Consider the following 64,229-nt stretch of genomic DNA (forward strand, 5'->3'; position numbering starts at 1 on the left):
ATAGATATCCAGAATCGATTTTTATTTCAAAACAAATACCGTGCATATTACAATACATCCCGATAGCAATTATCGAATAGATTTTGCGTTACAGCTACTGAACGAGAAACTTTGAATACTGTTTATTCATCCATTGATTGCTACATATGTAGTTTCAAACGCATGCCACAATATCGCACGATCGTTTATTGCGAATACAAATGTACAATAGTGGCGATTATGCCCATCAAGAAACGCCAATTGAAATCAAGATAAAGTCCACCGTATCGATGCGTTTCGATGGTTAAAAAAATGCCAAAAATATCAGAAACGACGAATCAGTAATCAAAATTTTGACCGAGAATTGTAAATTATTCCTAGGTTTGCTAACGATTGATTTGTAGTTCTCGAACAGTACAGTGTGTACTGGACGTCTAGACGGACAAAAATGTTCGTTTCATCTTTTTGCATTTCATTGAAACATTATATTATAAGATCCACTCGTTGAAATTGGACGAACCGTAGTAACGCGAACAGAATTCGTTTCCTTTCTATAAATTATCCGCAGACAGTTTTTATCATTAAGGAGTTGTTTATCGCCGGCAAAGTTGCGCAGAGTGGGACAATATTCGTCTTGCGTAACTTCCACGAGTCGATACGATACCAAAAACAAGAGTTGAAATATCTTTAGTTTCATCGAATTAAATACACGCTGATATTTACCTCGGTGGTGGGTGAACTTCTTGAAACTGTAAACATCCGAATCAATAGAAAATTCGTACTTCATGGAAACTGGATCAGAAAAGAACAGAAAAATGCTTAAAGTTTCCGAGGAGATCGCTAATAATTCAAAACAGGACATTCTATTTATCGGAAGGATCAACGCTTGTCCCGTTAGCTTTCTACGTTTGAAATTAATTTAATTTTAGAAGACTCGTTGTTATCGACAGTTTCGCGTTCAACGCTTTAGACCGAATTAACCTGTGTGACGTTAAGATTTAGGATAATACGTAGGATAATACGTAGGATCAGAGGAACGGATAGATCATGCGTATGAATCAAAGCGAATCATTAAATACGCAAGATATCTAACAGGTGGCGCCGGTATTCTAAATAAGTATGCAAATTTCCACGTAGATTCCGTTTCTTTGATTCTACTCGTAAAGAGAGAAACAAAAATCCGTAATCCGTCGACGATCGCTCATCTTCTTCGTTTTTCAAAAGAGAAGAAGAAAAAGGGAAATCCAAACAAAAAAAAAAAAAAAAAAAGAAAAATACGAATTCTCCAGTAGACAGAACGAATATCATCCAGCGCTGGTTTTTTAGGGAGGCGGACGATCGAAAAAAAAAAAAAAAAGAAAACAAAAGTACAAAACACAACAAGCGTTTAAGCCTCTCGTGTAAGTAAAAGCGTGACGCGGCAGAGCGTGGCCTTTCGAACGAGATATCGGATTTCGGATTTAAAAGAATAAACGGATTAGTCGGTGGTGAATAGCGCATCTTCGAAGATTAATAGGGGTGAAAGTTAGGAGTAGAGCGGGGCCGTGTTGCACGCGCACCGCCATGATGATCGTATCGCATGCAAAACGGGTAATTGAATTATTTCATCAGCATTATTGCCTGTGACGCGGAAACAAATGGAGTAATAATGCCAACGAAACACGATTCGATCGGCGAGCGTTTGATAAAATAACGTTTGTTAACCGGTAGCGTTCGGATCGACTTTGGTGAAAAATCGGCCGATTCGTTAAGGGGTTGTTTCAATGGCAGGAACACGGATATCGTTGATGAAAAAAAAAATCGCTTCTCGAAATTGCCTCTTATCCGTGCTAATACGTAAAGCCGTGGATAATTCGTGCGCTGGAATATTTGGTCCGTTTTATGCTGAATTTTCATGAACGGCCATTAGGAATTACGTTATATCGTGGCGAATAAAACAGGGATTTAAAAAAGGAGGTTAAGTGGTATTGAGAGACTCTGAGTAAGCTACTTTTCCTTTTTACCTCCGCCCCCCTCTCTCGCAAGGTGTCCCCTCGCTGCGATTTTTAAAGAGACGACCGATTTCTTGCGAGAAGTCGAACAGCGAAAGGGAGTAGGATTTATATTTTTAACAGGAGTACGATGTTACTCTGTATTTCGATATCCTTTTTGCTTTCTTCTTACATAGTGCTTCGCAATGATACGAATTAAAGACGATGGATGGTAAAATGAAAAGTAATAGCGAGGAAGAACGAAAATGACGGTGAGCTTTTGAATGAAATGAAATGAAATACGATGTTGTGGTCATATCGTTATTATTATCATAAATATTCTTTCGTATCGTGACAAGCTGAGGAACATAACGAGCATCGATACCAAAAAATTGGCAAAAATTCCGCTAACATCGTCTCTATTACACAAAGAATCGTGAAACTATGCTGCGTGCACGCGAGATTCTCTCTCTCTCTCTCTCTCTCACTCTCTTTCTCTCTCTCTCTCTCTCTCTCTCTCTCCCTGACACTTTACACTTATTTTATTCTTTCTTCTTTCTATTAGACGCATAATATCTCGTTCGAAAATATCAATTACACCGCTCTCGTGCGTTTTTCTTTCTCTCCTTCTCGTTTCTTCGTCCTCGTCTATTCGTTTTTATTTGTTCTCTTTGGCTAATTCTCCGAATGAAACACGTTCCCTATCGAACGCTCGCTCGCGTTAGCTACGTAGAAACGATGACGGTTTCAAAAATACTTATTACAATTAGAAAATCATGTAGAGTATTATTCAGTCGTTGCGATCCTTAATCGATAATTCGTAACTAATACTAGCACACATCGCTCGTTAATACATAATATACATATACATATACATATACATATATATACGATATTCCTCGTATCGCTTCTTTCTTTCCTTTTCCTTTTCTCGTCCTTTCTCTCTAATTCTTTCATGCTCGATCGTCATGCCTCGTCCGTTATTGCGAAACGACAAATAAAAAAATAAATAAATAATTGTTGGAGCGACGCGAGTCGCAAGACGTGGAATTTGTGCGCGTACCGATTCGAGGCGAACGATGCACCGGCGTGAGCAACAGGAAACAACGTTCGAAACCGGAAGCAGACGGGGGAGAACAGTAAGCTCGATATTCATTGTAAACAGAACGTGACTGTGTAAATCGCTTTTGTTGTTCGTTACGTACGAAGGCGTGTCACACGCGGTTGACAAATGTATCGGAGGGAAACGCATTAAATCGAACGGTAAATGGCTATTAATTTAATAAACCGAATACGTAATAACCTTCTGCCGATGGAATTACACGGTGTGCACGCGGATAGAACAGAAAAGCGTAGGGATAACAAACGACCAAATTTTTTCTCTTTTCCAACCGTAAACGGATAAACTTTTCTTTCGCCAATGTCCTTTTCTTCCTCGTTTGTTTGGCTTGTTTTTTTTTTCTATTTTTTTCTCCTCTTTCGTCCTGCCCTTTTGTTTTCTCCGTTGCCGCCTATTTTCCCCGCACGAGAGAGCTTTTCACGACGGCGAACAATTCGCGCGGGAAGAGCACCATCTTTTCTCTTCGGTTTCGTTCATCGTCCTCTCGATTACAAGAATATCAGACACGATAACAGTAGCAACGCAAAGTGACTCGTCGAATATCCGATTCATCAGGTACATCTACTCGCTCGCTGTTTCTTACGCATTTCCATATTTTGTTTCGTTCTTCTTGCTCGTTTAGGTGAATCGCGTGACGTGATGGAACCGCTTTGTTTCTTTCAAAATTGAAATCGACGCACGGGTGGAAAGACAGAGTTAAAAGAAGAAGAGAATTAGAGGCAATGAATAATGGCAGTGAGAGACGGATATACAGACAGATTATACACACACACATATATATATTATATAGAATATACATGTATATATATATATATATATATATATATATATATATATATATATATATATATATATACATCCACGCTACGAGTTTAGTCCATTGTAGGGCTTTATAAAAGTATGAAAAAGAAAAGTGTCATTTTTATCTTGGAAACGATGCCACCGTAAATGGTGTACTACACATTGCGAACACACGATTTCTGCCAAAGAGAAAGGAAATGCATAGTGTCTAATAATGAAATATTCCTCGGACGTTGGCCGTTTCTTCTCCGATTTTTGGCCGATCACGGATGTACCTGTTTTCGCGAGAAGTCGGTTCGTCGATCGCCATCATCGTAGAGAAAATTAAGATGCCGCGATACAGCTGTATCCAGTTCTCCGCGATTCACCGGCGAATTTCCCCTGTCCATTGCCTCCTGCTTCTGCTTTGCCTTTCTCGCTGCTCCTTCGTTTTTTCAGCTCGATCCAACCGACTTATCCAGCATCGAATAGCTTCCTAATAACTCGTTTCGTCTCGTTTTCCTTCGATCTTCGGCCGCGTTCCTCTCCTCTTCCTTTCTCTCTCACCGTGGTCCAGAAAAGGGCGTGACGCGGCACGTGCGTCGCCGGAGGACGACCATCGCGCGACACAAAGCGGCCTGGACTTTCTTACAAGCACGTCGATTTATATAAACAGCTCCAAAGCGCGCGTAGTTGAATGCGGTACGGTTAACGAATGGCGATCAAAAGGAACGCGAACAGTCCCAGGACCAGCCGCGCCGACGGCAGCCGCATCTCCGACCTGGACGAGCCGAGAACTGAAAACAGAGAATACACAGGCTGCTGCACTCAAAGTTCTGCGTTCGTTGCTGCGATCGGTCGCGTGCTCGCGGCGATCGTTCGCCCGCAACGCGGTGGACGAATAAATGAATTTGTACCCACCGCTTCCATTTTGCCTTTTAGACGTACGAAACGGGTTAAGCGGAGTTTCGACCAGGCTGAGATTACGTTTTCGACGATGTTTGAACAGAGAATATTATGAATTTTTGCCCCGGACCAGAGACCAACGCGGTAACAGGCTAAATTGCGTATTCGACCATGCTACGCACGAGTGTTTCCGCCATACGGTAACGTTGTACTTTGAACCGACGAATGCTTCTCCGTAATTAACGATCGAGCAGAACGCTTTTCCGATCGTTTGGAAAATGAACGGAGTAATCGGAGAACGCGACGAAAGCAAATTACTTGGTGGAAGCGGAAGTTACGAATTTCTTAGATCGTCGAACGAATGGAATTTATCGACGCTCACGATCCGCGTTTACGAACATTGTTCAGGTTGGAATCGTCGCTAATGGATCGAATTACCGATCATCGGCGTTCTCCATAGGGCAGCTCTTTTTTTTTTTTCAGAGAGAACAAAGAGCGAGGAGAAGGGGAGCGCGACTACGGGGATCCCCTTGCGTCGAGGCGCGAAACTTTCCGAATTAATACGCGCCATTCTACGTGCTAATACATGGCTGTGTAGTCAGCGATGTAGGTGCTGAGCACCGGGAATTGAAAGTAATAAAACGGCGCTTCCGAGCATAATAACGCCTGCAGAAAGAAAAAAAATCAAATTGAGGGTACGCTTATGCTTTAACAGCCGCCTCCGGATGTAGGTCATAGAATTTCGATCGAGGCTTTCGAACGATGATGGATGACGGATTTCCTACGCGCTACTGCGAATGAACAAAAATTTCTCTCCCTCTCTCTCTCTCTCTCTGTCTCTGTCTGGTCCGTCTCGACGCTTGTACGCGATGGCAAAACGATAAATAACATAGATAGAAGAGAAACGATTTTTGGCCTGTCGACGCTCGATCGCTAGGCTGCACTTTCTCGACCCACTAATTAACCCCTAACCATGGTGACTTGATTTACACTGGCAGTCCCGATCCAGTCACGGGCTTCGATCAAATATTATTCAATGCTCTGCGAGTGAATTAACCAGCCTGGATCGCTGCAGTCACGCTTCAAGGCCTCGAATAACATTTGAACGAACCGCGAGCGAACCGTGACGGTAACGCGACTCTGTCTCTTTTCTCCTGGTCTCGTCTGTCATCCCCTGCTCGCCCCCTTTATCACCAATTCTATCCGCATAAACGACGCTTAATTACGACGCCGGTTAATCGCTGGTATTACCACCTTTTACAATGCTCGTTTGTGCCCGATGGTTAATTTAGTAAATTTAAAGCTGAACGCGTTCCTAACTATACGTAAATCGCGCAAACATCGACCGCAGGCTAAATAAAGTAACGTGGTCGCCGTGGATGCCATATGCTGCCATTAATTATCGTTAATAATCGTCCCGTTCACTATTATATCGTATTATAGTTACACTTTGTTACAAACACTCGGGCGGCTTCGCTCGTGTATATTATAAATTAACGTTTATTTATCGTGGCAATTACGCGCAATGGGCGCGCGGTTAATTCGTCCGCAAATCTGACTATCCAGCGGCTCCATCGAGGGAAAAAGGCGAATGGATATCATCGGTGGAATCGCGATCGATACGCCATCTAACGAGCAAATATTTCGTTTATCAGGTAACTTGCTTTGCCACGATCCGGCGGAGAAACGAATACAGAGAAAGGATGGATGAAACGAAAGAGGGACTCTGCTGCTGCTGCTGCTGCTGCTGCTGATGGAAACTAGAAGAGCCACTTCTATAACGAGGCAAACCGGCTAACTCAAATAACAAAACGAAGTTTTTTTTACAAACCACGATCAATGAATTCGACCGTGCGTTTTTTTTTCCTCCAACGAGATGATTTCGATCGAATTGCGACTGGCACACGGCTTATTATACAACGCTTCTCCGGTGCACCGAGAAAACCTATACCGCGTCCTTTCGCTTATTTATTTCCATTCTTGTTTTTCGCCGTCGTTCGTCGCTATAGCGATCGTCGTCGTTGTTTCGTCGTCGTTGTTTCGTCGTTGTCATTTTCGAGAGCAGCGCGGCGCGCCGCTGAAGTGCGGCTCACTTGACGCCAAATAATCCAAAGCCGCAGCAAATAATCCTGAATACGTCGGGAATTATCTTCGCCGCAGCCTCGGATTAGCTGGCGTGAAACGAATTATTTGATGGCGTGCCGAGCTATTTGACGTTAACCAGGATAATTCGACCGGTCAGATTATCCCGGACCACGATGTGGACAAACAACCGGATGCTCGGCCGTCGTGCACAGTCCGTTCACGGCTCAATGGGAGAAACGAAAGGAAAAAATAGCAGACATGTCAGTCGCTCGATTTAATCGGTCCAAACCGGCTTCGTAACTCGTTAATCCGTAAAACGGACGTCTTTCGTTCGGCAGAGTCGTCGTAAACGAGGCACACGGATTGAAATGCTACTGCAAATTTCGAACTTGCCTGTGATGCTTTGCAGTTTTTGCGCGCGATCGATGACGCGCTCTTCTAATGGATTTTTCTTTATTTTTTAATCTTCGTATAGAAGTGACACGGTTCGAATTCGTTAACGTTATAAGCCTACGGCGGTGATTGCGCGATTTAAGTAAGTGGTTTTGCTAATTAAATATTGGAAGCGTATATACGGAAGCTACGTAAAATGTGGCGATGTTTCTGGCGATGATAATAGGAAAAATGAATATTCGTTGATTTAATTGGATTAGAATGGAAACCACCATCTCGAGCAGCCATATCGAACACGACGATTTTTCTAACGAAGATACTTGGCTGTCGTAGATAAAGCGTGACTTTTATTCCCGAAGAATAAATCGTCTTTGTTTCAAAATTCGCAATCTCCCCTTTTCCTCGTCTTTCAGATATTTATCGGAAAGTTTGGAAATTTCGCTATCCCGGAAACTTATCGTCGCGTTTTAATCCCAACGGTTTCAGATTCTCCGGAATACTAATCTTTAACGTTTATCAAACATCGTTATTTCAGCCCGACAAATTCTCTGGAAATAACCAATGAAGACCGAAAGTTTGAAAGAGAAGACGGCAATCCCACGGTCTGCAACGGTAAACCAAACCCTCGACAGTATCGCTATCAAAAAGTTCAATCAACGACGGGTGGAATGCTTTCCATGAAGCCTCCCTGCTTGTAAACACCCCAAAAGATCTAAGAACTCGCTAAGCCTATTATACGACTTAAGCAACCCTTCTCCTCCCTTCGCAAGAACGCTCTTTCATCCTGTTGCGATCCTGGAATTTTCTGCCTTTCGATCTTACTTTCTTCTTTCCTTTCGAAAGTTGAAGTGTCAAGTTAATGATAAAAATTCACGAAACGTTTCGTTCCAGAAGAGAATTTATCGGATTTTTACTTATCAGAGACTGCGATCGAGGAAGGCTGAATCTCTTTCTACAATTTCCAACGATCGCTCGTACGATCGTTTCATAGGACATCGTACTATAGAAAATTATAAAGCGCGAACTTGCTTCTACATTTACATATTAACGTACAGACGTGGCAGACGCTGATACTTCTCAATCGTAGCAAACATAAACGAAGTAGCGGTAAATTCGTCTTATAAATTCGACTGCTAATTACGAAGTTGCAAGCGAACGTCATAGAAATGCTTCTCGAGGGTTCGATATAACGATAATTCTCAAATGACGAATAATCACAATCGTTTCTCGTGTTTCTCAAACTTAACGAATTCTATGGAAAATGACCGAAAAAGCGTAGGAGAGTTAACATTGGATCGGCAACTACCACCTAGTGACAAAATCTGCAGTCACTCGGCTGCCAATCCAACAGTTCAGCAAATGAAAGTGCAAAGATTTGTTTTACCTTTGACTCCAACGTGTCCATCGGGTTTCTTCTGGCCGGTCTGGAAGTTGGGTGGCGGCTGCAGGTAGTTGATACCGACGATGGTCGCCGCTGGTTCGTAGTGTATCAGCCTCGGTTTGTCCTCCTCGGTGCTGACCTCGGTGCTCTGCCAGTAAATGTCGTATATGGAGGCGCTGCATCGTATTTTCAGCTTGCCCCCCGCGAAATGGTCGTGCGTAACGAGGAACTGAAGGCCGATCTGTGAAATGTGCCACTCGGACTCGTTCGTGTCCAAGGGACTGTACGTGCGGACGTGCGACTTCAGCGGCTGCGTGTGACAATTTGTACGAACAGGTTAAACAGGTGGCCTGCCACGTTCCTGAAAATTCTCTGGCTCCCGTTCGGCTTTCCACTTGCCGATAATTAATCCGAACGTCGTCGTATCGATTTAAGGACAAATTTCAGCCCGATTAATTGGCCGCGATCGAGGAATTTGCTAATCGCTTCGAGCGTTTCCGATAACAAGGTTTCTACGACGTTTAGGGCTACTTGGACCCTTTGTGGTCTTCGACCGACGATAGTTTGCGAACCTGATATGCTGGGACCGTAAAATGTTGGTATTTAATGGCTATTAAAGGTCTCATTACCTATAGTATCGGAAATCAAGGATCCTCCCGAGGGAATTTTCAGAAAAATCGAAAAATTCAAACGATCGATTCGCCGACGAATCTCTTCAACCACAACGTCCGATTTTGTAGTCGAAACTGTCTATATATCGGGTGCTTGGTATTTCGTTAATTATTCGAAAATTCTATCAAGTTTGAAGCGATACTTTGTTCGGCGTACTTCTTAGACGACGACATTCATCGTTAGACTGGGATTGTCTATCGAGTGCACGAGGTGCTCGATATACCGTTAATTATTCTGCAATTTTATCAGGCGTTAAATTAATTTAAATTTATGTTGCGATATCTGCTTTCGACCATCAATTTCCAATGTTTCAACGAAAACTTTACAATGGAATATTAATGAACATTGAATCCGTTTAAGGACAGATCAATTTAGAACCATCGGCGAGTAAAATGTAAAACTGGCGGAAAAGTCTAAACGAACGGTACAGTAACAGACAGGCTTTTATCGTAATATTTTACAACGAGAGAATCGTTCAAACTATTAAAAATGTACCGTTGTAAATCTGCGGAATTTTCACGGAAAATCACGAATTGATTTTTCGAAAATTCGCTACTTCCGCTGCAGATATTTTCTTTGAAGAATAATATGATTTTTAAAAGGGTGTACGGTGTCGCGTAAGAGCAGAAGACAAGCGCAGCGGCTTTCTGTCACTCCAAACTGCTGATAAAGAGGAGGGTGCACGTCAAAAGTATCGGTATTTCGAGCAACAATGCGATTTTATCGCCGGGCACGCACGTAGCACCGAATTGATAGACAACCGATTCGACAGGACCGTGTTTTGATAACGCCGTCATTACACGTCCAAGAAACTTCGATTACTTTTTCTTCTCTCTTCTATTTTTCTCCCTTATTTTTCGTCATAACGTTGCAACGTTGCTTTTTCCGTAATATGTCATTTTATTGAAGGAACAGACAGGAGAAAAACACGCGACGAGGTTTCGTTAGGTAACATTTCATCGCGAAATCAAATTTCCGAGCCTCGTTCCGATCGCAATATGCGTATTCATCTCGGACAAAAATGTCCGAAATGCGGTATTTCGCGAAATATTTCGCATCCTGATGAAACAACAGACGTTTCTCCAGAACAGACTTCCCGAAAATATAATTCGAGTCTTCGATCTTTCAACGTGACGTAATTAAAGAGTAAAACGTATCGATGTTTGAGACGTGGAAGAGCGGACGACGTTTGAAACGCGACAATTTAGAAATTGGATCCAACGACAGATTGCACGCACGAGGCTGTGTATTTAAAAACCGTCTAGAATTTGATCAGCTGAATAAACTTGGCCGTTCTTCGCCGCAAAAAAAAATGATAAAGCTTCGAGGTGACACGGGACAGCGTGGGACACATCCGAACAAAAATTACGGAGCACGGTCGGCGAACCGTCCTGAACTCGATACGACGAATAATAAAAAATAGTTGGCTACAAACGAAATTAGGGCGGGACGCCGTATTATTTAGGGCTTGGAATAAAACGAAGCTCGAGAATAACAAGAAGAATCAACAAATTTCAAATTGAACTGTCGCGAAAACGAACCTCGAAGAGGAAAGATTGCATTTTACATTTTCGATTCGTTATCGTCTATATAGAATAATGCAAAGAAAGTAAGCAATGGCAAAGAAGTAATCGAGTGTATTTGACAAATTTTCGATTCAGGTTGACATTGAATTTTCGAAAATGATGCTCGCAGGTGCAATTTTATAATTCTCCGTGGCAATTCTATCGTAAGTAGTAGCTGCCCGATCTCATTTGTACTAGGAATTTCGATCCAAGCCCGTCTAATTCAATTTCTCCACTCAATTTCGCTTCGCATCAAGATAGAACGAATGAAATTGAGAACGAAACCACGTAGTATTCGACGTCTTGCGCGTATCGAAAGACGCGACGAAACGATCGGAGCGACCGTAACTCCTGTTGTCTTCTCTCCACGGCGTACATCTATTTCGACATTTTAATTCAATTCTGTTCTATTTCGATGGATGATAAAAGCCGGGAAGCTGAGCCACGGATTTAGCGCAATCAATACCTCGCTGTGTACGAGTATCGCGGTGTATAACTGGAAACTCGGTGGAGGAACGCGTCAAGACGATATTATAATCTAGAACTTTCATAGAATCAAATAATCTCGAAACGAGTATCTTCCAAAATCTGCAGAAACGAGTCCGCGGACAAATCGATAACCGCGAGTATCGTTGAAAGCGTCGGGTCACCGTATCGCAAATACCTCGGAAATTTCGTTACATTTCGCAAAAACCGTAGAATCTACGCGGAACAGATCGCATGGGAAAAAATATCTCTGGATTCTCTTTTGTAGCCGCGATATCCAAAGGTACAGAGGCGCGTTATAAATTGATGGAAAAAGAACGCAAGAGCGAAGCGTTGCCGCGATTTGATCGCAGCCCCTTAATGGATTAAATCCATCAAACTGCGCAACCGTAGTTCCTCGACCGCCATAACAATTAACTCTAAAATCTCAGACGCGATCCGCTAACTGTTTCCTAGCCAATGCATCCGCCGCGTAATGCACAGTCTCGAAGCGTTCGCAACGGCGGAAAGGGGTTGTAACGCGAAACGGGGCAGGGGGGTGGGGGCGGTGGCTGCTTGGTTACGTCTTACAGGAGCCAGAGAACGAGAGAACGGAATACGATACGAGGAGGTATGGGAAGACATCGGTGATAGGAGGCTAGGAATTTGTAGCCGCTATTCGCGATTTCATATAGCAAACCGTACTTGTCGATCGTTGATGTACCAGGTGAGATTGGCCGCGGGTTTACTCCGTCCGGATGTGCAGTTCAAACGTAGCATATCGTCGATCCGGTATTTCCTCCTTAACCCGTGTATCGACGGCCCTTGAGAGGGTAATTCTGCGGAACAAGAGACGTCAGGTACACACGGGTCCCGGAAGTATGCGAAGCATGTTCGAAACACCGCTTTGACGTTCGACCGTTTCCTACGTGTGTGTACATACACACGTGCACGTATGTACATACATATATATATATATATATATATATATATATATATATATATATATATATAACAAATATATGCATACAGATAGGACGTCGGGTGGTTTGGTTGCAGGGGCGGTGGCGGGGAGGTGACTTTTCAAGATTCCCGGATGCACCAACCAACCAACCAACCAACCAACCAACCAGTGTACTCACGTGTGCACAGATCGAGCCGATAGATTCGACCGTGTGTTTTCGCCAACGCACCAACAGCCTGCATGCCTGATGAAAAATTCTTCTTTTATGCCTGGCAATTCGGGCTCGCGTTTCGATATCGGAATAATGCATTCGTAAGAGAGACGGCATCGTGCCGATCTCCCCTTACAGAGAATTCACCGTGCCAAATGTTTCCGCGCAAGTGTTTTCGAAGCGAGATGCGTCTCGTACCTTTCGTTTCGTCTCTACACCGACGCACGTGAACGTGCGAACGTGTGTGCACCGTTATACAGGGGCCTGGTAAATTGTAATATAACGAACAGAGGTATACCTCGTTGAAAGAACCGGTATAAAGACGCGAAACAAAATTTTTCAATTATCGTTCTAGTTACCGGAGGAAATGGTTCTAGCAGGCAGTTTATATCGTTAGCTTAGGGGATTTAACGTAGGCAAACTTGGTCGGTGCGTTCTATTAGGGTAACCGAACAAAAAGTAGTACGTAAGAGGAGTAGGTCGTACAGAGAAGATCATTTTATATTGTAATTAATTTTCTAATATAAAAGCTTAGATGTTTGTACGATATCGCGCGCTTGGTTATATTCGTGGGATGTGTCGGACCTTTTATACGAAAGTCGCGTGTGTATAAATTTTCGTTTTCGCATCCAACAACGATCGAGCGTCTTTCTCGTTCTTAACCCTTTAACCTACAGCTACGGGCATAGCCCGTAGTACGATGATCGAGCCAAACGTAAATATTACGGGCATAGCTCGCAGTCGATCGGACCAAACGTAAATATTGCGGGAATAGCTCGTAGTACGATGATCGGGCCAAATATGATATACAGGGTGGTTGGTAACTGGTGGTACAAGCGGAAAGGGGGTGATTCTACGCGAAAAAAGAAGTCGAAAATATAGAATAAAAATTTAAAAATTTACAAAATTAAAAAAATAACGTCAATCGAGACAACGATCTACAGTGAGACCCGTTATAACGAGACGCGATAAAGTGCACGCGTACCGAGCCTAAATTCAAGGTCGATTTTCTCGGAAACAAAGCCTCGAACGAAAAATTTTTATTCTATATTTTCGACTTCTTTTTTCGCGTAGAATCACCCCCTTTGTGATTGTACCACCAGTTACCAACCACCCTGTATAGTAGCTTGTTTAGGTTTTCGGCCCAAAATTCTCGAACGTAAATCGTAGGTTAAGGGGTTAATTACGTAGATTAAAGAGACGATTGTTGCGGCAAACACAGTACGATAATGTAACGATTATGCAGCAAGCCTGATTCATCCGATAATTTCACGTTGAATCGTGAATTTTTATATTTTTCACGATAGTGGCGTAAGAGCGACGGATACGTATCGCACAAAGTTTAACTGTTAAATCCTAGGCTGCCCTGTATATAACTATAGACACGAACATACATATACGTAGCCGGATCTGAGAAGATTCGCGTGTTTCGTTTTTCCATCCGCGGATATAACGGCACCGTTTAAGCATACGGATCCCGTGACTCTCTTCTTTTTCAGCCCCCTTATCCTACCCTTCTTTGTTTCGTATCGTTTTCGTGATTTGCGAGAGCCTCTCGAGCTCTTTTTTTTTCTCTTTCCCTTTCTTTTTCCTCCTGTATGCTTTTTTTTCTTTTTTCTTTTTTGTTATTCTGCCAGGGAGAATTCACTAGCCTCGCGATCGTCGAGGAAGGAAACGTGGGAAGAGCGCGGAGGAACTTCCCCCGACCAGCGAGCAATGCTCGGCTCTGATGTAAAAGTTTTCTCTTACCGTGTGCATACGTAAGGTCTTTTTATTGTCGTTCTTCCTTCGAAATTTGGGACTTATTAAAAGTTGAAAAAAAAAAAAGACTGGCGAGAGAGTACGGTCGTAGGATTTCATCGTTGTCGCGACTTGGAATATTCTAAGCATTTTGTTCTCCCTGCATTCGTTCGTAATCCTCGTTAAACCGTTTCGAACACGCGAATATATTCTATCGGAGCTGGAGCTTTTTCTCTCGTAAGAAAATTTCATAGTTCTCTGTCTCTTTTCCACCGCTGTCTGTTTTCCATGAAAATTCGCCACATGATTTTGCGGCTGTAAAAGTAAATGAAAAGAATAGAAAGAAGAACGGTTTGTTCGCGCAGCGCGCTTTATCTTATCTCGTTTCTCGGAAACTTCCAATTTTTCGATACTTTTCTAATAAAAATAATCCGAATATAAATATCGGTTTCGAGAGTTTCGTACGAAAAATTCCTTTCCGCGAAACTCACCGCGCTATAATACGGGGAAACTTTTCTAACCAACCACGAGATCGCCGGAAATAAAGGATCGCGACAAAAATTTCTCGCCAGAGACAACGAAATCTGATTCACTGGGGAAACAGCGTGCAGGCAGCGACAAAATTCAAAACGATCGGTGTTTTTGCAGTGTTCGTATAATTGTAATTCGGACGAAGCGACGGTGTCGTTTCGTGGAAAACACGGTTAATTCGATTCGAGTCCCGTTTGTGTTAACGCGGCAGGTACGAATGAATAAAACAAATTGGTTGGAGAGCGACGTTGAAATTGAATATTTATGTAGAAATATTCGCGAAAGTGGATATTTATGTAGAAAGGAATTCAATGATTCGTAACAAGATGAAATTTAGACACGCACTGTGTACATTACCGCTCAAAAGTATCTCGATACTTATAGGTTTCCAGCAAAATTTTATAAGTAGAAGTACGATCATTTTATCTTGTGCAATCAGCATTTCTCGATAGAGAATTTTATCCTCCGATCAGCACGTAGATTCCAAGTCTTATGATTTTTAGAAACTAACGTGCAGTGAGAAAACTATCGTCGATGCTCTTCTGTCCGAAAGATGTTTCTTTCTTGTTAAATTGTCAGAACCAACTCAAATATCGCGAATCTGTGTGCATTAAGTAGTCGCGTATTTCGTTGCCCCGTCTTACAGCGAATAATTGAAATTTATAGACTCTTGATTCCATTAAACGATACCAAGTACTATTTGCGGTCGTTAATTCGTTATTAATTTACGTACTTTGTTTACATTTAAATGCTGCTACTGAAAATCGAGGAAAATGTTCGGATACTTATGAACCGTAACGCGTATCGTCGATCGTGTATTTCCAACCACCGTCATCGTATCTCTCGTTAATGAATCAAAAACAGATTGGTTTATGAAAATTCGATAATTTGCGCCCGCGCACGCCAAACTTCTCGCAAAGTACGCACCGTTCTCTTCTCTCTTAAGCTTCAGTCAGAGGAGAGAACGTTGCAGCTCATTAGCTTTATTTCGCATCAACCTACACACCGCCCTTGGACCGCGTTTACAACGGATCTGTTCTACGTTACTTTTACCCTCTATCGGTGTCTTAATCATATTTTCCGATACGGCAACTCTCTTTCTCTTTCTCTCTTACGTTGCTCGCAATTTAGAGACGTCTATGTTCCCCTGGCCTACAATTTTCCGGTTAACGCAGACGAGAAATTTAACGACCTCGTAAAGTGCTCGTTATACCGTAATTCTATTCGAACAAACGACAATTGCGTATTAATTAATACATCAAAATGATAACTCCGGTTGTCTGACTCTGTTCCACGCGAACAATTAAGAAAGGCCTTCCAAATACTCTGGTAATATGGAACGTCGAGATTAACAACGCTGATTTACTTCTCTATGTTTAATAAAAAGTTTCTTTCGCTTCTGCTGACCCTCAGATTCTCACGCGTATTTCACTTTTCATTTGTTCCACAAGCTATATCGATATGCTAACGTAGTGTTAGGTCAGGCAACGTATACGAAACGTGTAATTCGTCACAGCAAGTTACGAAACATTTTCTTTCTCAATAATTATTTTCACGTTCGTAGAAGTATCGTCGTCCTAATGCGTCGCTTTAAATCTATGGAATCGTCTTTGTAATATACGATTTAAAATAATGAAACTTGATTTTTCAAGATTCCGTGAGAAACGTCACGATCTGGTCGTTGTAACACGAGCAAATTGGCAGGTTCCTGCTCTCGTAACCGAGATTATTATATAATAGAGGAAATTTTGATCATTTTTATCCATACCGATGCAATATTAAAAAGTTACAACCTAGTTTAGAAAAATTTCTTTCGAGACGCGCACACACTTCGAACAAGCTTCGAACTTTTCAATTTTAATTTCCATAACGTAAAATGCGTGGAAGATGATCGGTTCAACGCCTGTTTCAATATGTCGATTCACCATACCGTCGATAGGATAATTAATTTCATCGCTCTTTCGATCGATTTTACCGAAGCGATTTATTTTCTTAGAAAATGTATTTTCACGTTTCTCTGTCCCGTTTGATCAACCTCGCGCTTACGGTTTCGAGAAAAGGTAAATTAAAAAATGATATATCCGACATTTGCATCGCCGTACGAAACTGATAGGAAATTAAATTGTTTGTAACTTGAAAAATAACTGTAAAATCACACGAATGTGTGAAATTCTTTCCTACCACGTACGCTTTAACATCCTACACGATAGATTCATACAGAATTCACTATAATAATATTTGTTTGATATTTGAGTTTTTATATTCATTACGCGAACACGCTGCATACTGATACAATACCGATATTGTAATTTTAGCGTGTCGCTGTTTTACCTCGTTCGCTTTTTTATCGTCGAGTTATGCTTCTTTGTTGCTTTCCACAATAACGAAATACGATAGAAAATATAAAATTTTTAATAAACATGGGGCAAATATTTTTCGTTTGTACGAAACCAAACTCTTTGAAAATCTTGCACTGTCTATCTATGTAAGAATAAAAATTGCTCGAATTTATAGCGCATCACATCTTGCGTTATGGAAATTGAAGTTGTTATTTTATTTATTTTATTTATTCTTAGTCCGTACCTTTCGTCGCCCTTACATCACATATGCTTCTCCTACTCTAGCACCTCTATTATTATATACTGTCTATACCTATCTATTGTACCTTGCTTGCTCCATTTCTAATAATTAACTACTAACTTATATCTAACGCTTATAACTATGTGCTCATTCCGAAATTAAAGTTGAAAAGCTCGAAGCTAGTTCGAAGTCTGTAAGCGTTTCGAAACAAATTTTTCTAAACTAGCCTTTGACTTATATAGCATCATATGTGGGTAAAAAATGATGAACATTCCCTGTATTATATGACAATCTCAGTTACGAGAACAGGAGGGTTAAACTGCAATCGAGTCGTTTAATATTTGTTCGGAAACAAATTAAACATGTTCCCCTTGTTACTCTCCTAATTACATCATTTAACAAGTTTCCGTTTCCAGCAACTCGACGGAGGCACGAGATGATAACCGAAACCGTCCTTTTGCCTCGATACGAAACGTATCGTCAAACGAAAGCGAAGGAACGCTCCTTAAATTTACATTCGCGACACTCACGATACACAGGAGGAGCCTGTTCAACCCTTTCGCGATTGAAACTTCGTTACTCCGCGCTCTCCAATTTGTCGCTCGACGAGCTGCCAAGTGTTGACAAACGTTCTCCGCCCACATACCGAAATTCTCTTGTCAAATCCTTAGCAGAAAATAAAATTACCAAAGAAGGAACAAGAAGAGACGAAAAACGAAGCGAGTGAAATGAACGAAGCGAATGGTTGACAACTTGTTACAGTTTCTAACGATTATTATCCGATTTGAAATCTGTACGAAGACTTTAGGCGTTAGATAGAGTTAGCTAAAGAGAGCGAATCGCTGCAGATTCTATGTGTCTCGAGCAACTTTAAGTAGATCTCGGTATGGCGAAAGGTCGAATCGTCGAACGACCTGTTTCTCTTAATTAGTTGGTAAACGTGGACTGGCGATTTTTCTACGGTATTACGGCAAAAGGATCCGAGAATGCGCACAATACGAAAACAACGCGTAAAATAATCAAAGCGAACCGTACGATAATGTTTCCCATTATACTCCGTGTGCAAAACAATCTTCTACCGGGCTTCTACGTTTTTAATTACACTCTGAAAACCGTACGAATTTGCATAAAAATTCGTTACAAGATACAAACAAGGTGTACGCGATTTTAGCCCCGATGTATGGTTTCGTACAGGTTGCTCGTATTTACGAACGACGGCGTAAACTCGCTCTGCCAGTGGCGAATCGCGCAGCAAGTTTGAAAAGGGGGGCGAAGCGAGGGGCAGAGGGTTGAAAAAGAAGAGTAGGAAAACGTAACCCCGGGGTGGCTTCGTTCCCTGGGCGCCTAAGACACCTAATTCCCGTTCATTCCGCCGCGTGTACCCGCAGTATTATCTTCGGCTCGGTCCACAGCGATTCGCGTAAGCCTTTAAGTCCACCGAGCCGGTGGCTGGCATTAATTCGCAGTTCGAAAGTGCGCTCGCAAGCCAACACAGCTTCGGCTATGTACACGTGTACGTGTACATATGTACACACGACCGAACCTTTCGGTTCTATGTGCCGCTTATGGCGGCTCGTAAAGTAAAGCAGCTCGAGTCTTTGACCGGAGGGTTAATAAACACGTTCTCTTACCGACTATGTTCATGGTGCCTTGGACGCAGGCCGTCTGGAACGAAGGAGCATCCGCGGACACTTCGCAACTGTAGACGCCCGCTGCGTCCAGTTCCAGGTTCGTCAGGGCAACCCGGGTCGAGTTGCTTTCGCTTTTCTGCAACAGACAGGATCGTCGTAGTCAGACGTGTATCGTGACGGTCGTTCCTTTCGCTTAACCCTCGCGAGCAGTTGCCATTCGCTTTTCTATTCCAAGGTCTTTTCAGAGGATTTTCTTCTTTTTCTTGGAGCTCGTCGATGTACGACGCAGGAGGAAGATGCGTTAGGTGTATCGCGAGATCTTTGAGGCTTTCTCGTGGATGGGGGAATTTTTTTCTTTTTTTTTTTTTTTTTTTTGTAGATTAGACATCGTTGCCGTTATCTCGATTTTATTTCTTTTGAAATACGTAGACGTATTCTTGTCCAAGCCAGACTAGAAACTCTTCTGGTTATCGCGACTCTGTTTCTGTTTGCAACGGGGAATAAAGGTGCAAATAGCGCGAAGAACGTGGAGATGTATTCTTCTTCGAGTTGAAAGGGGCTAATTCCGATAGAAGGAAGATCTTTTTTCTCAGTTTCAGGGATTGAAGATTTTCGTATAAAAGCGGTTTCACAAGTTAGAGACAGGGACAAACGTTCGAAGAATACGCAGTTGTATTATATTCGTAAAATTTCCCTAACAAAGTACAAATTGTTCGTTTTGGCCGCTGTGCCAGTTGTAGCGTTAAAACGATCCTCACGCTCATTCGTAAAAACAAAACGTTTCCGTTCCGTAAGTGGTTTAAGGTTTTCGCATAGTACTGCAATTACTGCGTTTGTTTAGCGCAATTTCACTTCCATTAGAAGTTGAAAACAAAAGACACGGACGAATAATTAATCCGTGCGGACGTTGCGCACAACTAGGACTCGAAGATAAACGGAAAATGTACAACGTCACCGGATGCGTTAAACATCGTTTCGAATCAGTTGCACAAAGTTAACGTTAAACGAATGTCCGTCGGACATGTTCGTTCCGAAGGTCGAAATATGTCAGCATTTGATTTCTATTCATTTGGATTTGTCACGTTTGGACAAGTCGGTGCAGGTGCGCAACAGAGCTGGAACAATGACGACAAATGTCTTTTGTTTCCATTGTCGTTTATGAAGCCTATTGTCCACCGCCATTTACCGGAATATTCCAGAACAACTTTGCTTTCTTCGATCTATTTCTCCTTTTAGGAAAACACCGATGCCAATTTTACGTTCAATCGATATCAACGAAGGAATCATCGCCGTTCCATCGCTATCGTTCGATCTTTTGTTTTATCGCTTGATTCGAAACTACGCGACGATTTAAGAGCGATAAACTACGCAACGAACGTAGTACGAGAGAATCCCAGCAATCTGTCACGCACGCACACACGCACACACACCTCTGGATGATACTTATACGTCGGAGATGGAAGGACAGATGGGGACAAAACCCCAATACCCTAGTCCACACTTTTACTATAGCTGCGCTTAAGTAGTAAAAATAAGAAATAGTCTTAATGTTCCAATCTGACTTTACGACGATGGGTTCGCGCTCGAAGTGACATAGCGGGTCGCTAGACGTAGCCACGGTCACGGGAGGGACGTGTACCTGACAGAGGTACGAAATGATTATATGGCTCTCCTTAAAAACAAAGATCGACCCGAGAAGCGGGGACAGGAGTATATATAAGGGAAGTTTCTTTTGGATTAAGGGAGAGTTAGTTTGTTAGTTAGTCGTTGGACGAATTGCCGATCGAGTTATCGAGAAGTTACCCGAATCGAGTAGTACGTCGATACTTGTCCTCCCGTGGACCGTGGATTCGTCGTCGAACCTGAATTCGTTGTCACCATCATCTAGACCATCCGATTGCCATTACTCATAGCCTCTTGTAGCGTCCACATTCGTACTGATAAATATTAGCTACGTTCGCGACGGTAAAGTAAGTAAAGGTTCATCGAACGCTCCAAAATGTCAACCTGACTCCGACATATATTTAAACATTGATATCTATTCCGTGGAAAAAGTTGAAAGCGCGCATGTTTCTTCCGGTCGTAAATTTTCCATCGAAAATCCGCAACATCTTCGCGTCGAAGAAACAATTATTTCCCGCATCGTTCGGCATTCTTCGTCGTTCGATTACGCTGTCAAATGATTGATCCGTACCACGATGCTACGTCACCGCTCCATCCGTCATCCAACAGCGCACGAGGAAAAGTTTCAAGTTCCTACACTGTGACTAGTCCTTTGTCACGACCAGTCCTGCATCTTCGATGCCTATGAATCGGCTTTGACAATCGAGGATTTATGACTCTACCTGTCCATGCACCAGCAACCTGTGCCACGGCATGGAAAAAACTCGACACAACAAAAAAAGAGACAGAGAGAGAGAGAGAGGGAGACAAAGAAGAAAAAAAAACGAACATCGAAGAATGACCGCGCGAGCATCGATCAATCGACCGGAAGACAAAGGGTGATGGTCAGCTCGTCGCATTGTTTCGTCGCAGAATCGAGCCACGAGAGCATTTCTACGACGAGGAAGACGAGTGGAGCTCGGCGGACCGTACAAACGCCTCCTTGCGATATCGATTGCGAGGGCCACTCGATGTCACCCTCGCCGACCGCACGTTGGCTTTTCGCGCAGTTTACGAGCAACATTACGACTCCGTAACGGCGCTCCGACGGCTGGTTACGCGAAATTTCGCGACACCTCGCGATTTATTCGCGCGTAGGCTTGTCCCCGCGGCGGCAATTCGCCCGAGGTAAATGGCGATGGGATCGGCGAACGCGGTTTCCCTCGGATTTACTGGAGCTGATAAAAAATCCGACGCTGACTAGCCGCGTGTTTATGGCGTGGCGACATTTTCGCTGCTGCACCTATTCGTCGTGGCTTTCGAAAGGAGTGCGCAGGGCCGATGACTATACCTTCGTAATAGGCAATTTTTGCCTGCTCGTAAAACACGCTTTAATTAATTACCGTCTTTCTTTAGATTTCGGTCTGGGACAACGGGGGTTGATAATTTGATACTAGAGGTGTTTCTAGAGGATACTTTGTAATAAAATACCACGGAGAGTATGTTTTTAATCTAACGTGTTCTTTGGTAAATAAATTGCCCTCGATGTCGGCGTGGTAAAAGAATCGGTGGAACAAAATGGTAAAAATTGCGCAAATTCTTTCGTTGCAAATAAAAAAAAAAAAAGAATGAAATAACATTGTCTCGCTTTGTTGACAAATAACAAAGTGGCGTGGAGGGCTGTCCTATTTTCGTTAAACGTAACGTTATCGAACTGATACAAAGGATGGTCGAGGATGAATACAACGGAGAAACTCGAATCGATCAATCGCTAGAATCTTAACAACCTTCGTTCGAAGAAATTTTGTAAAAATAAAAAGTTTGCCAGAAGGGCGAAACATCGTCCTAAATAAATAAATAAATAAATAAATAAAATAATAAATAAATAAATAAAGCAACGTATAATATACTATTTGCCTAAAAAATAAGCGAACTGCACTTTTCGTACGTGATTTTCGAAATGACGCGCACATGTAAACGCGATATTGCTTATGGAATCACTTAACGGCCAGCTTGACGCGCGGAGGTGTCGTAATAAAATATAGTAGCGCGGTGTTAAAGTAAATAAAAGATTTTTAAAAAATACAGACACGCGAGTGTGTAGCTTCTACGTTACACGGCACGCTGCAGAGGATTAAAATGTATTTGTTCAGTTAGTGGAACCGTTGTAAGCTGGCGTATAGTTTGTTCGGAAGTTTGAAACGGTACTGAGGGGAAGTAATATTCGTTTTTCCGTTTCGAAATGGCGAGGGCAACCCCCCTTGTTTGTGGAAGACTGACAGGTTGGAAGATTGAATTTCCCCGATGGTTTTATTTCAATTTTAAAAAATTACATCGATTTTTATCTACTCGCGAAAATAGATAGATTTCATAAGGGTTGATTCGATCTTCAAATGGACGAATGCCAACTCGTCGGTGGTTAGTCCATGCAATCTTCCTTTTTTTTCTTTTCTTTTCTTTTTTTTTTTTTCTCTCGCGTATTTAACTTTAAAGAAGTGTAATGTACGCTTGCATGAAAGGTGTTTCATCTTTTTGTTCCAGCTTGTACGAATACACTCGATCGTCAAATATTCATTTCCGCGTTTGGCGGAAAACGATGACTACGAAAATTAACGCTACAAATTAAATTAACTTTGCTGCTCTCTCAGTGGGAATTGCGCTTACCACTTGGTATTCTACTTCTGTCAAGAAACTAGGGAATTCCGACGTTAATTCGCCGTGGCGAGAAAACCACGAAAAATTTTCATTCGGACCAGGCAAATGGAGAATCGCGAAACGTTAGACATCTACGTTACGCGCTATTTGTGCAAACATTTTGTAATTCGTTCGATATTTATTATTAGAGCTGTCAAATCCGACAAATCTGATAGAACGACAGGATCTCGATTCTTATTTTTGGACTTATGAAAATTCATTTTTACTTCTACTTAAATAGAATCGTGATTAAGTTATCGCGATATATTTCGCTATTAAATTCGTGAAATTCTGCAGAATGACAGAATTCAGATTTTTCTATATTTTTCCGTTAACTTTTGACATTAATTTTTATTACGGCGCTAGTATAGTTGTAAAATAGAAAATGTACGCGGCACGAGCGAAGAAGAGGAGACTTTTTACTTCAAGCGAAATTTAAATTTCACGATGCACCTTTTTCATGCAAGGCTTTATTTTCGAAAACAAACACTTGGAAATCTTTTTCGAGCATGCGTACGTTTATCGTGAAGCGACTTTTTCACCATGGACAAATATACTCCTACACGCGTTTGTATTTACAAACGTGCTTCTGTTCCATCTATACAAATGAAAAACAAAGCTTGGCACGGAAAAGTTTTATTCTACAATTCTAGTCTTCCTTTCAAATCTCTGTTTCTGCGCAAGGAATCGCATCTAGTATCACGAGTCTTGCACAGATACTTTATTCTCATCGTACCATTTCGTGATACGTGTTCACAATATTTTATAATATATATTATTAGTGTAGTATCATGGACGAGGGGCCTGGGGAGTGTCGGTGGGTGAATTATAAACAAGCGGTTGCGAAACATGTGCGCGGTGGGGCTAAGACAAGGGACACGAGGCTAAGACAAAAGACAAGGGGTTGCTAAGGCATGAAAACGAATTAACAGCCAGTGTCAGTTAACCCCTTAACCTACGTTAATTTACGTTCGAGAATTTTGGGCCGAAAACCTAAACAAGCTATTATATATTACGTTATATGTCGAAGATGTAGGGACATCGGGCCTTCCTTTTGGAATTTTGGGAAGATCCCCGATACTTTGGTCTAAACTATTTGTTATAGCTGTACTTAAATGATAGAACCAAGAAGTAGTCGTTGCGATACGATCTGACTACGTTTGCCCGAGATTACGACAATGGGCTTGGGCTCGAGGTGACGCAATTGGTCGCCGAACGTAGCCACGGTCACGGGATGAACGTTTGTACCTAACAGAAGAAGTACCAATATCGAGGGACACACGCTGATTAACAAACGAGCCCCGGGCAGGAGCAACGACGGCTCTACGCGGGTCTGCCTGGTAACGGCGCCTGGAATTTTGCTGATATCTCCGGTCAATATGCAATTGACAAACGTGATCGTATCGGTCTTTTATTCTTGCGATCACCTTGGAGAGTTTACGCACATCGTCTTGTCGGTCGGTAGGAAAACCCGTGCGTCACAGCTAACGTCACTTTGTGTTTCAAAATAGGTTCAATTGTACAAAGAGTTTTCCCGTTCACCGTGGATTCGTTATCGAACCTAAAAACGTCGTCTTTAACATCGAGAGTGTCTAATCGCCACGTTTAATTGACAAACTCTGTTAAATCGACATTTCTACGTATAATTGTAAATATAATCTCCATCGAACGACAACGATGGCTTGTCCTAATGAGGATACGTTACACGCCCCTAAGTCTAACGCCAACTCGACATATATATTTATATTATATGCCCGTAATATTTACGTTTGGCCCGATCATAGGTTGTAGTTGTAGGCCGTAGTTGTAGGTTAAAGGGTTAACAAGTCAGATTGTGAATTGAGAAGTGAAGGAGTGCGAATTGCGTTGTCGAGAGAGCGTTGGAGCTGCGGTGACGAGAGTTGCAAATTAACTATCTAGTTGTCTTAATTATAATACGTCACTGCGATTAGTTCGATTAGTTAGCGATTAGACAAGCATCGTTTCCTGTTTGATCAACATCTGTTTGGTCCATTTATTTGAAATAAGCTAATTGCAGTGAAGATAATACGTTAGCGTATGCAAAACGTCGATGACGAACGCCTTAAACGACACTCTTTCATCGACCAATCTCCGCTATAAATTCAGTCGAAAGAGACTTTTTCTTTCGAACTTTAGCTTCTTCTTCGACTCTTCGAAGACTAATTAGAACTCGCTGTATTAAAGTTCATAAAAGATACACTTTTGAAGTATGAAATTGGTGAAAGAGAATTTTTAATCTCCAACGCTTTTCCAAAGTACGGTCCCCCCTCTCTAAAAAAAAAAAAGAAAAAGAAAAGAAAAAGACGGAAATTTGTGCTCCCCGTGATTAGTTTTACGTTCGAAAACGAATTTTCCACCGTTTCATGGAAAAGTGGAGATCTAATCAGTCTTTCGCGGGCGGACGCTGGTTTCGAAGAAAAGGAGAAGAGCAGCGGCGAGATGGAGGGAAAAAAATATATCCTGACGGGATTAAAATTCGAGTCGGACGATTATGAGACCACTGGTTGCCATTAAGCCGCCGTCCCTCTCCTAAAGGGTTCCAGCTCGCCGCTGTTTTACGCGTTACCGCATAAAACACCCCCTTTATCGCCCGAATATTCTAAGCTATCGAACGTCTATGAAACGTTCTTTAATCCTGCCGTCTACCAGCCCCGAGTTTCGTCAGCATCAGCACCGACCAATGAATAGAATTTCCCATTTTCTCGTACCATTTGACCAAAGCAATTCCGCCGTTTTAATATCCTTCTACTTGCCACTGCTAAAAATTAACGAGTATGTTAACAGAATATTTCTCTCGGGGTTAAAAAAAAGTCACATTCGACGTTAATCTATTCAGTTTGTAACCAGCAACGAGAAACTATAAAATTCGTGTTTGCCGAAAAAATCAAAATGAAAGGCAACGTATTATTTTATGCATCGAGTTTAAAGGTGAAGATCTTCTTTCTCGAGCGTGATTCGAATTCTTCGACATTTACGTACAGACGTAACCTTCTTGAGATTCAACGAAACGTACAACCACATGGTACTACGATAAACTATCATCTCTTTTAAATCGTACATCGGACGAACGTTTTATATAGCAAGTTTATTATAAAGCATCTGTTTTTCTAGTTCAATGGTACTTTTACAGAAGTTTAGAAAAATTTACTTGTAACGTCGCCTTCGCGCAACCTTTACGCATTATTTCACTGCTTGGCCTTTAACGAGTCACGCACCCTTGTTATCCACGAGAAAACGAGCCGTGTTTACGGTATCTTTGGCCATGATCGCGATAATACTCGATTCTCCAGGAACCCTTTTGCTCATTCCGAGACACGCTCGTAAAAACGAACATTGGAATAATCCTTCAACGAAATTGACGGCGTTGCCTCCCTCCGCTCATTAAGAAACCAACGCGACTCGAAGTTTCGTCGAAGAGAGGACGATGATATCTTTCTATCGTATTTTACAACGATTGGTTATTCCTCCATCCAACCTTCCTTCATTGCGATAAATTTCTTAATAACCAGTCCCCTTCGACCCTAGCTAGCTGCCTTTTACCTTGCTTTACTTTTTATTATTTTTTCCTTGGTTCGTGGGTGTGAGGGGGTAGGATTAAAGTTAACGTATATTTAGAGCGCAGTACTGGAGCAACAACGTTATCTACGTATTAAAATATTAATCTAACGCGTCGACGTTGATACGATATCTCTATAACATTAGCAACTTTATTAATTTCAAAAAAAAAAAAAGAAAAAAATCACATTGAATTATTTTGCTATATTACGAGTGGAAAATGAAACGTTATTTTTTTATAAGAAACGTTGACTAATTGCAGGTTTCCAATTTTTACAGAGAGGCAGAGACGTGTTGTTTGTTCTGTTCGAAACGATAGTTGATTACTATTTGTGTTCGGTAATCGTTGAAGTATTCTTAAGAGGAATACAGAGTGAGAAGCAATATGACGGAATTAAGCATTGGAGAAATTAAGAAGGATATTATCAACGAAGAGAATATTTATTACTATTATTTACTAGTAAAACAAGCGAAACAACTGTGAACTCGATTTCCGATTCTCGACTCGTATGTCATACTCTCGATTCTCAATCATGCTGCGTTTTTAAATGTCTCACGCGTGCAACATATATACATTCTGGCCACGTGCACCACTTACAAATCTCCACACAAATCTCCACGTGCCACTCTGAATCTCAAATATCCATGTTCATTCACTGAATCCTCTGTAACCGATACTTTACCATAAAAATGAATATATTGGCGATCGAAATCTACCAATTTTTCATTATCCGCCGCGTGAAAAATCGCAGCGTACTACGCCAAGGACCAAATTACCAATCGACGAACTTGATCGCGATATGGTTTCTCGGATATTCCGTATAACGCTGTTTGTTGTTCCGATATCGTCGTTCATACTCTTCGTTAAAGGATCGACTCCCTTTCAATCGTCGTGCCACGAGGTCGAAATGCCACGAGGAAGGTGAAATACAAATGGAACACGTCGAAACTACGCGGTGATTTCATTTCTCAGACATGCCGTGCAATAATCTGATTTATACCTCGTACGCTCTCTGTTCGACGTCGACGGTCCTGTAGACTTCGCGTAGGCTCGCGGGCCACGAGGTCGAGCATACGAGAAAAAGAAGACGAGCAATAGACGAAATACGATACTCGTCGTTACTCTGGAAACCTCGTGATGTTTTCATTTTTGGGGCACCCTGTATAACAATCTGGTGTCATTGCGATACCCGACACTCTCTATCGAGCATCGACGACCCTCCAGACTCTGCATAGGCTCGCAGGCTACGAGGTCGAGTGCGCGAAAGAAAATGCATAGACAGAACACGATGCTCACCTTCACCGTCAGGTTGCCGATGGGGAAAGTCTTGACGACCGGGATCTCGTTCGGGGCATAGCGATAAAACTCTTGACCCCCTTTGTACCACTTGACGGCGTATAAAAGATCCCCCTCGGTGTCATACCAGCAGTTGAGTATCGCCGAGTCACCTTTCTTCACGGCCGTCGGTATCTGGATGCGCACCTCTCGCAAACCGGAGCAAATTCCTGCAACATACGGTTCACACGTATACAGCATAGCTGTCGTTTTGTATTTGATATTGTACGTGCACAGCGTGCAGAGTGTTGGTGCGTTCCGTTTCCTTCTCGCACCAACGACATCGATCCTAGAAGGTGTCGACCCTCTCGAGCGAGAATTAATGAGCTCGAGACCTGGGTTCAAGTTGGAATAGTATTCTCGAACTTTCTTGGTGGAAAGAGGAGGCAAGAAAAAAGAAAGAGAGCAGGGACGAATGTAGTAGAAGGAGAAGAAGGTGGTTGGTTGTAGGAACCGCGGCGATGCGTTTAACGACAGGTAGCTCCTGCTCAGACTATTTCAGAGGTTTTATCGTTGGGTTTTGTTTCAGCATGCAGTCAAGGAGCCTGCGGCTTTCCTTTTTTCGTTGCCTTTTTGGTCGAAGGGAAAGCTAAACCGAATTGTAAGCTCGGTTTCACGCTGCTATATTACGCTGCGTACACGAGCGAATTGTAGCTTTCATTGAGTTACACGACTGAAAATGTTCAAGTTTTTCGTGCATGGGTCGTGTGCTTGTAATTTTGCAGATGCACTTGGCTCCACGGTCTTCGAGACAGCCGCGTTTCACCGGAAATAATTGCGACTTCCGCCGCGATCCCGCTGAATAATAAAAATTCCGACGTGAATATTTTACTTAGAAAAATGCACGTCAACTCGTTCGTCCGGTGTGTTTCTCAACGTGCTTGGATTTTCGAACGCTGCTTGGAAATGGTGAATTTTGTAGTTGACCTTATTGGACACGCTACACTCGCCATTTCGCCTCGATCTTTCCAGATAAATTTTTAAATATAGCGGATATAAATGAAATAATAAATTCTCTGGAGTACAGCAGTCTCGAAGAAAGGAAAGGTAATTACGTAATAGAATATTCCGCCTTTGATCATCGTTTTCAAGCTGATTTCTTAAACGTAGCAACAAATCTGACCGGAGGAATAAATAAATAAATAAATAAATAAAAAAAAGAGGAGAGGGGATTGATTCGTTATATACCGTTCCGTCCTCGACGAAAGATACCTTTTGCGATAATAGAATAGAATTAGTTATGAAATTTTGAAACGATTCTTAAAATTAGTCGTCCGAATAATCAGAAATTTTCCAAAACTTTCCGAAAATATTTGTCGTAAAATTGCTCGAGAAGAGTAGAGACGTTATACCGTAATGTACTGTTTGTCGATTATTGTTTTTCTAAAGATGGTTTCGTAAACGGAGCAATAAAGGCTGACATAACGATAATCGAGGTTTATAGAGGATCATAGAGGAGCAAGAACAGCGTTTCGCGTGCAACACCGAAGGAAGATCGATGTTTGTCATCAGTGGAAATCGTGAAAGGGTTTGAGGCACTTCAATCGACCTGTCCGGAACAGATTCACCACTTTGAATGCAGTTTAAAGCACAACAGACAAATACCGCATAAACCGAGCGAAATGAATTTCGCTGATTACGGTCAACAGAATTTAATATCCTACGGGCTAGTTAGGCGCAATCTTCTGCAGATATTTTAAGCTTGGGAAAACAACGAATTATTGTACGACTACGTAAAGCGTGTGTTTTTTCTCGCTAATTAATTCCACTTGCGCGTTATCGTGTATAATGGTATTCGTAATTATTTAACGTATCGCTGTTTATATCGAAAATCCTATAATCGTATTATAATGTGAAATCAAAATTTTGACCTCCGCTTTATCCCTTATATAACCAAAATTTTGTTTGCTCGCGAGGCGTAAAAGTTGTAATTCGTTACAGTTTGTTTGCTTAATCTGAAATCTCCGTTTAATTATTATCGTAAATACGAGCAACGATTTAGTATTATTGCGATGCTGCATTGGTAAAATACGATGGTAAAATGATATCGAAATCGAATAAAATTAAAAAAGATACTGCGATTCGCGAAAGTATTTGGACACTAACCGTACAGCATTTTTACAAATATACTATGCGCGTTTAACGTTCGCACTCGAGGTAGTTTTCTGGGAGCTAACCGGTTACATACAGGGTGTAACATGTGCGAGTTATGCATAAAATTTCGTTGCGCGTATTTTGCTTATCTTCGCACGCGCAATTCTACCGATTGTTTGCTCGTGCCTAGGTAGTAATTAACCAAGTTCGAGTGTACTTGACAAATTTTCTTAGCTCGATCTTCTCGAAAAGTAGGCGTCGTACGAAGCAATTTTATTCTACTAGCTGTTTTCTTATTTCTTCGTCGGATAGTAGCTTATGGCCGTTCGTACGTGTTATTCGACCGCGCACTCCGTACGCCGAAAATGTTCACATTCCCGAGAATTAGTTTGGCAAGTTGGCCCAGTGTAATTTAACGACGCGAGTGCAAGAAAGCAGTTAACTAAATCCCGTCGCAAGGAAACGTTACAGTAGCGAAGACCATCGATTTCAACTAAATTTTGTCTAGCACGTAGAATCTAGTGCGGGCAAATCTAGAGCAAACCCGTATCCCATGCATTTGGATGAATATGCATTATTTACGAAGACATCTGATATTGAAGTTTCGAGAACCGAAGACTCGTCTTGATTGCTTAAGTATTTAAGTCGGATTGCAACTTCCCACTGCAATTGCACAACGTAAATCGATATTGAATACAATCTTATAACGCGTCCGTTAGATTATTGATAACTATTGTAAATTTCTTACCGTTCTATAACTGACGACTTATACTTGCTTTATTTATATCGCTGTAGAAAGGGTGCACGTATGTATATTTACGGACATTGTCCAAGGATACATAATATATTATAGCAGGGCGACACGCGATATAACGGTTCGCGCAGAATATTCGCCAACAACGTATTGTACGTATGTATAATAGATCGTTTCCAGATGATGTTTGCGAATTTATACGCGTCTTAATGCCCCGTACACAGGATTTTACTTACTCGTATCAAATTCTCTGATAAATTGTGTCTGGCAAAGTAAAAATTCTCTCCTTCTCTCTCTCTCTCTCTCTTTACACACACATAGATATGTGTCGGAGAAGCGTCAGGAATAGGGTTGTGGGCGTTTGATAAATCTGCATTGGACTTAGCCATCGTTATGGTATAACCAAGGTACCGTTTATTAACACGAGTATGGATACTACAGACTTGACGATCAACCGCTTAGTGCGATTAGGCACTCGCGACACTAGCGATAATGGTCTTAGGTTCGATAACGAATCCGCGGTCAACGGGATGATAGATATCCTTGCTCGCAAAATCTAACTCAAACGTGTAATACTCACAGATCGTAAGGCGTTACTCTTATCGTCGATGAGATCGCAAGAAAGAATGACTTTTCGTCCCGATGATGCCACAGAGGAAATCTATGATGGGGTGTGTCTAAGGACACGAGATCGTCGAGTATAGCCCTCGTTCAGAAAGTAAGGGAAATTGACGTTGCTGTCAATTGGTCAATTTGGAACAAAGACTGCCTGTCCGTTTGAACAACCTTAATTAACAAAAACCTAGGTTTTATATCGGATCCTCAGGCTAGCTGAACTTGTGCCGTGTAGGTGCATCGACATCTGGTACTCACTTTGTCCGAAGGAACCGTTGGAATGTTTTACTGTCAAGTACCTCTACGAGTATTTCTTTTAACGAGGGCCATACTACCACTCCACACCTTTGCCAGACGACGCGTCCGTCCTTGAGCCCAAGTTTATTATCACAAATCGCAAATAAGTACAATTGGGTAGAATGACGGCAAATTGTTTAATTATAGCTGTGAACTTTAATTACAATTTTACGGATTTTCCCGAAGTTCCAGAGGGAAGGTCTCCGGTGTCCTTTCATCTCCGACATATATATGTTGAGAACTGTGGATTTTAATTGGCGAAATAAAAGTAAAGGAACACCGAGGTTATGCTTAGAATTCGTATTAAAATAGTTTTGGACTTATTTGATAAACATTTGCACGCGTCTCGGCACTTTCTTTGTCTCGCCATCTTGCATACCACGCTACCAACGTAACAGTTACGTTCATCCGTTTTTCGAGACGCCGTGCACACGTGTGTCGCTGCTACGCGGCCAATCTAGTCCAGCACACAAAATTATATATATCTGAATAATGTAAATATATATAAAAGGAAGTATGATAAAGTAAAATAAAATTATTTAAATATAGACAATCGCGGTAGATCGCAACTCGCAAAGCATCTAATACCATTGGGAATTTTTTGTTGAGGAAGATGCTAGGTTGGTACGATCACTAGTTCCTACGTGCAAAGTTGGTACGACTTCTAACGACGCTCTTTTGTTTTGGCATTCGTCGCGTGTTAATTATCAGAGAGTATCCGCAGCGCTCTCGTGGCTGTGCGAATCAATTTGAAATATCGAACCTGAAAACCTATTTAATAATATTTCTATAACACATAACGCGGCTTGTAAACGTTTCTCCAACGATCGGTCGATCTTCCTAACTACTTTACAACAACAGATGCACGCTGTATCTGGAAATCGCATGCAAGTGGAAACACGAAAAGAAGGTCTTTCCATTAACCGAATCGAAGGCAGCACACAGGTGTCCACAATCGGGCAATTGGAGCTCTCAAAGGAGACGATCTTCGACCTAGCGAATCAAGTACAACAACCACGAACTCCCTACCGAGACTCGTTCGTTCCAATTCAAGTCTCGATTCAAGAAAATCAAAAGGAAAGCAGCTATCCAACGAACGAAAAGATGGATAGAGATAGAAGCAGGGGTAAAAGGAAGAATAGAAGTTAGAATGAAAAACGTTGGGAACCGGAAGGTCGGTGGGATGGCGGAGAGATCGAAGAGCAGTGGAACATCGAACGGAGGTGAACGCGCGGGACTCGGGAAATTAGGTTGTTAAGATTTAATCGGACACAGAGGCATTTTAAGCGTCCCGTTGTCCCATTCTCCGCGCGATGGGGGTTGGCGTCGCGAGGTTGGCCAGATTTAAATTGCACCGGCTCCCCTGAGCCACGCTTTCCCAGTCGCCCTGCCACTCTGTCCCGAGAAGATAGCGCAGGATCGTTAAGATTTCTGCCGGATTCCGTTCGCCGGAATTTCATTTGCGACTTGGCCCCGGTAGCTCACCTTTGCCCGGCCCCTCTAATTTAATCATCGACAAGATTGCTTGGCTAGGATTGTTTAAAGAAGATCCTCGATGAACGTTTGAAACGGAGCTGTTGCTGCCTCGTCAGGGCGCGAGGATGTTTTCGCAGGGTCCATGGAGCGAGGGACGGCACACGAATTCGAAGGCGGAAGTTTCGGCACGGATAGGGCAAGCGCGCGTTGTTGGAAGTAATTAGGGGATCACATGTTTCGGGAAATGAGTAATATCGAGGGATAATGGGAGTATCGTCGGGGTGTTTGATGTAAGATACGGCTCGCGTTAGGATTGTAGTATCGTGGATTTTCGAGTACAATGGACAGACGATTTTACAAGGATGACGCGATACGCGTATGCGACAGGCAGATTTTTAGAAGAATGGCTTGAAATAATTACTAATGTAGTGACTGATGGATTCTTAGAGTAAGGACAAGTAATGATGGTAGGTTCAAAGTTTAATGTATTTTAAGAAGTGATATTCAATAACAAGAGAACCGACTACGATATCGTCGCACGTCGACTCACACTCCGTGTCCGCTCAACTCGCACTCTGCTTCTCAACCGCCTCTCTGGCCGTTGCAGCATTCTTGTGTCTTTTGCTAGGCCCACGGCACACACGTTCCGCAGACGCTCGTAGCCAGGGTCACGTAGGTCTTTTCGGCGAAGCTATTTATTTGAAGGACCCGATAACGCATTGATGGAGCTGACATCGCCTCGGCTCTCGCGACATTGTCTGTAGTTTCTTCCCGATACTACACTAAGCTTACGGGAACGAATTTTTTTAGCGGAGGTGGAGGTTTACGGAAGGACGCGTTGTTGTAATTGGGAAATCGCCTATTAGCGGAAATAAGTTATACCGGGACGATAACAGGGAATATCGAAGAGTTTGACGTAAGATATAGTTCTAGACGTCAAGCGAATTTGAGACAGCGTAGCGAGAACTTTGAAGTAGAACGACGTCGATGACCTTGCTATCGTTTAGTACGTGAAATAAATTTAGGAAAAATCTGGGAACGATTTACAGATCTGCGAAAACGTAGTTTTCGATGAAAATGGAAGTTTAACGGTAGGTAGAAAATGGAAGGACGTATCGGTAGTCGCAGGTTCGAGGACGCGGCTAATATTGCGAGGATAATGGAGGATATCGTTGAAGTGTATGACGTAAGGTATAGTTCGTGTTAGACAACTTTGATGATGTGCTAAAGATCTCGAAGATGGGTGATGTATAATAATATGGTATATCATTATATTATGTAATAAGGTGGATTTCAAAGAATAATATGGAAACGTTCACTGTTTGTAGCTTTGTGAAAACGTATCCTTCGTCGAGAATGAACGTCTGCGTATAAGAGATCGATAAAAGATCGACTCTTAGTTTTTAAGAATTAAAGGCAGGTACCTATAATTAAATTCACTTTTCGCCTTTTATATCCCGAAGTGTATCTTTTATGGAACCTTAAACGGATGAAATTCAATTAGTCTTCCTAAGACTGTTACTTCCAGAGGGGAAAGTAAAAATGTCGTTAAAATGCTACGGTACTTAGAATTATCGCTGATACCTCGGATATATAAAAACAGTGTATATTCTCAAGTTGCGTGATACGCTAGAAGAATTTCAAGAATCGTGTAAAAAATATAGGCGCGTTTGGTATAAACCGGATCGTTTATATTCACGCTTGATCTTTTTTTATCGTTTTCGGCTTACGAAAACTCGTTTAAAACGTTCTAGAATACTTGAAAAGACGAATAGAAGAATTTCGGCTTCGCGTTCTTTTGTTTCTTTAAATTAACGTTCGCCATTGCTTCATCAACGAACCAAATTTTCTGTCAATCGGACGAGAAACGGCCAATTCGCGGGAAACTCGACAAAACTCGGACTCATCTCGTTTAAACCTATAAATTAATTTTCCAATAATGTAACCGAAGTAGACTTTACCGAAGCTTCTGATCCTACTAAACAAAACCTTCGTTATAGAGTATCTCTGAGAATCATGAAAATGTAAGCCGCCCATATAGTCAGCAGATGAAAGAGCATGAAATATACGAGAGTATCAAGATTTCGAGAGCAGTCGGTTCGCCGGAATTTCATTCGCGACACCGACCCACCTTCTGCCAGGCGGTCGTAATTTAATCGGCGATGTAATTGGCGGCGGGTGTGCCGGTCGTTTAAGAAAACCCTGGCGAATTCATTACGAGGCGGCGACGATTAAATCTTGGGCCCGTGAAAGCTCGTTCGTTCAGTGAAAATCATCGGGGATAGAAATGGTTTCGATAACTCATAACGTTATCAAAAGACTCGGCGAACAATCTTCCTGGCGATCGCAAGCTATGAAAATTGGTTCTCATGGCGAATAAACCGATTATATAAGAAGTTTGAAATCTGATGGATTTAACTTTGTAAGTCGAGTCGCGTTTCTTATGGCGAATGGTTTTACGAATTCCTCGATGCTCCGGCCAACTTAATGGCGCGAAAACACTTTACCGATTTGCATCGTTTTCGATCCGATCGTGTTTTTCTGCCGTTAGAGAGTTTCTCAAGTTCCATCAGGATCTTTTTGTTTCAGTTTTGTAACAATGTTTTCCGTGGAATATTAAAAGTCTCTTTTATTCGTTCAAACAGCACGAGGATATAAAAATTCGAGGACCGTAACAGAGTTGGCTGTCATCCCTTGCGTCAATTTGTCACGTTAAGAGGAACGAAAAAAAGCAGTTTGCTCTGCTTCTCGTTTTATCGTTTGTAGAGCTTAGCGAGAACTGCAAAAACGCATATTTTTCTAGAAACAAGATAAATAACGATAACGATGCACTGAGATATAGGTATATATCGTAATTGAAAGAGCAACGATACAAATTGTATAACAGTGACACGCGATGTCGATGTTACGAGTTATCCTTTACGCAGCAGGAATTATTACTATTATTTTACAATTTACAGCGAAATTGTTTTACGATAATTCTCCTATTGGATATATCGTTGAACATCGACGTCTTTATTTCGATACTACACGGATATATCAACTAAATTCTTGTGTTTGAACTCTGTCGGACAATATATAACTTTCGTTAAAAGAAAGTGGTGATTGGTTGGACGAGAGGAGTGAAAAGTTCGGATGGTTGATTGAATAGTGAACGAAATTTGTAGAAGGAAAAGGTTAGGTTGAAAGAGGTCTGCAAACTAAATGAATGCGAGGAAACTCGGAAAAAGAGAGAGAGAAAAAGAGCGCTGATGGAAAGAAGCCAAGGATGTAGCCCGTGATATTGTTAAAAATTTTCAATTTACGCTGTTTCTTAGTTTTATAATAATCAATTATTCGGTTTAGCTATCTAACCTTGTTAGAATTTAATCTCGAAATTAAGATTAATAATCTGTGGAAGACACGATGTTCGTGTCGAAATAATATTATGTGATATTTATTAAGCAAAAATTACAGGAAATATAAGCGAGTTATTCTCAGACTGACTGACTTAGTGACCCATGGCTCTTGAGAAAACATTTCGAACAATTTGCAGTAACGAGTGTGACCCGAGTAGATGTCTGTGTGGCGGCACGTGCCACGAAACCTTCTAGCAGTTTCGCGATACAAAACGCTACGCCGTCAAGGCGCGACATCCATATCCATCCATATCCTTACGCTTCTTCCGCCGAACCCTCGGAAGAGCATGCACGCGCCAGCCGCCGTCATACATCCAACGAACGCACGCTAATGGGGATATCGCTGGGCAACGAAGGGAAGAATCAATCAGCTCGTCTGTACGCGATTAATATCGTTGTATTCCAACAAGCCTGTTGAAACTTGTTTCGTTATACCTTACACCTTGGAAGTTTTGACGCTAACGATAGAAATCCGTAGAGTAGAATGTGTAATCTGAAAAAGAAAATTACCGAATACGAGATACAGGCTGGTCACCGAAATACAGTAACATCCAAAAAAGAAAAAGACTGTAAATCGAAGAATCGAACAACCACATGGATCGTTGCAACGACAATCGTGGTTCTGCGCGGCGTTGTAAATTTTTCAATAAGAGATGGAACTAAAGCTAAAGTATAGTAGTTTCTGGGGAATCATAAAGTCAGTCAGACGTCGTCTCGACGAACAAGCGTAGACGACACAGTTGTAAAAGTTAATAGAAATGACGGAAAATAAGTAGTCGAAGAGATCATAGATCGGACACAGAAAAGAATACTTTTTCGTTATAGCAAGGTTGCGAACGAAAAGATCGAGAAATTGACACAGTGACGCAGGAATTTTATGTGACATTCTACATTTTTTAACAGGACGTATAGTATCCTCCGTGAGACCGTAAAAGACTGAGAAACGTCATGGTTTACGTGTTCCGGTATATCGACGAGTAAATTGACATAAAGCATAGACGATAAAGTTTCGAAACCTCGGTCATGGATCAGCAGATGGTATATATAGGAAGACACAGTACGTACTCTCTCTCTCTAATAAAAAGATTCTAAATTAGAACATGGAATAAAGATGGTTGCACGACCGCACTGCGGATATTTATGCAAATTGTGTTCATACGAGAATACACGTTTTCATAAAATCATCAACGTATCGGCGGTGTACATTTTATTTATCCAAAATACCCTGTTTCACGTACGTAAAGATCGCATACGCTGCACGGTATCGCCCGATTTAAACTAACAAAGAGTACAAATCATAAAGTCCTTTGAATTCGATTCAAACAGTTTAGGAATAGTGGCGTTCAGGATACGATCGTTTAGGAAACGTATCAACGTAACTGTCGCTTACAAATTCGATGACAAAACGACCGGGCCAATTATGCCGCGAAAAGGTCTAACAAATAGAACAAATCATAAAGTCCTTTGAATTCGATTCAAACAGATTAGGAATAGTGGCGTTCAGGATACGATCGTTTAGGGAACGTATCAACGTAACTGTCGCTTACAAATTCGATGACAAAATGACCAGGCCAATTAAGCCGCGAAAAGATCTTTTGATATGTTTCTTCTGACTGCAACTTACTTACCGGTCATCGAAGCGCTACGATATATTTTCGAGGATCGTCTGGCAGGAATGGAAAATCATTCGCTCGGTTATTTAAACGAATCACGTCGCAATACTCGTGAACGAGAGTGTGTGTATCGTATACTCCATCGGCTCGTAAAATCGGTCAAGCGTCATAGTTTACACGTTCGGGTGGCTGGACGAGGAAAGTGAGGGAAACCATAGAAGATAAGGGTTGGAAACTTCAGTCAGGGATCTCGAGAAGCGCGTACTAACTTCCACCTAGTGAGATTCAGAATCGAGGTGCCAAGTAACAGCATACCAATTGATGCAACGACAACCAGAATTCTATGCGCGACTGTTGTAAGCTTTTGGACAGGGGACCGAATCAGAGCTGCATTTCACGAGACGCAAATCGAGGCTTCGTATCTTCCGAAATTTCGACAAATTGGCTCGTGCAAGCGTTCGAATATGTAAACTTCGATCATCTAACCAGCGTTACGACACTTGGCCATATCGTACAACCTATTATCCTTACGATTGTTCGGATTCGGGCGCGACATTAAACGTTCAGGGAGAACACGTTGCCGACTTCCGAGCAGGAACACGCGTTTCCTTCGACGATGAAACGCATCCAAGGCAATTATCTCCCACTCCGGATGATAAACACGGATGCAAATTAGCGAGATCGCGCGGATGGTGTCGCGAGGATTGCGTTTAACGTGCCTTAACGCCGACGATGCCACTACAATCAGCGCAAATTTCGTCTGTTTTGCTGTACACGGTGCTGCAGTTATCGTTGAATTTCTACGCGAAAAACAAGTATTTTGTTAGGAGACACTCGTTTCGAAGAAAATCGGCTTTCGAAATCTTCGTGAACGAACGCACCGTGCTGCGGCAACGTAAAATTCACGACATCCTCGTCCTAAGGTCGCCAAACAATTACGCTTCCAAGTTGGAATGTAGCCTCTTAACGCTAACACCGGCGACTGTTGTACCGAAATATGAAAATGCGTGTTTCAAATGTGAACAACAGTCAAAACGAAAGCCTGTACAAAAAGACATACGTATCGTACACCGAATCTTCCAAATCTCCGTCGCAAGTAACGATATGCAAAAGATGATAAATTGGTTATTTCTATTCTTCTATCTCGTAGTATTTCCCGATCTCTTCTAAACCGCGATTTCCTTTTAACGATTGTCGAACAAACCGAATCTCCGAACATGGAAGAACAGTTTTAACCGTATTAAAAATAATTACTTCGGAATATAATTTTAATTGAACGTTTAACCAGTGCTAAAAACAAGCGAAACAAACGTCGCAAAAATACTTGACCTCGTTGAGCGAAAAATCCGAGTTGTACTACTAACGGAGCCAGCGACCCGAAACATCAAACGCTGCCATTCCTTGATATTTTAATCTACGATCCACGTATCGCTATATTTCGTCCTGTCCAGCCAGTTACTCGTGTCCCAGACCGCTTCCTAGCCATCAATCGAACCCGAGGAATTCTTCCGGTTTCTCGTAGCCGCGGTCTATAGCTCTTTCGAAAGAAATAGTAGGGGGGTTGGGCGCGGCAAGAATCGCTGGTTGCGTAAGAACGGAATAAGGAGCGGCGACCGGATGGGTCTGAATAAATCGGGTCGCTTGCTCGTCGGGAGAATTGCTTGGCCACGGTGGGAAACGACGATCCACGCTGCAAGAGTGGCGAAGCTATTCAACGGAGTCTGGCTGGCAGCGCGACGCCGCGCGATGCTGCGTGAAAGATGACAATCGTCGTGACTCGTTAACCTCTCGTGGCTGCTTGGCAAGGGGATGAAAAGAACAGCTACGACGAGGAAGAAAGAAACGGTAGCTGTAAGGGTGGCACAGAGCACGGACAGCAGACGGAGAGAAACACGTAGGAAGGAAGTACTGCGCGAGAGAGAATGCACCTGCTCCCTCCTAAGGGAGCGAAACGGCATGAGAAAGGAGAAGAACGGGGATAGGAAATAAAGAAGAAAGCGTGAGTGACGAAGATGGGACACGCTGCAACCGATCCGACCGACTTGCGTCTTTCGTACGATCGTGTAAGTGCACGCGTATCGGTGGAGGCTTGGCGAGATATGATTAAAAAGAGAGAGAGAGAGAATGGAAAATAGAATAAAGGAGAGGGCAGAAACGGAGAAAGGATCACGCTGGAAGAAAATACACGAGGGAGGGGGGCGGGGAAGGGCGAAGAGGCAGAAAGAGGCAAGGAAAACAATCTAGCGGCGCCGCGCGAGTAAAGAACAAAAAGCCGGTCGGGAAACGGGAAAAAAGAGGAAGAAAAGAGCGCTCGATGTCGATGGAATCGCTACAATGGAATCGACGTTTCGACGCCGCGCGATCGTATTTCACGTCGGCGATTCGACGAAAGAGGGGTGTTCTCGCGGCTGAGAACCAAAACGAGACGCGCGAGTTTCGCGCGCGGTTCTGGCTCCCGGCGTTTCTATCCGTGAGCTCGTAAAACCGCACGAATATACACGTTCGATTAAACCGCGGTTCTTCGACACGAATTTTTCAGCAGTGAGTTTATCGTCGGTCGTGTTTAAAAAGTTGAAAGGGACGAGAGATCAGCTGGATGAAACAGGCGGTAAAAAAAAAAAAAAAAAGAAAAAAGAAAAAAGAGAAGAACTCGATAGAGCGTCGATGAAATAACTGGACGATGAACGAACGCGAAGGATGGCTCGACGATAGAGGCCAAACTAACGGAGGGGGTTGCGATTTGTTGCGGCGAGTGAATTACGATAGAAAGAGAGGGGTGATCTGGCCTGAAACCGGCAGTGCTCGTTCGTGCAGCGTTAACGCAATTATCCATTGACACAATTAATCGTCAAATTCGCTAAATTTCCATCATCGAAACGACCGTTCGACCGTCCCAGAGCAGTGACCCTTGCAAGCAGCGTCTCGTCGTCGCGAGCCACCCCCCTTTCGCGAGTTCAATGCTCCGATGGATGAGAATCCTCTCGACTTCCTATTCTCCTTCGTATCTCGTACTTCGTCCAGGTCTTTGTTTACGTCTTTGTCTACGTCCGTCCATGTACCACTCGTTTCTCCTGCCATTTCCTCCTTTCGTATCCTATCCACCATCCTTTGTCTGCCTCTTCCCTCCTGCTGCAACTTCTTACGGTTTTTTTGCTCCTTCATCTCTCCGCACGAATCTGCACGGAGTAATTTTTTTTCGATCGATCGATACGGTTGTTCGTCGACGAGATATCGGTTCTCAAACGCGTTCGCCAATCGAGCTGTTCGATTCGCGTTCGACGAATAAATAGTTGCACGGACAAATATTTTACGCGCCCGGTGACGAGTCGCCCTCTTCGGCCCTTCGCGTATCGTCGAAAAACGATCCCGACATCCGACTTTCGTTCGCAGTTTTCCCTTCCCTTTCGCTCGTTTCAACCTTGCTGTCCCTCTTCCTCTCTACTGCATATCCCCCGTGCGTATTTTGTACCTGTACATGTGTGCATGCGTATGTTCACTTTTTCGTTTCTCCTCTTTTACCTCTTTTTTCGCTTGTTTCCCTTTTTTTGTGCTTTTTCCATCCCCTAAACAAAGAGTCGGTCGATACACACGGTCGCGACACGTGAAGCGAGGTGAAATTACAAAATTTCACGGAAGCGTCGATATTCAACGAGTTCCTCTCTCTCTCTCTCTCTCTTTCTCGCTCTCTCCCTCTCCCTCTCTCCCTCCCTCTCTCTCTCTCTCTCTCTCTCTCTCCTCTCTGTCTCCTGTTCACGTTCGAACGGCTTGATTTCATGCGTTCATTTTTAATTGAAGCGTCCAGATCCGTTGGAAATCCGATGGCGATGATTTCACGAAAATTTCGATACACTTTCTTTGACTCGATATAACGGCCGTTCTTTCTGTCGTTATTCACAGGTGTTGGTTGATTTATCGCCTTTCGGCTCGACGGAAATCTTTTACGCGTTTCAGCGTGTAACCGCGCGTGCCGTTTCCTAATTCCTTAAGCGAAAAATAAACGAAAATGTAACCATCGTAAGTAGTGGAAAGAAACTCGGCGCTTGGTGAAATTAAATCGCGTTTCAATCCCCTCAAAGAACGAGCCGCACGCTTTTCACCAAACAACCCCGCCGCTGGTGCATGAAATCATACTTAAAATTCATGCCTCTGATCTCATCCGGCAGCTCGTGTTCCTTCCACCCTCCAGCTTGCTTCAATCTCGCTCTATCAAAGAGAAAACCACCGACGAAACTGAGAGACATCGACGTGCCGACACACGTCGCACACAATCTACGCGAATCCTCTTAAATCTATCTAAAATAATCGGAACCTCGTTCAATCGCCTAAGAACACGCGACGAAACTTCAAACCGCTGTACGCGTGAACGTTATTTTATCGTGCCTTTGGGATAACGGGCTTCGTTCGAACGGAGAATCTAATCCATACAGGACGCGAGACACGAGGGGCAACGGCCCGCAAGGATGGCCGAGAAGCGAGGGTCAAGCAGGGGCAGAACGACGGACGAAGCGGAAGGAACGTACGAAGACCAGGGACGAGAACAGTCGGGACAGAATTTCTACGCACAAGGATCACGAAAACGTGGAAAGAATGCAGCGAACGATCGCAGGATCGTGTTACGAATAATAGACGCAAATTTGACGATATGGTTCCACTCACCCACGATATGAACGAACCAGAGGATTTTCAATTCCATGGATGCTCTCCTGCAGTGTTCGTCCTGCGAATATCACGTTCCTACTCCTGCACAGATCGCTGGTGGTTACGATGATCGTGGCACGTCTGTGTGTGGTCGTAACGCGGCCGGCGCGACGCGTCTCTTCGCATGTCGCCCTTCCAGCGCGTGTTCTCTCCCCTTCGCGTGTCCAGTGCGTGTTCGCGTCCTCTGCTATGTTCCCGCTGGCACCCGAGCGAACGACAACGACAACGACAACGACAACGACCACGACCACGACCACGACGTCCCCTTACATAATAGCAACGTCGCGCACGGTCGACGAACAGTCGTGCCCCCGACGGCTAGACGAAGGACCAAGCGGCGTATCGGACGGTGTCGTGCGAGGCGAACGATGCGAACAACCCCCTGTGCGGTGTGTGCGCGGTCTGCGGAGCCCGGCTCTTCCGACGATGCTCCCTCGTAGCCTGGCGTTTCGCGCAGAATCAATTTCCTTGCAAAACGACGTCGAGGAGCGGCGCGAGTGCGAGTGCGCGCGCAAGCGCTCCGCAACCGATCTCTCTCCGCTATTCCTCTTGGCTCGTCGCCGTCGTCTTTCACCACCACCGAACCAGTCGACGAGGGGCGAGGATGGTCGCGGAGGACGCGCGATAGCAAAGCGAGAGGATATCGTTTGCGTGTGCCGGTAAGCCGTACACTGTGTCAGTGAAATCTGGCCCACCGATAGATTCCGAGCAACCCCGAGCCGATAGGCCAACCCCTTCCTTCTCTTCTCTTCTCTTCTCCCTACCCCCTACTCTAAAATCATCTACTCCCACCCTTCCCACAATACCCACCGTTCCTCCTTCTCTGTTCCTCCTCTTCTTCCAACCGTGTTAACTCGTGGCTGCTTCGTTTCAGGAACCTCTTCGTCCTTCGTAAGCCGGCGAGTATGTGTTCGCGGAGGACGCGAACGCAGACGCGTCCCTTGTGCAACGCGGAACGCTAAACTCGTAGCGGAGCATCCTTCTTCGCGACACACAGAGACGCATCCTTGCCCTTTGTGCATGCTTCTATTGTTCTGGAAGCGGAGCCAGGTACCGGGCCACCGATACCGGCAATTCCTTTGCAACCGGCACCGTCGTGACACACGTCGTCTCTGTTTCGTAGAAGAGGCTGGCTGCTAAGAAGGAGAAAAAGAAAGGGAAGAGCTCGCGAGATCGCTCGTCGTTTTCGGAGATTCTGTCCGCACGGATGCCCGACGGATGCTTTCGCCCGTGCCCGCGGGCGACTCCAAGTCGCTGTACTCGATAGAGTCGTCTCTAATCGACTGGAGATCGAAGAATGGATTCAAGCAGGTTGTCCCGAGACGCTTCGCTCTCGCGTGGAGCTCGATGCTCCTTGTTTTTTTAATGAAATTTTGTTGCGTAACACCTGTTGGCCGACGTTACCCCTCTCGTGGCCCGATTCCGACGTTTATTTCTATGGTTTCGCGAGGCAAGGAAACCGAAGTCGTCCTTGGGGAAGTACGAAAGTCTATCGTTCTTGCTTCTTGAACTTGGATTCGTTTTTCGGCTTTTCCGACATACACCGACGATATTTCGCGATACGTGGTAAGAGTCGAACGCACTTGAGCGCGTTCGTTTTTTAATTCACTGCCGTAGATTCGTTATCTTAAGTGTCAAGTACTCGAGATAAAATTTATCAAAGACTTTCAGTTCACACTAACGCGTAAGTGTCCTAATAATAATAATCGTGACTCGCTAGAGTATTATCGTAATTACAGACGCGTTCGTACGTGGTCGAAATTCGATATTCGAAACGTATACTTCGTTTTTTTGCAGGGGGTTGTCGTCGCATGATTTTATTACGCGTGTTTGTCAACGACTTTACGCCGATAAAAATTCGTCCAAGTTGGAAACACCGATACATCGTAAATTTCAATTTCGCGGCGATCTCTGGGATAAATCGTTCCGCGGGAAGAAGTTCGGTATCGATATATTTCGCGCATAATCGAGTGTCTTCTCGAGAACGATCGGATATAAATAGATTCGATGTATCTCGATCGTTGAACCGCCGCACTGTTTTAATATTCGCGGGGAAAAAGACGATTCTCCGTAGTAAATCGTCGCTGTCTCCGGTGAGAGAGTGCGTTTGAAAAAATGCACGGATCATAGACAGGGTCGGGAAAATGGCGAATCTAAAGCGTCATCCAAACAGCGTTACTCGAGGCATCCAATTTCCTGTTAATATGTGGCCAGAAAATATATAGGAGATGGATTTCCATGATCTTGCTTTTCTCCCGTGGCAATTTTTCAGAATAATCTGTCGGAAAATTTGCCACCGGATGCAAGACTCTGTCGCTTATATACCTATATGTGTGTGTGTGTGTGTGTGTGCGTGCGTGTATGCGCTGGTGCTTCGTCACACTTAACTTCTTTTCGTTGGATTGCACGGTTTTTCAATAGCTACGTCTCCAGAGGATGATGGATTTGGTTGGCATAAGTAGCGTAATGTGGTCACCTCGATCTCTCCAGACCTCTCACTTAGATATATTTTTTGTCCTCCTTTTTATTTCTATCGCGCGTAAATGGAATTTTCGTTAGCTGTTGCGCCCAGTGAAAATCGACGAACCTCGCGACCCGCAACAATGGCTTTCGAAGTCATTAAATAATACACAATGGCTTTCGAATTGCTCGCGCGACGAACGATATTTTCAGCTGCTTTGTGGAGTATGTTCGACCAGACACTACGAGCATCTGTATAACCCGGAACAATCGTAAACCAACTGGTTGTTCTGCTCGTTTATCGAGTTGTTGTTGTTCGCGTCTTTCAGAATCCGGATTTCACTGACGAGTCTTTTCGACGAGGATTTTGATGAACGCGACCACGTAACTGGCTATAACGCGATTAAATGGCCGCACGATTACGCGTACTCGCTTGACAGCACGAAAATTACGAGAAAATAACGAAGAGAAATTATTTCGCGAGATACATTTCACGCTAATCTATGGCGACCTATGGGTACCTATGGCGAAGCTTTCAAAGTCCGTTCGATGCGTGTTCTAAATAGAAATTTCTCACACGATGAATTATATTTTTATCGATCTTCAAGACGAAGAAGTCTTCAAGACGAATAAGAGTACTTTGCTACGACGTATGTAGTTGCAAAGGGAAACAATCTGTTCGTTAGTCAAAAAAATAGGAATCTTCTGAAATAACCGATGGACGTGCAAAGTTTTACAAGAGATCATTAGGCGATATAATTACTTTTACGACGTACGCTACGAATATTTATACGAATATCCAATAGTAGCTGATAATAGAAAACGTGATCGTGTTATTAATAATTTTCTACTTGGAGTTCGGTTATCCAACTCGAGCTTCCATCTCACATCTAATTTCTGACAAATTCAGATTTGTACTGCTTAATTCGAACCTCGTTATTACTACTCGTTCTTTCGTGTACTTTATATCAAATCGTTTAATTTAATCGCTTAGAAATTCGAAGTGGAAAATAAGAGACGAAGGTATTTGCCAAACCACTCGATACTATGGAGTTTTATCGAAACTCGTTACCGCGGTTAAATGCGATAAAAATTCTCATAAATACGCAAAAAATGTTATCGCGAGCATGATCCCACCCCCTATTACAATACTTACGAACGACCTTTCGTAGGCGAGTCGGTAAACGTCTGAAAAATGTCAGGCTCTGTGTCTTAGAAACCGAAGAAAACGCGACAAACAGGGGGAGGTAAGCGACCAGTGTGCGTCGCGAAAAAGGAAACGGAAGATAGGGGAGAAAAGGGTGAATAGAACGTTCGTGAAAGTTTCGCGTGACACGCCGCGTTGGGCTATCGTCTGGTTCGTACAAGGGTGATTTTGCTAGCCATGGAACGCAGGAGGGTTCGCCGGCCAGGGGTTGCTCGGCATCTATCGGTAGGCCGGATTTCACCCCCGTGTGCACGCGAGCCCAACTTTCTATGGCATTGGTTTCCGTGGAATATTCGTGCTGGCTCGATCGGTCGACGGCTGATGAGCGCGTGTAATAGAAGAAACTGACTGGCTTTCGTGAGAGAAGAAGGAAAGATAGGAGACGATGTAGAAAGAGGCATAAAAACAGGAAGAACGCGTAAGATGATTCCACGAAAATAATTTCCCTTTTCGGTCGAAGAGTCTTAGTTAGAAGACCGACTTGCTGGAACGGTTCGTGCTTTTCTAGTTGGAGCTTCCCTTCGGATAAAATTGCGGATATTGTCGATGCGAGATTCATGGAGAGCAGATAAGATGGACTATTTAAATCAATGGACGATTAATTATTATCGATTTGTTGTATTATCGGTTATAAATTGGCTATTCCAGTTGTTAATTATTCTTTGGTATTATAACAAATATCTGAAGAAGAAGAAACACCGATAAGAACAATATCTGGCAAATTTGTGCAACTCGTTTTTATAATCCGCGGATCTTTATTCGTTTCTAGAAAATTTCAAGGTGGAAAATCACGCGAAATCCAAATGTACAAGGTGGTTGGTAACTGATGATACAAGCGAAAAGGGGGTGATTCTACGCGAAAAAGGAAGTCGAAAATATAGAATAAAAATGTTTCGTTCGAGGCTTTGTTTTCGAGAAAATCGACTTTGAATTTTTGCTCGGTACGCGTGCACTTTATCGCGTCTCGTTATAACGGATCTAGATCGCTGTCTCGATCGACGTTATTTTTAAAATTTTTTAAATTTTTAAATTTTAAATTTTTAAATTTTTAAATTTTAAATTTTTAAATTTTTAAATTTTAAATTTTTAAATTTTTAAATTTTCACCCCCTTTCCGCTTGTACCACCAGTTACCAACCACTCTGTATATAAAATGTTCGAAATACCAGACTCTACGACATTTATAATAACTTTCTACCTAGGCTGCATCTTTTTAATTACATTCATAAAGATAGAAATTCGTACGAATATCGGTCTCGATAGACGTCGATCGTGTGAATCGATTAGAAAGAAATCGTAAAACGACCGAGGCGTTAACGCAACGTTGCTTCTCGACGGTTTAATGTCAAGCTCTCGATTTCACGTAGCTCGGTCGCTCGCAACGAACAATCGTGTTAAATACGCGTTTCCACGTTACGTATCATCCCGTTTGTTTCGATCGTGGCTCGTCCGAAACTTGAATTTTCCCTTGCTTTTTCGTAGAACGCTTTGGTTTTTTGATATTTTTGAGAACGAAGCCAACGAAGCCAGACTTGGAATTGCTCGTCGCCGTACACGATGTCATTCCTGGTTCTTCCAATTTGCCGGCAAGCTGCCGCGTTTTTGAGAGGCTGCGTCAGGGCTTTTCCGTACATAGTCTGGCAGAGTTTCGGTAAAACGGCCATTCAGGGGAAAAGCAGTTTTCTAGAATAGAATCGCGACCGTCCGTTTCCTTCTCGCTCTTCTACGCGGTCTCTTATTCTCTGCGTCGCTGTACAGTTTTAACGATGTTCGGATCGAACATTCTTCTTATTAGAATGCTTTTGTTACCGTTGCGTTGAATTTTTTGAAACCTGAAGCTACGGCTAACTTCTTGTCTGTAAGTTTCTGCGCGATAGGAAAGTCGTTCATTGTTCTTGCGAATCCTGCACTTCAATTTTTCATTTTCTACTTTCGTTGGGTTAAACAAAATGTTTTTGCATTTCTGCGTATTGCGTTAATACGATCGGGTAACGTAATCTTCCAACGTTTCCGAGAGTTTAGCTGTCAGAACTTTCGGTTTGGTTCTTCGAGCTTTTCAACCCCTTCCTTCACAGAAACTTTTTCCGTTCGGATAAACGTATTGGAATCTGAATAAATGACAACCGTAATGGCTGATGTTAAATCAAGCGAATACAGACGAAGCTTTTTTTATACTGATCTCCCGTTTAATTCCATAATTTTATCCGAATCGTAAAACTGTTACGCTCTCGAATGTTATTCTAAAGTCAGCCACTCTGTTTAAATCACACTGGATCGAAACTTTGCCTTAGACCGTTGACCTGGAATGGATTAACTCTAAATACTAGTCTATTACATATTTCGATGTACGATATTAGAACGAACAGATGGTAAAACGAGCGCGATTGTACAGCCAATTACGTACGTTTTAGCATACGTAGGACGCGCGACGAAATAAAAAGTTACCTTATAATTATTCTTTTGGAAGGTTGATGAACGTGTTTAATTGCGAGCTAATATTATTACCTCGTGAAAATAACACCGTGACAATCGCGATACGTAACTGCAAAAAGTAACTTCCCCCCTTGCTATTAATAGAACGTTCAATTGCATTTATTTGACTCTATTGATCGGTAAAATAAAAAAAAAAAAAAAAAAAAACAGGACACCAGGGTGAAATTTGATCGAAAACGGTATTATCGTGATTTCGTTTGATTATTTTATCAGCGATTATCTCGATCGCATATAGCGTGTAATCGAAAGAGTACGCGAGAATAACGAATGTGACGATGCGACGAAGCGAGGACTTACACAATACTTATCGTAATAATCGAGCAAGACACTACCGTGACGTCTGGTACATCATTTTTCAGAAGTCAAACTGATTAACTTCGTTTCTCGTTAATTTCTCACTGTCGCTACATTGTCGTCATCGACAATGTTGTCGTTGCTATCGAAAAACGAATGGCTTACGTCTGCAACTTTATTTATCGCGAAAAGATAGCCGAAATGACAATAAAATCGTCGTTATTACCGATTTATTTATCGATCTATTCGTCGATAATCGTATGCAAGTAATATCGACGAATTTGTGGCGTGTGAGATTTTATTAATAATTTCAATCGCGCGATCGTCGATAGTTTAACGGGTAGTTGTAAAATTTCGTCTGATTTATTACCGATTTATTTATCGATCTATTCGTCGATAATCGTATGCAAATAATATCGACGAATTTGTGGCGTGTGAGATTTTATTAATAATTTCAATCGTGCGATCGTCGGTAGTTTAACGGGTAGTTGTAAAATTCCGTCTGATTTATTACCGATTTATTTATCGATCTATTCGTCGATAATCGTATGCAAGTAATATCGACGAATTTGTGGCGTGTGAGATTTTATTAATAATTTCGTCGGTAGTTTCGATGTTAATGTCGCGAAGCTTTAAAGTCGCGAAGAAAGATAACTACTTACGACTCTTTCAGTGCGAAACACGAAGTCTCCTATTCGCATTATCTTTTTCCTTTTTTTTTTTTTTTTGCGGCTCCTCGATGAATTCACCATATTTCGAAAAACGCCGTGTCAGAGTTTTCGCGATCGTCTACTTCGCTGATGACGCGACGACGAAACTCGATTGCACGCGAGCCGAACGAGAACGCCGGAGTTGGCGGCAGAACCGGCGTAGTTCCGTTCCCACGGTACCGTCATCGTTGATTTTCTCTTCTTCCCGGGAAGTTTTTTTACGGTTCGAAGAAACTGTGTCAGGTTTTCCGCAACATCTACGAGCCCTGCGAAAGATACGAGGACAAAACGCGGTTGCACGCGTTTGCGATGGCGAACGGCCACGGAGTTCTTTCTCGCCACGTTCCTCCCCGTTGTCTCCTAGCTATATTTTATATTTCCGAAAGACTGCGTCTGCTTTGTTGGGACGCGCATCGCATTCGCGAATATACGACTATGAAACTTGCTTCTAAACAAAGAAAAACAAAGATGGTGACACGTTCGTTGTGCAACGTACAGTGCTTCTTTCGCTCGCTCTGATCGCTCGCATCGCTAAAGAATTATCGTCCACCGATGTGTTTCACCGATCGCTTTGCTAGAAATACCGTCTGAAAAATATTGTTTTGCGTAATAATAGGATATTCGTGTTCCCCCTGTTTGAACTCCTCGTAAAGTCTCTTTCAGTTGCGATCGATTTGCATTCGACAAATTTGAAAGCACGCAACCTGCTTTCCAATATCCTTTCGAATTTATATACTTGGCCACGTTGGTCATGTTGTTCGAATTCTGATTATTCTTCTGGTTGCTGTTCCTTCTCTAGCTGCTCCGGTTACTCGTATCCGGAGTGATCTTTCCTACGTTCTTATATTATCGAGAAACGTGAATGGTTCTCGCGAATTTAGAAACAAAGGTGAAACAGTAGGAGGAAGGAAAAATTGCATTAGGCACGTCGCAGTAGTCTGGTATTAATGCAATTAACATTCATACACGCCTAATCTCTTTCCTGCGCGCTATTTTAGACATCCATTTTAAACGAGACATCCACATAAAGTCAGATTACATGAATTTAAACAACCTCGAGTCAAACATCATCCCCGCGTATATGAATATAAATTTGAATTTAAATTTGAAAGAGGCTTAAAACTTTCTATTTTCGTCATTTAAAGTTTGTGCTACGTGCGAAAGGTATTTTCGCAAAGTGTTTGCGATAGAAAAGTGCGTTTCACTTGGAAAAGAATGACGGCGAGCCTCGGCTCTCGTATGAAATGAACTTTGACGTTCGCATTAAAACGAGAAGTTCTTTTGATCATAACAATTTTATTGCGCGACGTTTCTCAGAATTCCGCGGAAACTGAGCCGGGTTTTATGTGACGAGGTTACAATCTTTGCCAAAGGTAAGTAGTATAAGCGGAACTCGTTCCTCATACAAAATGAACTCCGACTGTTACAGCTTACGCTAGTTATTGTGAATTTCTAATATTAGCAACGACTGCGGTGACACAATTTTTCTTTCTTTCGCCTTTTCACGATAGAAGAGGCAAATTATATAAAACATGGAGCGCAATTCGCTTGAAACGAATTTTAATATTTAGAACGAAAGTATGGTGGTGTTCTCTGTCGCTAACCATTTTTCCAGAAACGTTTTTATCGCCTTTAATCACACAGAGCCATGCACCGGGGTGAAATTATAAATATTCGTCGAATACATTCGACGAAGCTTATTTTTCGTATAAAAACGTAGACTCTTCGCGATGTTTCTGTTGCACGAACATCTCCGGTAGTTTTAACGAATTTCATATTTTAAGATTATCGTTGGTTCGTTCTGTGACAGACGGTATCGTTTCAGACGGAAAGTACAATGAAAGTTATCTCGGAGAAAGGAAAGAGTACACCGACGTTTACGAGGAAACAGTTGAAAATAATACTTTGAACATACTGAAAAAATGATATTATGGTAGCACGCTGGCATCGTAAAATTCTGCATCGATGTAGCCATGAAAGTTGCACACCGGAGCAAGAAGAGTTTCGATATTCTGAATAAAAGTCGGAGTTTCGCTTCGAAACTACTTCTCCTACCTTATATTTTCAATATATCCGACAAATTGTTTCTCGATTTCTGCGCGATAACGCTACGAGATTCGTCAAAGCTGTAAACGATAATATTCCGCCTTTTGCCGTGCAGAGAAAACCGTGATTTTCTTTCCGAAACAAAGTGATTCTTATTTAAGATACGTTTCTTACTATTTCCGGGCTATCAAACAAAAATAATATTACCATTTCTATGACAATTTGAGAAATCTGTATGTGAAAGGGACCTCGAAACGACTGTATACTCGAACGTTCAAATGCTTGGAATCTTTGCACGTTAAATTCTAAGACTCTAACTTTACCCTCGTCGTATACAGGGTGGTTGGTAACTGGTGCTACAAGCGGAAAGGGAGTGATTCTACTCGAAAAAAGAAGTCGAAAGTAAAGAATAAAAATGTTTCGTTCGAGGCTTTGTTTTCGAGAAAATCGACTTTGAATTTTCGCTCGGTACGCGTATACTTTATCGCGTCTCGTTATAACGGATCTAGATCGTTGTCTCGATTCACGTTATTTTCAAAATTTCTAAAATTTTTAAATTTTTAAATTTTAAATGTTTAAATTTTAAATTTTAAATTTTAAATTTTTAAATTTTTAAATGTTTAAATTTTAAAATTTTAAAATTTTAAATTTTTAAATTTTTAAATTTTTAAATTTTAAATTTTAAATTTTTAAATTTTTAAATTTTTATTCTATATTTTCGACTTCTTTTTTCGCGTAGAATCACCTCCTTTCCGCTTGTACCACCAGTTACCAACCACCCTGTATAATTGGATATATGAAAAGTGATGTAAGTCCATTTTCTTTTGTTTCGAAATATTCAAAGCGTTTGCGTTTCCATCGATTGAAAAATCCTGATAACATCTATTTAGTTTGTTCACCTCTCTATATGTTTTAAGTACATGTAAGTTCATTATACAAATTATAGAAAAAAGAAGACACAGTTTTTTCGAGGATCAACTAGACGAATATCTTTTGTCAGGATCATTATCCATTGTCGTTGTCCATTGAGTAAAGATAACGAAAATATGTAATACTTTTGCACTTCGATACGATGCGATGCAAATGTAATTGATTTAATAATATTTCAAATGTCGTAATAATTACGTTCGATTATAACAATTTAACTTAATAATAGTATCGACAATTTAATAAATGTAATGATAATTTACGGCTGTATCACTGAATCGCATTTAAACAACTTGTTCACATCCATGAATGCAATATTATTGGTACAGAGATTACGATTACATTCACCGTCATTTGTTTCTAGCTATTGCTTTATATTATAAATTATATTATAGATTTCAGGAAATGGATTTACATCGCTTTCGAAATAAACGGCTGAATATTACCATATAAAGATATAAATATATCGAGTTTTCATTACGATTAGGGTTAGGGGCGTGAAACGAATGCTCATTCGGACTGCACATTGTCGCCATGCAATGGAGAAGACATCGACTAGTGCAAATACGATTATTACAGAATTTGACAAGTAACCGCGGTAATCGAACGCTCGAGAAGCTAACGACAATGATCCTAGGCCCAACAACGAATCCGCGATCAACGGGGTAACAGAATGCGCTTTCTTCCAAAGCTCAAGTCGTAATCGACTTGCTTGGCTACGGTGAAGGTATCACTAAACTAACTCTTTGTTAAAACGTGGAATATCCACCGAGCGGAAAGTCACTCGCTGATACGACCTCGCGAGAGAGAATGACTTTCCGTCGCGATGATGCTCCAGAGGAAAACTATGATGGGGTATGTCTAAGGACACGAGATCATCGGATTCGTCGAGGATAGCCTTCGTTCGGAAAGCGAGGGAAATCGACGTTGCTGTTAATTGGTCAATTTCCATGTTGGTGGCTAGAAAAGGATGCTAGCCGCCCTTGAGGGAAAGTCGCTAGCGGAAGCGTTGTTCGTGAGAAAAATAGATTTCTCGGATCTTCTCATAGTTGGGACAGAGACCGCTTGTCCGTTTGAAGAACCTTAATGAACAAAATCCTAAGATTTCTAGCGGGTCCACAGGCTACCTGAACTTGTGCCGTGTATGATAGGTGCGTCGACATCTGGTAATCATTTTGCCCGAAGGAACCGTTGGAATGTTTACTATCGAGTACCTCTACGAGTATTTCTTTCAATGAGATTAAGAAATAATTCTTTTAATCTTTGTCTAAAAGGATGCAACTCACTGGCGTTACCAACGTTCTCCAGTTTAGAATACCTTAACGAAATTCGCAGGAAGAAGCCTCTCGCAAAGAGCTGCCTCTTCATGCTACATAACGTTCACCATTTCAGGACATGTTTCTTCCCTTACGTTTTCAATTTATCCAACGAATTACATTATAGTCCGTGCGCGATGGTTCGCAGAGATTTGCCAAAGGTGTAACGCTGCAAAACCTCGTTTGTCACACGAAATGAACTGTGACGTTTATGGAGGAACGCGGTGTTCGCTTTCTACGATATTGTCGCCGCTGGCACGACCGCGTCTCGGGGAATTTTCTCCTCTCCCAAGGAACTGCGCTGGGATTTCCATGACATCTGCGAACCCCGTTAAGGAGACACCGAGCAACAACAACAAAACTCGTTTCGGACGCGCAACGAAACCACTGACGCGTTGATGGCGAATCACAGAACGAGCGTCGGCGTGTGTCGCGAATTAGATTTCACCTGGTATTGCCAAGTATACGTGCAGCCACGTTTCTTTGCCGGCGTTCCACGTGTCAGAAATGGTTCGAAGCGTAAACTTCGATCGGTCGTTGCGTATCCTAATCCTCTACGCGAACGTATTTCGATTTTATTTCTCTGTGTTTCGATAAATATCGAACGTAGAATGCGAGGAGAGGCATATGCGCCGGGACAAGATGTGCTACGGAACGAAGAATGTAGAAATATGAAGCGTAGAGCGGAGATATACACCGTGTGAATTAGAATGGAATATATGGTCCGAGGATACTGGGAAAGGAATATAGAAAAGGAGACAGGGAATATGAAACGTTGTTGGATGCGAGATGAAAATGTGAACTGTGGAATAGGCTTGGATAATGGACATGGATATGGATATGACATAGTGAATGTTAAATGTCGAATATAGAGTATAAAGTATGCGAATAGTGGAACACGTGGCGAGTGGAATAAAGGTCGTGGAACGTAATATGCAACTTTTGTGTGGCATCGTGTATGGAAAATGAAGTATTGATTATGGGATGCACGATATAAGATGTGACATGTGAATCGTAGGACGTAAATGATGGAATAGGACTCGGAAAGTAAGAATCTTCGTCAGGGACTAAAATAATAAATTATTTTCCAAACGATACTTCTGATTAGAAGAATCACCTTTGTCTGAAGTAAAAAGGAAACACCCAACAGATCTCATAAAGGATATAACCTAACAAACACGAAGATGGTACCCCGCTGGGAGTAGCCACCCACGTGATAATCAAACAGCCAAGAAATTCTACCAAATGTCCAAATCGGATAAATTGTGAATATAAACAACTAAATAAGCAAAAAAAAAACCTTTGTCTGAAAGCATTTTTTCTAGCTCTTTCAGTTGGCGAGTTGTAACGAAAAATCGGAAAATAACCGAATTTTCCGGGATCGATCTCAGCACGCTGCCCTCTCTTAAAGCGAATCTGGTCAGGAAAAAGAGAATAAGGAAAAAGTTTTATAATTTTTTGAATTTACGGATCGGAGTCTGATAGACTCGTAAGCTGAGATTTTTGAAGAGGAGCACGTGTCTCGAACAGACGAGCGATTCCGAGGAATGTGCGCGCGTGTACGTGCGCGAATCTGACAAAAGCACTTAAAGGTACGAAACGAGATGGAATTTTCAGAAGCTGAGAAGAAACGTCTCTCGGACGAGAGAGTTTAGAAGAAGTTTTTAAGTTTACAGGTTTCAGTTAAAGAGTAGCTGGACAGTTTTCGGAAAGCGTTTAACATAACTGCATCGATTCCATTTATCTTCTGCATCGTCCTCGGAGTTTCTATTGTTTTCATTAAAAACTTTTCAACCATCGGGACGACCAGTCGATAAACTTCGAACAATAATCACTGAACATGGAAGAAACTCGAGAACTTTGCTTCGCTTTTTCCATCTTTTAACGACCTTGAATCAGCAACGATACCAATTCAACGGCGTGCCATAATTTTCGACTAATCTCGAACATGAAAATTTGTCGTTTCTGCTCGTTTCCTTTTCGTGCTATTCGCTTCACTAAGAAATACCATCCAAACGCTATAGTGAATCGTACGTTTGCAGTATTTTTTGCTGAGCGGTAATCTGAAATTTTATGCACGTGGAATAAATATGGCCGTATCACGTAAACAGTACGTATACGTAACATGTTTGTTCTTATTTCATGCAAAAGCGTTGAATTTAAACGAATCACGGCCTGATTGTTTCTTGTACTTTATACGTATGTATACGCACGCGTACGTACGTGTGTGAGAATCGCTAATGTGTCCATTTCTTGTGCTAACCGCTAAAGGGGAAAACCTAGTATCTCGTCGGTAGACAGAACAAACAATCAAAAGTCCCTGACACGCGAAAAATTTTGCTCGTTACGGCCGAAATACCGGCGTCGAGGTTAATTAACAAACGCAATAGCAACTTGCAAACACGTTCCACTTGCTCTTCTCGAGCGGATTAGACAGCGATGCTTTAAAGGAAGCGGCAGCGCGTCCGGTTTAATTAGCTTAGACGAGACATTTTTTTAATTTAAACAGACGTAGAAGGCACGCGATGCTTTTGTACGAATCGACAGTGTTCTAGCTCGTTCTCGTCGCAACTAATAATTGCCGTTGTTTCTGCTTGTATATAAATCTGTATACACCGCGTTCAGAAATATGTAGACACTTTTGGTCGATTTGTATCAACGACACACGCGAATGTTACCAAAGTATACGAATTAATGGTAAACCAGTTGTGACAAATATCGTGGAATCAACAGATGTATATCGTATGGAATACAAATTATTTGTTTAGAATTTTTTCCAATGAAATATCGAAAATGATCGCAGCCCATGTTTTTCCAGAGAAACGCGCCAGGACATGCTTCGTATATTTCAACTATTTTAAACGAAATACTCGTGAAATTGCGCAATGTTTGTAAGTATATCGGTATATCGATATCACAAACGAACTGTATTTATTTAAATCATAAAATCGTCGAACCTTGATAAATAACATTCTTGTAGAACCATTTAACTTTGAATTTAACGAGTATATCGTTATCTAGAAAGTAAAAAAAAAGATCATTTTTGCTATGGCCTATCACAGTTCGACAACGAAACAATCCGAGAACAACGAACTCTTTAAATGACAAAACTTCTCCACAATGTTTGACATTTAATTTGATTATTACGCGTTAACTTTTAAAAGTAAATTGTACAATTGTTGAGATATGTATAATTTTCTATGCTGGACTAGGTTAAATGCGTAGTAGAGATACTTGTATGTGAATATCAGTGTGTGGAAGTATGTGTGTCCGCAGCGTCTCGAAGACAAAGGAATGTAAACTCTTCAGTCGGTTAAGAGTCGGTTAACAGTCGGGTATAGAAGAAAGTGCTGAGACGCGTGCAAGTGTGTATCGATGAATATATAAGGAATCGTTCATGAAATAAATATATCATTATTTTAATATTAATCCTCGGTATAAACTTAGCGTTCCTATAACGTTATTTCGGCTTCAAAGATCCACAATTTTCAACAACGATACTAATTAATATTCCAATAAATGGTAAAATCAGCACGAGTGTTTCCAGCTGGTTAACTTTGCAACTAAATCATATTCTGCTAAGAAGCAAATAAACGTTTACGCACTTTCGACCAGTAGTACGTGGTATACGGTAGCGTACATGTACAAATATACATAGACACGTTGCAATTTCGGATCAGCGTTGCTTTGATTAAGCGAAACTTTCAGCTTCTTTCAAACGCGTCCAGTTTTTCTGGCTACGAAGTCAGAGCTCGATGCAAAACTTTCACGACTCTACCTCTACCGTTGCTACTCTTATCCCTTCCATCTCTGCTCGTCGTTTCGCCGCTTTTTTCCCCGCTGCTAGTTTTTCCATTATCCGGTTTTATCTGTTACCGTGGCGCGCTGCTTTGGCGGAAAGCAGAACCGCGTTAGAAGCGAAACGACCAGAAGAACGCCTGCCCGGGTCGAGCAACCTGCGGAATTGGCCACTCAGGGAACGTCCAGGCTTAGGATATAGAAATTGCTTGGATTTTTTCCCTCGTACGAATATAACGTTGAACACTTGCCACCCCCTTGTCTCCTAAAAGAGTGCAGCTACGTTTTCATACGAATTTAAATCTGCATGAACGTGGAAATATTTAAACACGCGGAGGAATGGTAATCTTTCTGAATTTTTCTTGCTATATCGCCTTTTTCCACATAGATACGCAACTCATATGGAAACAGCATATTAAATCAATAATAGACAAAATACAGACAGCAAGGAGACAAGTGCATTGGCTAACAAGTCGAAAATCCAATTTAAACATGGAAAATAAGTTAAAAATATACAAAACGATCATAAAACCAATCTGGACGTACGCGGAATACCACTATGGGGAACAGCAGCAACGAGCCATATAAGCAAAATAGAGACAATGCAAGCTAAAATTCTTAGAACAATATTAAAAGCCCCATGGTAGGTTAGAAACGAGGATATTCGGAAAGAGCTGGGAATACCAATGGTCAAGGAGGAGATTATCAGATGCGCAAGAAGATACAGAGAAAGAATAGCAACGCACCCGAACCGGCTGGCAGCGGAAACGATCAACGCATCAAGCATAGAAAGAAGACTAAAAACACCCAGCCTAACAAATACGAAGATGGTCCCCGCTGGGGGTAGCCACCCACATGATAATCAAACAGCTAAAAAATTCTACCAAATGTCCAAATTGGACAAATTGCGAATGTGAAATACTAAATAAATAAAAAAAAATATATCGCCTTTTTCTATACATCTATACATCCGTATCTCTCGCGAAGAGCTGCTTATGAAAAAAATAAGCCAGACTTGAAAAAGTTCGAAGATGTTGTTAAAACGTTGAAAAATAATTTTCTCCTTCGTAATGCAAAAACTAACTTGATATTATTGTTACGATAAGACACTGGTATATTCGTGCATTGATCGTTAAAAGGTAGTCGCCGATGAACGATGCGAATCGTAAATTATTCAGCAAATATCGCTTTGATGCACGCGATAAAACTTATATATTTTTATGGATTGTCGCGAGTCGTTATCGCACCAAGGACGATATCAATAAATAAATAAGTTTTCATTTGTCGATTAAACGATAGAACGAAGAGGATGAACGAGCTCTCGAGCTTAACTCTTCTCCTCGACGATGTTGAAGCCTGGCCTCGAGCAACCCCACGTCTGTGTACCCTGTCTCGCCGCTGTCATCTAAACGGAAAAGCGGGGGGAATAACGAGGGACGAGGGTCTTTGTTTGAGACCTGGAAAATGTGATTGTTTAAGCCGCGACGACGGCTAATCCGGAATCGTTCTACGGATGGGACAAGCCTCGTATTATTTGGCTAAAACGGATTCGTGGTTAGTGGTTATTCATTTGACTCTCGAGCAACGTCCCAGCTATTTGTCTGGTCGAGTGAATTGCAACTGCTTTGCCATTGCTAATAACTAGACTGCCAACTCTTATGCATTCGTATGGAGGAAAATTAAGGGATGCAAAAATATACAAAAATGTTACGAAATACGGAAAATACGTAAAGCGAATCCACTCTGATATTTGAACAACGAAACGAACATCCGTTTAGCTTTCGCTTCGGTAATTGCATGCATAAAAGTACGAATTTGTATAAACATTGGCAATCCGCTCGTAACTATACGATTTAATACAATATTCTTAAATCTTTCGAACGCACAGTACAACGAAAAACAAGCATAGGATTTTACTTAAAACTGCGACAAAAGTTCTACCTCCGAGGAAACCTCGATTTTACAGTTTACCTGCTCTTTGTTCCATACTCTTTCGTTCCATATTCCTGACGATCTGTATAATAAATCGATTACCACACACGAAATTCCCGAATTTATAAGAAGTCCACAGAAGATCCGTATCGTGGCCAGAAAAGGACTTTATCTTCCGTTCTTTTTGCTTATTCTTCGCGTTTATACTCGTTCTTCGTAAATTTTCAAATATGCATTATACTTCATTGGCGAAGAGTAGGAAATACACGATATATATAGCAACGAATATCAACGAGGTTGTCACGTAAACTTGAGGGTTGGATGATAGAATAAAAATAGCTGAGTCGTAACACAACTATTAATTTTGTTTTAATTGAACTTTATTACAAATTCAGCGATCAAACTGCAATACACGCTGAATTAACCTAAATCATAATTCACTCCAACCACGTTATGTAAAACTTAGTTACAGTGATACGTTAAGTACGCGACAGTTATAAGGCTAGAGACAGGCAAAGATACGTTGACTATTTTAAGGATACAGAATAAGTGAAGTTTTACTGACGATACCGTGTCTGAGGAAAGCTAGGAGTGGATGTGTCTAAGGACACGAGACCATCGGATTTGTTGATGATAATTTTGGTTAAGGAAGCGAGGGCAGTAGACACCGTCTCCGATTGGATAATAAGACGGTTGGTGGACCAGGAAGGGTTTTAGCCGCGCTCGTGAGAAAGTTGCTAACGAAACGTATCAGAAGTGAGGAAAAACTAACTTTCCGTGTTAACCCGTAGTAAACGATAAACGTAAAAGGAAACCAAAGACAAGAGATACTCGCTTGGTCCGAAGGACCTTAACTATGAAAATTACAAGACCCCCGGTGGGTACTTAGGACTATCGAGGGTACGCGCCAAGGATGTGCAGACATCTGAGCGTCATCCTGCCCGCGGTGTGTGACCTGGTCTCTGATGTGAATTGACGTTACAAGGGGATGGCGAACTATTTTGCAGGCTATGACAAATCAGTATATAAAAAATCGTGCATTAATTCGCTAAAATACTTTCGACCAATTTAAATTGAAATTGTAGAATCGAAATATCCAGAAGAAGTCGAAGAACGTGTCACGACCGGCACACGTCAAACCCGATGGACTGACGATGGAGATAAAGACGTGGCGGCACTCGGTGAAAACGTATATGACCGAAGTGCCTAATGAGCCATCGATATCCCAACGGTCCTTCAGCCGAATGTTCCAGAAGAAAGCGTGCGTGGCAACGGTCGCGGACGCCTAACAAACGCGCGGTTAGTGGGGATGATATTGAGGGGTGACAAAAGTGAAATAACCGAATCCGATCGGAAGTCGAGTTGTAAGAGTCAGTCTTGAAAAGTCACGCTTAGAGCTCGGAAGCAAATTGTAAAACCAAGTTTTTTTTCTTATTTATTGATATTTACAATCAATTCTCGCATTGGGAATTTTCAGTCATTTTTTCTGGCGTGGAACAATGACATGGGTAAATATTTATAATAAGTTAATACTTATTATAGATAAGTAAGTTTTAAGTAAATGTTGTAAATAAGTAAATATTGCTTAATATAAATAACTAATTAAATCTAATGTTTAGGTCTATCAAGTAGTCCAGTAATTAGGGGGGTTCGATGTTTGTTGACTCTTTTGCTATATCTGTCGCTATATTTTGCTATTTCTTTTTTGACCGTTGTAAAACCAAATGTTAGAAAAAAAAAAGAAATAAAGTTCCTTCTTTTATTTTTCATCTTAAATTTGGTTTTTATTTTTTTGTGTTATTCTACGCGATAAACGCAACGTTTTATCGAAGAACGAAATTAAAATATAATATCTGTTAAAATACGATTTTTATTTCGAATGAAACAGCTTTAAGCAGAGTGAGGAGTTAAATCGCCTCTAACGATTGTCTCGTATCCACCGTATAACTCACGATTTAACCGTGGATAATGTAAAACTAAAGCCAAATTCAAGCAGAAGTTATTTCGAGAAGATGATCGCGTCGTACAGCGCGACATTTGAATGAGAATTCAGAGCAAAAATCAAAATTCACTGGACAGACTCGGAGTGCACGGTCTCGCGTCTTACAGTGCGGCATTTGAACGAGCATTCCGGACAAAGATCGAGAAATGCATATAATGCGCAGTTTCTCGAAACTTGATATCAGGAGATAGGACGCGAGTAGAAGTCTATTTATCGAATCTTTGTTAGCATTTTCCCTACTCCCTGGCTCGACTGAAATATCTCCAGTATTCGTTTCTTCGTCCAAGCATACACGGTGACGTTTGAATAAACAGTGCCGATATCGGCAACGATCTTTCCATCTTTTCCTAACTGCCATGCGAAATTACTTAGTCGCGATTACGAATAGATTTCGTTAAAAAAAGAAAAAGAAAAAAGAAAAATAAAGGATATAAGGAAATAAAGCGTGGCAGTTTTTGTAGCAGAAAATAGATTATACAGCAACGTAATACGAAATGCCTCTTTGACACAGAAGAATCAGAATTACAGGACGGTGCGAACATTTTCTTTTAAATTGCTCTTTGAAGAAAGAAAGACACATCTAAATTGGAAATTACAATTATGCGTCTCTTTATTCGGATTCTCTGCATTTGAGACGTAACAGCTACTGTTTGATCGGAATTAATAAACAGGGAATTATCGTTTACAATCCGATAATAAGATCAAAATCTAACAATGATTTTTTCGACTTTTGTCCACTGCATGCCGTGCTGTGACGTCGGCCCGTTGGATCAACTTCGAGTCTCAACTTACCAGACGCTCGTCTCATCTTCCTACGTAATCAGAAAATAAAATCCATCGTCGAGATGGTCCAAGTTCGCGTTCCCTTGCTTCTCTTTTCTCGTCGTGTTTTCCCTTTTATTAAATTGATCGCAGCCCGGCTGCTGGAATAAAATTAGCCGTAGTGTATCGCGATTAAAGTTTCCCTGGTAAATCAAACGAACGGCCTGATCCACGGAGGAAGAGTAGAAGGGTTGGAATCCGGCGAGGTTGTCGGCAGGAGTATCGAGATCCCGCGATTGTTTCGCCCGGAGGAGAGCGTTGCAAATATAGGAAACTTGGTGGATGCATCGATGTCGTCTGTAATTTACGTGCAATGCGAAAACTTCTGCAGTCACCGTTATTTCCACCCTTCCTACGGTGCCTCGCCTCCAGGCCACCCTCTATCTCACTACAGTTTCTCCCCCTCCTGCTGTACCATTCCGTTCCCCCTTGTGCTCTTGTGTTCTCTTGCTTCCCTGCGTTCTCTCAATCTCTCCTCTCCTCTCCTCCTCCCAGGGTTCCGCTGCTCAGTTCCACTGGGAGAAAGTCGTCGATTTGAGAGAGAAAGAAAGAGAGAGAAACTAAGAGGGTTGAGGGGGTGCAGTGGAAAAGCGGCACGATGACGTGTCTCTATATTAAGATCTTGAAAATGTGATTGCTTAAGCTGGACGGTCGTTTCTCTTTTCTCCATTTCCAACGTTCCCAAGCTTCTCTTTCTCTGTAGGTGTATACAGTCGGGCACAAGAATAAGCGGCCAGATAGTGGAAATAGGCATCGGTGAATTGAAATGAAATGCGGCTTGTTTAAAGAAAAATGTAAATACTAATTTCGATTATTTTTTACTGAATAATCTAATGGATTGGAGCAATAAGTCGGTTCGCTTTCCATTAATGTATACATTCAAAGGGAATGTTTTAAGTAGACTGCAGATTTTTATGCAAATTCACGTTCTTGGGAATATAATTAAAAAAGTAGAAACTCGGTAGGAAATTGTTTTAGTCCCCAGCAAGTACCACAAAAAGCAAATTATAATTTGAATATCTTGTACGTTTTCGTACATCATATTATGTACATCCTGGTGCAATTTTGTGGCTTCAAATTTTTTAGAAATGCATAGA

General features: G+C 42.0%; 1 protein-coding gene across 2 annotated transcripts; it reads right to left on the reverse strand.

Annotated features, from left to right (window-relative positions):
* Positions 1-2,256: 2,256 nt before the first annotated feature.
* LOC117234618 (cell adhesion molecule 3-like) lies at positions 2,257-43,839 on the reverse strand. Of its 2 annotated transcripts, XM_033496013.1 has the most exons (7): positions 43,085-43,839; positions 28,143-28,351; positions 18,974-19,109; positions 12,459-12,524; positions 12,022-12,155; positions 8,618-8,924; positions 2,257-4,646 (listed from the first exon to the last, which is right to left on the reverse strand). In XM_033496013.1, exons 1-7 carry the CDS (start codon positions 43,119-43,121, stop codon positions 4,558-4,560), a joined length of 978 nt encoding a protein of 325 aa, XP_033351904.1. In that variant the 5' UTR covers positions 43,122-43,839; the 3' UTR covers positions 2,257-4,557. The 2 variants fall into 2 exon arrangements, with proteins under 2 accessions (XP_033351904.1, XP_033351905.1); XM_033496014.1 differs by lacking the exon at positions 12,459-12,524 and having other exon boundaries at positions 43,085-43,822.
* Positions 43,840-64,229: the final 20,390 nt, after the last annotated feature.

The sequence above is a fragment of the Bombus vosnesenskii genome, unplaced genomic scaffold (genome assembly GCF_011952255.1).
Source record: "Bombus vosnesenskii isolate JDL3184/JDL3185 unplaced genomic scaffold, Bvos_JDL3184-5_v1.1 scf7180000013305, whole genome shotgun sequence".
Taxonomy (NCBI): Eukaryota; Metazoa; Arthropoda; class Insecta; order Hymenoptera; family Apidae; genus Bombus; species Bombus vosnesenskii.

What these genes read in the sequence shown, in the direction of transcription:
- LOC117234618 (XM_033496013.1), bottom strand. Translation starts at nt 43,121, where the DNA reads ATGGAATTGAAAATCCTCTGGTTCGTTCATATCGTGG. An exon ending in AGGCACCATGAACATAGTCG is followed by an intron (nt 12,525 to 18,973) that starts GTAAGAGAACGT and finishes ATTTTTCATCAG; the next exon opens with GCATGCAGGCTGTTGGTGCG. An exon ending in GGTACATCAACGATCGACAA is followed by an intron (nt 8,925 to 12,021) that starts GTACGGTTTGCT and finishes TGTCACACGCAG; the next exon opens with CCGCTGAAGTCGCACGTCCG.